The sequence below is a fragment of the Pleurodeles waltl genome, chromosome 12 (assembly GCF_031143425.1).
Source record: "Pleurodeles waltl isolate 20211129_DDA chromosome 12, aPleWal1.hap1.20221129, whole genome shotgun sequence".
Classification (NCBI taxonomy): domain Eukaryota; kingdom Metazoa; phylum Chordata; class Amphibia; order Caudata; family Salamandridae; genus Pleurodeles; species Pleurodeles waltl.
Genome location: NC_090451.1, coordinates 167,681,409 through 167,753,497, shown reverse-complemented (window position 1 = coordinate 167,753,497; position 72,089 = coordinate 167,681,409).

Here is a 72,089-nt window from a genome sequence, read left to right as displayed (position 1 = left end):
TAGTTCTGTGTCTTTTAAATTGGTTTTCTGTAACACTAAGATGGCCGACCCCTTTCTTCCTTTTTTTTGGGGCTTACATGATGGAGTACCTCTTTAATTTCTATCCCACTGCTGGACCTAACACAAGATGGCCGCCATTTCTGTCCTCTTTCTATGCTGAGGCTTGAATATATATAGCCCAGCCTACCGGGTGCTCTTTCCTATTCCAGGAACACCGAGACGGGGCAGGTGATGCCGCAAACTTCGGACAGGTCCCAAGTAAGTGGATGGTAATATTGTTGGGTGTTTAGATGGGAATCCTTAGGATCATTTCACGTTACTTTGGGAAAAGGCAGTTATATACCCTTTGATTTGGTCCTTTGTTGTTTACACGCATTTCCCACCACGAACACTCATGTGTAGACACCGCCGCTGCATACTTGGCTACAGCGTTTTTGAGCACGTTATATATACTTATACATATATGTGTCTATGACATTCCTTATATATGCTGTTAACATCTGCAATCCGCACACCACATATTTTACGTTTATTTGATGTTTTCTCAGCTAAGTGAACTTTAAAAACCTGGTCAGTCAGAATATGTGTAGCATCCTGCTACATTTGATTATGGGACACTTGAATGTTTGGCAAACGCTATATCCCTCAACTTCCCGGTATTACTGTTTTTGTCTTTCTCCCTAAATACAATCTGATAATTGAACTCACGCATTTAGCTCAGTAGGACCTCCGTTACTTGGTGCTTTACCTGATGCGGCCCATCCACTAGAATGAGGAGGGTAAGCATTTATTTCATCATTATTTTCACATTGATTTACACGTTGATCCACAGTGGGCATACTTCACCTATGTGTGGATTTGCACAGAGCACATTGCTGTTGATATTGTGCATGTGAATAATGTGTTGTTCTTTTTGTTTGTTATTCTTCTCATTTCAGGTCCCTGCATTGTACTAATATTCCTTATTATAGGTTATATTTACACATAGGATTAGGTAGTTTAGGTCCTGAAGAATCGCGTTAGATCCATAGGACATCAATAGCGAGAAACATGTTGACCTTCTGGTGAATCGTACAGGGGATCCTGTGCGTACAATTCCTAACCTCAAATTGAGTGAGGAAGTGAATAATTTTTTGGGGAGCGTAGACCTTGTTCTTTTCTCTCCCGGCTCTTTGGTTTTAATCATGACAGTGGTTGGATTATTTAATAAAATTTGCCTAACCTCTAGTTATTTTTAAATAGAATTTTTCCAATCCTATACCCTATTCTTTCTAAACCGGGCATATATCTCAAAAGATCTCCGGCAAAGAGCCCCCCTTGAGGGGCCCGTCAGGCATTGCAGCGCCGGCCTGACGTGGAGCAAAGCCCGAGGATGAAACATGTCACCTTTGGTGAGTGAGGGCTCTTGTTCCAAAATAATTAATTTTCCAGGGACCTGGCTTTCTTTCTTCTTTCTTCTCTCTTTTTTATGATCTTTTCCTTAGATCAGGACCCAATGTGGTTTTCCTGATTATACTTACGTTGTGGAACTGTGTATACCTTGTTTTTGTACATGTATTGGGAGCTCTATACACAGGACCAGGATTTTTCTATCCAAATCTCCCTTTTTCCAAACCCCTCTTTTAGTTGGTTTTTGATGATTTAGTACAGCTGTTGAGCTGTGGGGTATTCTATATATATCACCCAGTAGAAATCTATTTGAGGTGATCATGGCTGAACTACAGGGTCTCAGCTTTGATGATGATATGGTACAAGCCATTCTCCAAACTCCTTCTATTTTGGGGAATGATAATAGCGGTCCTTCGGGCGTGTCTAAGGAAGACTGGGTCAAATTATCAGTCCTGAAGAAAGAGTTTATAAAAACAGTACTTCATGGGACAATTATGACCGAATATCTTAGGGCTAACATCTCACCTCATGGTTTGATTGTTACCAATGTTCCCAGGATCTTTTTACAAGATTTACAATTCCGTACTGATTGGGCACAAATTTCTTGGAAGTGTACCCGTGATTGGTTGATTCTAATCATTAACACTTCAAAACGTTTGGCTGATTCGATCACCATTCAGATCTCTATGATTGAAACCTCCATAAAGACTACAATACAACTGTCCCAGTTTAAAACTCGTTTGGCAGAGATGAACTCAGATTTGAATGAGATTAAAGAACAACTAACACGACAGAAGATATCCAAATTACAAAAAGATATCAAGCGATTTAGTAGGGAGAAAGTCTATCCTTACACAAAACAAGATTTTCAATCGGTAGGAACCTCCGATACTTCCGATGACTCGGACAGTTCACTACATAGACCTCGGGGCTCACATCCCAGCTCCAGTTCGGATGAATGGAGCAGTGATGAAGGCCGAAAATCTTATCAGAATCGTCAGGTCCCATTAATGAATATGACACCGACTTTCCCATACCATCAATTTCCTATGTGGCAACAACCGCCATACCCATTTTTCCAACCGCAACCCCAGTTTGGTTTCAATCCTTTTTTAGGGAGAGGCCGGGGCAGAGGCAGAGGCAGAAACAAAAGAAGAGGCAGGAACGTGCACTGGGCCCAGGAAGAACCACAAATGGTGACCAGGAGCCGCAGTGCGACACCAACAAACAAACCTTAGTGGTTAACCTGTCTGGCACCATACTATCCCCCTCTGAACTGTCAGTTTTGGAAAAGGGCTTAGGTTTTGTACCTACCCCAAAAGAAGACCAGTTCCGGCTAAATTGCGAAATTTCAGCAATGTTTAGGAAGGTACGTTTACACTTCTTCTTTAAGGATCGTATCCCCTCGATACCCCTGGGTGATACGAATTTAAGGAATCCGTCATCCTTCATGCCTCCGTCCACTTCTGTTCCAACAGAAGTTCTAACCTTTGAGAAGGCGATACGGCATGAATTACAGCATCTTTTACCTACTCGTCCTTTTCAGAATATGTCTAGATTAGAAAGAACAGCCATTAGTTCTTTATCTTCGAATCCTGACATTACCATCAAACCTGCGGATAAAGGAGGTGCTATTGTGATACTCGATACCACCTTCTATAGACAAGAATGCCTGAGACTCCTAAGTGATGATACATACTACAAACCTATTAATGTTGATCCTACAGCCCGCCTTCAACACATCATTCGTGGAATGATTAGCGAAGCAGAATTAGCAGGTTGGATCACACAACAGGAAGCCAAATTCCTTGACACCAAAGAACCTAGGGTGCCATACTTCTACTGTCTCCCCAAAATTCATAAGGGCACCCCCCCTCCAGGCCGACCGATTGTATCAGGGATAGGATCCCTGTTGGAACCTCTCTCTAAATTTTGCGATTTCTTCTTTAAACCTATTGTACAACAAACTTCCACTTTCCTAAAAGACACTAAGGATACTCTCGTCCTTTTAGATCACATTAACACTACAGGCTTAACGGATATGTTAATTTGTCTTGACGTTGAAGCCCTATATACTAACATACCCCAGGAAGCTACACTTACAGCAGTACAAGACACATTGATGTCCACTCCCTGGACTCGCAATACCCCCATCAGTTTTATAATGCAATGTGCGAGCCTGGCCCTTAAAGAATTTTTTTTCCAATTTGAAGATAACTTATATCACCAGGTACAAGGTACATCTATGGGCAGCACTTTTGCACCGAGTCTGGCTTGTCTGTATATGTACACCTTCGAACAAAACAACATACTGGTTCCTACTCAACCCTTCTTTTCCAACATCAGACTGTGGCGTTGTTATATTGACGACATACTAGTGGTTTGGAAAGGAGATGTGGATCAAGTTAAAGCCTTCATCCAGTGGATTAATACTCTTGATGTGCATCTTCGCTTCAGTGCTGAATATTCTGACAAAGAAGTTTCCTTTTTAGATCTACGGATCATACTTACAGATGGAGTACTACATTCATCCATCTTTCACAAACCCACTGACAGGAATAGTCTCCTGCTCTACGACAGTCACCACCCTAAATCCTTAAGGAACAATCTTCCATTCGGCCAATTCTTAAGGACAAGACGTAACTGTTCTGATTTGGCTGATTTTCATACACAGGCAGATATTTTGAGTCAAAAACTTAAAGAGCGGAACTATCCCAACTCTGTTATAAAACAGGCTAAGAAGAGAACTAAGAATATCCCAAGGGATACATTGCTAGCCACCAATGTCCGAGAACCACAAACCAGACTGACATGTGTCACTACCTTTACTCCTCTGAGTAACCGTGTCAAGAAGGTCATTTTGAGACACTGGAGTATCCTGAACAGTTCGGGAGAATCCCTAGAACGTCCTCTTTTTGCTTTCAAAAGAACTCAAAACATTAGAGATTTACTAGTCCATACCAGACCTGTTGTGCCAAAACCTAGAGAATTGATAAAGACACGTTGGCTGGGGGTCAGGGGACATCATCCTTGTGGTGGGTGTAATGTTTGCTCACTTACCACTACCACCCAAGAATTAGATTTGGGAGAACCCTATACCTGGTAGTTAAGGATACATACCAATTGCCGTACTAAGAATTGTATCTACATGATCACTTGCCCGTGTAAACTACGATACATAGGGATGACCACTAGGATGATCAAGATTCGGATAAATGAACATCGCAGTACTATTAGATGTCAGAGGTCCTCCACAAAATTGACGAAACATTACATTGATTTACATCACACCCCTAATGATCTCAGGTGGGTTATACTTGAGACCATCAGAGACCAAAGAGAATCCACAAACCGCCTTTTTGAAAAAGAGCAACGTTGGGTCTATCGACTTAAGACACATATTATAGGACTTAATGATAACATACCATGGACAGACTTTGTGCATCGATCATGATTAAGGAATCTCTTGACCAGGTTTAAGTACACTCACTACTGGTTGTGGCTATTCCATCTCTTTCCATAGATTTTATGCTTATTTAAGTCTGAGCAATTTGCCTCTTAATCCCATTCTTTTTCCGACACATATATTTGAGCCTTAGTTCTGTGTCTTTTAAATTGGTTTTCTGTAACACTAAGATGGCCGACCCCTTTCTTCCTTTTTTTTGGGGCTTACATGATGGAGTCCCTCTTTAATTTCTATCCCACTGCTGGACCTAACACAAGATGGCCGCCATTTCTGTCCTCTTTCTATGCTGAGGCTTGAAGATATATAGCCCAGCCTACCGGGTGCTCTTTCCTATTCCAGGAACACCGAGACGGGGCAGGTGATGCCGCAAACTTCGGACAGGTCCCAAGTAAGTGGATGGTAATATTGTTGGGTGTTTAGATGGGAATCCTTAGGATCATTTCACGTTACTTTGGGAAAAGGCAGTTATATACCCTTTGATTTGGTCCTTTGTTGTTTACACGCATTTCCCACCACGAACACTCGTGTGTAGACACCGCCGCTGCATACTTGGCTACAGCGTTTTTGAGCACGTTATATATACTTATACATATATGTGTCTATGACATTCCTTATATATGCTGTTAACATCTGCAATCCGCACACCACGTATTTTACGTTTATTTGATGTTTTCTCAGCTAAGTGAACTTTAAAAACCTGGTCAGTCAGAATATGTGTAGCATCCTGCTACATTTGATTATGGGACACTTGAATGTTTGGCAAACGCTATATCCCTCAACTTCCCGGTATTACTGTTTTTGTCTTTCTCCCTAAATACAATCTGATAATTGAACTCACGCATTTAGCTCAGTAGGACCTCCGTTACTTGGTGCTTTACCTGATGCGGCCCATCCACTAGTATGAGGAGGGTAAGCATTTATTTCATCATTATTTTCACATTGATTTACACGTTGATCCACAGTGGGCATACTTCACCTATGTGTGGATTTGCACAGAGCACATTTCTGTTGATATTGTGCATGTGAATAATGTGTTGTTCTTTTTGTTTGTTATTCTTCTCATTTCAGGTCCCTGCATTGTACTAATATTCCTTATTATAGGTTATATTTACACATAGGATTAGGTAGTTTAGGTCCTGAAGAATCGCGTTAGATCCATAGGACATCAATAGCGAGAAACATGTTGACCTTCTGGTGAATCGTACAGGGGATCCTGTGCGTACAATTCCTAACCTCAAATTGAGTGAGGAAGTGAATAATTTTTTGGGGAGCGTAGACCTTGTTCTTTTCTCTCCCCGCTCTTTGGTTTTAATCATGACAGTGGTTGGATTATTTAATAAAATTTGCCTAACCTCTAGTTATTTTTAAATAGAATTTTTCCAATCCTATACCCTATTCTTTCTAAACCGGGCATATATCTCAAAAGATTTCCGGCAAAGAGCCCCCCTTGAGGGGCCCGTCAGGCATTGCAGTGCCGGCCTGACGTGGAGCAAAGCCCGAGGATGAAGCATGTCACCTTTGGTGAGTGAGGGCTCTTGTTCCAAAATAATTAATTTTCCAGGGACCTGGCTTTCTTTCTTCTTTCTTCTCTCTTTTTTATGATCTTTTCCTTAGATCAGGACCCAATGTGGTTTTCCTGATTATACTTACGTTGTGGAACTGTGTATACCTTGTTTTTGTACATGCGGATATTGTACAACTTTGTGGGGGATGGATCATTGTAACAATACAACTCAATGACTGATCCTGTACCAGCACCTTAATGAGAATGCACTTCTAGATGTGACCTTTTCACATAGTCCTTGAAGGCACTTTAAGATAACATAAAAGTCACTTTTGCGTAATCAAGCACAGCATGGAAAGCACTTTAAAGAAAGCATATGGGTTAACTGGCTACAGAGATTATATACTGAGGGAAAATGTATTTGTAAGACTCAGACTATCATGTAGTTTATAGGGGGCAATGGGTCATAATATTTGAAAAACCTAATGTAATGTCTGGTATGAACGATGTAGTGAGGAAACACTCTCTTTATTTTCTGTACAAACACATACAGATTGTAGGTTTAATGATCCCCAGCTTGTTGTGCTGTGTTACACCTTGAGATACTTTACTGACAGTTAGAATAATTAGGGCCAATTGACAGTCTACCTGATTGTTGCTTCATGTAGTGTTTCTTCCAGGAATAATATGTTGAATATGGACTCACATGAGAAAAACAATGGTCGGTTATGTGGGACACATCAAAGTGATTCCTGTGGCAGCCCAGTTGTTTTTAGCAGCACAGTATCGGGGAAGGGCATGTCCCTTTAAATTAGCACTTTGTGCACTGCAACTCTATGCCCCCGTTGAAGGCTACGACTGAAACACGTTGGTAATTCTGCACTGTTGCACTTTGGAAGATTAATGCTTAAATAAAGATATGTTGGCAACTAGGAGCTGTGCCACTTGCTTCTTTCCCACATCGAACTTAGACTATATGTATAGTACCTAGTTCCTAGTGGCGGTCTGCACTAGTTATATATAGGACCATGTTTCCATAGATAAAAAGCATTTTAAGACTTGCAATATCTTTGGCACAAAATCTTCACAAAGTTTTCCAAAAAAGTGCCCCAGTTATACTTGTTGCACACAGATAACGTCCGGGTGATCCGTCAAGTGGGGACCGAGTAAAAGGGGGGGGGGAGGTGGGTAAAAAAAATGTTGTGTTTTCCAGGACCTTTAGATGACTACAGCACGAACCACTGGATGGAATTACACCAAATTTGGCAGAAAGCTAGCTTTCACTACTCAGATTGTGATTTTGCTTCTCTAGTGTAAATCCATTCAGTAGTTTTGGTTTGGGAGATTTTAAAGGGAAAATAAATTTGAATATCTCTGGCTGCAATGACTTTGCAAAAAAATACGAACTCGTGTAGGGAAATGCAGAGCTCTGATTGGCTTCCAACACTTCAAACCAGGAAGTATTGGCAGCTATATTGGGTTTCGACTTCAGCCGAGTCCCACAACAAAAGTAAAAAAACACAAGCAAGGGGCTGAGAAATTCACCTGTTAGAGTTATATCAAGTAACTGTAACTTGAGCCCTCGCCATGCACTGCTAATTACCCAACATAATACATCACTAATGACATCTTTGATAACATCATTGACAATATCAATTTATCATTTGCAGTAAATTTATTTAGCAGGAAACTGTGCATGGGGGGTGCACAAGTAAAAGTTACCTTAGGGCACGAGTTATAGTTACTTGAGATTAACTCTAACAGGTGAATTTCTATGGTTTGGTATGTTTATAATGTGAGCCTAACTATAATGTCCCTGTGTCCTTTGTTTGTTATGTGGATTTTATGTTTTTTTTTTCATTCTACTTCTTAAATATAATGTCCCTGTAATATTTGCTTTTTTCAGTGAATATTTATATACATAAATATTCACTGAAAAAACAAAGGTTACAGGGAGGTTCTAGTTAGGATCTGAATTTACTCCTACAAAACCATAGAAATTCAGCAGTTAGAGTTAGAGTTCTTTCAAGTAAGTATAAATCGCCTGCTAAGGTAACTATAACTCGTGCCCTTGCCCTGCACAGATGTCTTATCTATAATTTTATTGCAAATGTTGCGGTGATAATATAAGATGTCATTCAAGATCTCATCAAAGATATAATATAAGGAGTAACTAGCTGTGCATGGCAACCGCCCGAGTTATAGTTATCCTAGGGAGCAAGTTATAGTTAATTGAAATAATTCTAACTATAACTGCTGAATTTCTTTGGTTTTGTACGAGTAAGTTCAGAACCTAACTATAACCTCCCTGTAACTTTTGGCTTTTTCAGTGAATTTTCTATGTTATAGTTATCTTAGGGAGCAAGTTATAGTTAATTGAAATAATTCTAACTATAACTGCTGAATTTCTTTGGTTTTGTACGAGTAAGTTCAGAACCTAACTATAACCTCCCTGTAACTTTTGGCTTTTTCAGTGAATTTTCTATGTTTTTTTAACATAAAGTAATTTTAATTACTATACGTTATTCCAACCCGGGGGTTGGTCGCAAGACCAGGCCCTGCAGCCAAGCCCTTATAACCACCTAACCCTGCGCCACGCATGGCCTTTGGTCGTGCACAGTGCAGGTTGGCCACAGGGCCTGTCTCTGTCAGTGGATCTGTGAGCGGATGTGTGAGTGTCTGAGTGGGTCTGAAAGTGAGTGTGTGAGTCTATGAATAGGTCAGAGTGGGTGAATGAGTGTCTGTGTGCATGTATGAGTGGGTGCCTAAGTCCCTTAGTGCAAGTATGAGTGAATGAATTAGTAAATGAATTACTCTGTGGTTTTCTTAAAAAAAAATCATATTTGCAAATATTTCAGGAAAATGTGTGGCTTTTCACACTTAGTATAGAAAAATAATTTCAAACCCCCTAAAACACGCCTATATGAACCCCCTGAGTCAGGGCACCTTCACCCTGACCATCATGCTACTTTTAATTTGAATTTCAAACGGCGCCAAAGATATAGGCAAGTCAAAAAATGCTGTTTCTACAGAAACATGGCATTATCTATAACTACCTAGTGCTGACCGCCACTAGGTAATATACACATATTACACATATATATATATATATATATATATATATATATATATATATGGCTATCAGATAGTTAGATATTTGACATTAATAGTCGCCACTGTGTAGTTATAAGTTAGGTCAAAGTTTCCATAGGAAGAGTGTTTTTTGACTAGCATCCTTGAAAGTTGCCAAAAAAAGTTCATCTACCTCTTCCATCCTAGAAAGTTTTGGAATGCTCTATCAAGCAGAGGCTGAGAAAAAAGAGGGAAGGACAAAATGCTTTTGCCTCATGTAATTGCCATAGGAAATTTTGGATAATGATGGAGACAAAATGACTAAATAAAATTACACCAAATTTGGCAAAAATCTAGATCTTTACTCAGAAAGTGGGCTTTTTGTGATTTGGTGTAATTCTGTTCAGTTGTTTTTGAGAAATTAAGGTTAAAAAATGTATAGATATATTTTGCTATGGGACTCCTGAAAGAGTTTTACAGAACTCTCACAGGAATTTTGTTTAAAACACTCCTTCTCAATGGTTGGGCTCACAAGATTCTCATGGGTACATGCAGTGTGATTGGCATCTGCAACATAAAGAAAGATGTTGCACTGGCTATTTTAGGACACAGGGACTTAGGGCCAGATGTAGCAAGTCGGCAATTTGCGACTTGCAAATTGCGAGTCCCTGCGACTCGCAATTTGCAAGTCGCAAATTGCTATGCAGTACGGTGTCTCAGACAACGACTGCGACTCGCAATGGGGTCGCAATGACCCGCCTCATGAATATTCATGAGGTGGGTCGCAAATTGCGGCCCCATTGTGAGTATAGGCACTCGCTAACATGGAGGCCTGCTGTCGTCAGCAGACCTCCATGTTCGTGACCTTTCTTTTCAATAAAGCAGTTTTTTTTTTTTGAAGTGTAGCCCGTTTTCCTAACAGGAAAACGAGCTGCATTTAAAAAAAAACGAAACCTTTAGTTTCCAATTTGCGAGTGGGTTACCATCCACTTGAAGTGGATGGTAACTGCGAGTCCATTTGCGACCACATACGCAGTCGCAAATGGAATTGCATCCCACTGCGAGTCGCAAATAGGAAGGGAACACCCCTTCCTATTTGCGAGTCGGAAATGCATTTTGCGAGTCGGAGCCGACTCGCAAAATGCATTTCTGAATGGCAAAGTGGCTTTTGTGCCTCGCAAACGGCGATTTTCGCCGTTTGCGAGGTGCAAACACTTTGCTACATCTGGCCCTTGGTCTTGTGTCTTGAAAAATAATATTAAAACATGTGTAAGGGGGTAGAGTGGGGGGGTTCATTGACCTCCTGACCTTTCTGAAGAGGGGTTTTAAGGGGGAGGACAGATTTTTAAACAATATTTTGTTTTTGTTGCAGCTATTAATTGGGAGTCTCATGCAGCCCAGTGTGGTCTCGTGAGCTCCTGTAGTAGGCCCGACACGCAAACAAAAATAATTTTTTACAAAAAACAAGCCCTACAATGCACAGGCTACACCCTAGACAGAGGTCTTCATGCAGAGGCCAGTCCCTCGTAAACCCTATTACTCACAGCTTTTATTCTGTAGAGAAGTTTTCATGAAGAGACCAGCCCCACACTAAATCCTACCATGCAGATCGTTCACCCTGTGGAAGGGTCTTTGTGAAGTGGTCAGTCCATCGTCAAAACGTACTAAGCACAGCCTGCACTCTGTGTGCAGACTGTGTCAACATTTTAGACATCAAAACTCCATTAGGTTGGAAGCCCCTACTACACACAGCCTGCATTCTTTGTGCAGCTCTTCACTGACAGCCCACTCAGTCTACATACTCAAGCTTCCTTATGTAGCCAAGGACCTACTGTACAATTAGGTATGTCAGCAATATTTTACGTTTTGGTTACAAAAAACCCTAGAAATTCACTGACAATGCCAAAGGTTAAAGTGATGTTATGGTTAGGGGTGGTAAAAATATGCTATTTTAGAATAAAAATCCTTAGACATTCACTGAAGGTTAAAGTGAATGTTATAGCTAGGTGAAAATGTCAGTTAAAACACACAATTTAAATTAAAAACACTGAAATTCTCCAGTCATAGTTTAATGAGCTAAGTATAACTTATGCTTTCACCACGCAATGTGTATAACCTCACATATTACATTGCTGATGACGTGTTCAATGACATAATTAATGACACCACTGATGTTGACCTTTCAAATGACATCATTGATGACACCAGTGATGACATCACTGATGGCATCATTCACCCTACTGATGTTCAATTTACTTTACAAAACAGTACAGCCTTTGAAATATGTAAACGAGCACTAAATGGTGCATAATCATGTAAAGCATTAATGAGATAAACATATATTCTCATGTTAAGTAATTAAAGTGTAATCTACTCCCTCTAGACACATAAGCCTCATTAGGTTTCAGAGCCCCTACTCTAGACATGGTTCGGAATGTGCACAGAAGGAAAGTCCACTACCTCAATATATCCAATCCCCATTAGATGCCCTGTCCCCTACTACACATAGCCTTCAACCTGTGCAAATCTCTTCACGGAGAGCCAACTCCCTCCAGACACCTAAGCCCCCTTAGGCGGTCCAACTCCTACTATGTACTGCCTTCCCCCTGGGCAGGGCTCTTCATGGAGAGGCCACTCCTTCCAGGCACCAAAGTAGCATTAGGTGGCTAAGCCCCTACTACGCATAGCCTTCACCCTGTGTACACATAATGGTGAGCTTACCCTCTCCTGACAAGCAAGCTTCAATGAACCATCAAACCCCTACTAAGCACAGATATCATCCTGCTCACAATTTTTCAAGTAGAGCCCACTGCCTTCAATCTCAAACCCAGTTAGGTGCTGAAGGCTTTATTACATGCAGGCTTTGTCCTGTGGGCAACAATTCATGGAGAGCCACACCCTGCATACACGCAACCCCATTAAGAGGGTAATGATTTTGCAAAAGCTTACACTCAGTAGCAGTACAGAAACTATAAAATATTGATGTCGCTGACTAAATTCCTTTCAGTGTCGTAAGCGTGCCACAATTGGTAGTAAGTACTTTTGAGTGTAACTGGTGAATTTCATAGTTTTTCCGCTTTTCACTTTAAAATTGTATGTTTTACCTAACTACAATATCACTTTAACCTTTGTTTTATTCGGTGATAGTAATATATCAACATACCTAACTATATTGTCACTTTGTTTGTCCGGTGAATATATGTGTGTGTTTATTTTTGTGTGTATGATGTTTAATGGTGGGGGAACGGCCAATGCCTGGGTAGTCCCTCTTTTGTCTTCTTGGGGCCTATTGTTTTTGCTGGTGTATAGTGGATCCTATCACACTAATCGCTCTCAATTGGCTAAGCTAGCATATTCTTCCTCCCTCTCTCGCCTTTACACTAGGGAGTTGTAACATTTGCCCAACCTAGTAATCTGGTTCCAACATAAGTGATGCTAATGTTCACACATCCCTCAACCCAGCTAAACACATGTGTTTACTTTGATTAGAAAGACTTCCGTATTGATTATAGCTATTAAATGCTTGTTCTGAGTTTCAACTTGCAAATCAATGAATGTTGACTAACAGTGTTTTTCTCATTTTCAGTTTGATTCTGTATAGACAAGGTCTCCGCCTTACTGTTATTGGTCCAAGATTATAATTAATCATAAAATCATGATCAGAAAAGAACAATTTCCATCTTAAATGCCTTGGACTTACTGCACTAGCAGGTATCAAAAATACCAAATTTCTTTGTTCACGGTATACCTCTATTGCATTCTAGGCCCTTAATATTTAATGTCTCCATTCTTTAAAAGATCTCTTGAGTACTGAAAGTTATTTATCTTTAATGGTGTAATTTAACTTTCCTGGTGAAATATTGTCGGAAAAGTAGCCCACTGGAGGTGCCTGCATTTCCCTGTGATAAAATGGGTCCAATTGCATGATGTAAAATACCTGTTACTATAATGAATGGGATCTCAACAGTTTCCCCTTCCCCCCTTTGGCTAAATATGTACTGCAAAAATTCTACTGAAGTGGTATTGAATACACATTTGTCAAGTTTCACAAAAATATGATTATCTGTCTTTTCTTAGTATTTTTAAACCTACCTTACTACATTATACTTGTGTTTCCAGAGAATCAGATTAAATCAAGACATCATCTAAGTACACTAGACAAAATATATTCTAAATCCTCTCCGCACTGCATCAGTAAACATTTGAAAAGCTGCTGGGACGTTATAGAGACTAAAAGGCATGCAAGCTTGGTCAAGATTGTTACCAGTTTGATCTAGGTGAACAGATCAATAGTAATCTGTTTTTAACCATAAGCCTATTCGTTGCACCAAAGTTAATACATGTTATTTTTGGGTACAAAAAATATTGGCAAGGAGTTTGGAGACTACAAAGATGTAATAAATTCATTAGCCAGATTCACATACTTCGAAATGCTGCTCAAGATATTTTACAAGTGCATATACACAATTACATGGTACAAGTACCCCATAAAGATCAATCATAATTTTGATCTGGAGGTAATACATATGCTTTTTTTAACATACATCATTAAATTTCCATAACAAGATAGCACGGTACCAGCCCAATCAATTATTGAAAATGTAATTATTCCTTGTTCATTACTTATTTCATTCCTTCATTATTTTTGACACTTTGTGCTGCAGGGTAAATTCCAAATTTCAAATTTTATTGACATATCAAAATAGCAAATCTCATTGTCAAACATATACATTATCAGCAGAACAATTAAAAGATTCAAATAATACAAAGGACATACTTATAAATAAAGTAAAAACAGTCATTAAAACCATTCAATGGTTCCTACAATTGATACAGACATTTCGAGGGGTCTACAACAATTGAACCCAAGATGATACAAATTGTCTCAGTGAGATATATCTAAAATTCAAGAAAATCAACAATCAATAGATAGGGGAGGTCCAAAGTTACAGCAGCATGGTTAGGGGACTCTCAAGCTCTTGTCTACACCTATGGCCACATATAGATAACGCTGTAGAGACCCATCACTCAGGGCCATCTCTATCAAGGTCCTTAAATACTCTATGGTGAATAAGCCAAGCAGCAGAGATATATTTAGAGATGGCAGTTACTGTCACCAGTGATTGATCACTTTTACAAAGCCTAAAGCAATTGGCATGGTCAAAAAGTGACAGGTTTCTGCATCGGGGCACAATCCGCTTTCTCCTTGGGACTATGTATTGGGGCAGAAGAAGAGAAAGTGTTCATTTGTTTCCTCACTTACCATACATAGTTTGCATTTACTATCACTATGAATATTTGGTGGCCACCGGCCAATATAGGCATCCCCAGGTAAAGAGCCATATCTAAACTGTAGGAACAAAGAGTGAGCACAAGCAGGTGTAATCAGATCCTTAAAAAGTTCAGCAAGTGGTCCCTGCTCAACAAGCAGAAATTTACTTGTCAGACGGCCCTTTGTACTCGTCTGGAGAACTCAGATAATGACCTTCGTCCAAACCTTGTGTTAACAAGGAGAACTGCATTGGCTGGAATCGCTTTGGGATTGTCCCATAATTGGGGGAAACCTAATTCTTCCCACTTTGATTTAATTTTCCACAACCAACTAACCTTCTCCAAATGATTTGGACGCCTTTATATATCTCGAATACCCTCCCTATTGGGCTCCAATTCCGTTGTCTTCCAGAAGTGAATCCAATAAAGTGGGGGCTTCAGGGCTGCATAATCTGAAACAGTGTGCAGCCCAAGGTCTGGACTTAAAGGCACTAATGGGGTGTCCTTCCCCAGCCCCCTTCCCCATCCCTGTGATGTTTCTTAAGAATGTGTTTTCTTTGACTAAAAGGATATTCTGGTTACCAAAACCCCACCATTCCAAAGGCCTTGTATATTCCCATTTTGGGGTTTAATGGAGGACTTTCAGCAACTTTGGCCTTCCGGCCTAAGGCTCCCGACGACATATTATATGGGAACTTTTGCTGATATGTGCATCCCATCTTCCAGTATCCATTGATCTTACCCCCAGGTAATCTATCTCAGTAACTCTTTCTAGACTAACACAATTCAAAGATATTCTGACATTCACCTTTTTCTTCCCATGGCTACAGACCATCAGTTTCGTTTTCCCGGCGTTAATCTCAAGCCCATAATCTTTACAAAACAGCCAAAAATTATTGGCTAAAGTCTGGAGGCCCCTGGCTGATTTAACCAGGATAAGAGTGTCATTTGCATAGAACAACCCCCGTATTTTACGACCAGCCGCAGGGAGAGTCATTCACACAATTAGTTAAATTCTCAATGCAAAAATACTCAATGCAATTGTTGATATATAAAAGGAAGAGGGAGGGGGCCAACACATAACCTTGCTGCAACCCCTCTCAATTTTAACTGGGTCTGACAGTACACCATTACTGTTGCATCTGACTTGAGCATATATACCTTCATGTAGGCAGATAATTATGGTTCGAAGTTCAAGTGGAACACCCATTCTCTTCAGCGTGCCCCACAACTTGCCCCTTGAAACCAGGCCAAAAGCTGCTCGGAAGTTGATAAAGCAACATATAAATTCCCTCCACTGATATCCACAGTCCTCCATCTAATTGCCATAAACCTCAAAACATGATCTACTGCACTAACTAGGGTCTAAATCCACAGACAGACTTGAAATAGCCCCGCTCTCCTCAATCCAGTCACAGGTGCTCCAGAATCAGTTCAACAAAAATCTTTTGGTGTTGGCAATTAAACTTATCGGCCAGAAATTAGCTGGGTTACTAGGATTGCCCTTCTTAAGAAGAGGAACTATTTCTTTCCCCTTCCAAAAATGGGGAGTGGGCAGATCTGCAGCAACTGCATTACAGACCATGTTAATATAGGGTACCCAAATGTCAGGATTAGACTTGTAGAGATCATACTGTATTATATCGAGGCTGGGGGCTTTACCCATTTAAGGGAGGTTTCATCTGCCAATGTTTTAGCTAAGGTGAAGTTAAGTAAAGGAGCATTCTCTCCACCACAAACACTCACCTCTTCAAATATAGACTCATCTCCCCAGAATAGAGTTAACTAAAATATTGGACCCATTCAGCCGGTAAATATTGAAGACCCCATCAGGAGGCTGGGTTTCCCTGTTGTCACTTGATATCAGCTTTCAGAACCTTCCATAATCATTGCACCTCGCTGCTTCCAAAAGGGTTGCTCAGCGCTTCTCCTCCCAGTATCTCTAAGCCTGGGTCAACTCCAGCCTATAGCTTGATCTAGATTGCTTAATCAAACATCTATTCCCCCCTTTGAGAGTCCTTAATAGTCTTTGCTTGGCTTCCCCACAAGATTTAGGGGGTCATTCTGACTCCCGCCGGCGGCGGTAACTGCACGCCCGGCGGGAGCCGCCGAATGACCGCACCGCGGTCAAATGACCGCGGCGGTCATTCTGAGTTTCCCGCTGGGCTGGCGGGCGACCGCCAGAAGGCCGCCCGCCCGCCCAGCGGGAAACCCCCTTCCACAAGAATGCCGGCTCCGAATGGAGCAGGCGGAGTGGAAGGGGTGCGACGGGTGCAGTTGCACCCATCGCGATTTTCAGTGTCTGCCACGCAGACACTGAAAATCTATGTGGGGCCCTGTTAGGGGGCCCCTGCAGTGCCCATGCCAATGGCATGGGCACTGCAGGGGCCCCCAGTGGCCCCACGACACCCGTTCCCGCCAGCCAGGTTCTGGCTGTGAAAACCGCCAGAACCAGGCTGGCGGGAAGGGGGTCGGAATCCCCATGGCGGCGCTGCTTGCAGCGCCGCCGTGGAGGATTCCCTGGGGCAGCGGGAAACCGGCGGGAAACCGGCGGGAAACCGGCGGGACACCGCCGATTTCCCGTTTCTGACCGCAGCTGTACCGCCGCGGTCAGAATGCCCATGGAAGCACCGCCAGCCTGTTGGCGGTGCTTCCGCGGTCGTTGGCCCTGGCGGTCCATGACCGCCAGTGTCAGAATGACCCCCTTAGTGTACCACCCACCAATTTGCTTTGGCCCCATCTTGCCTATGGAGTCTTTGACAAATATTACCTTCAGAAGATCATAAAGTTTCAAATGCTTAAACATTATCTTCTCACAATCAGGCCTGTGTTGAAACATAAATTCTGTATGATTTACCAACAATTGGTCCAAAATTGCATTGGTGCAGGGAGAGGAATCAACCACCTCCCACTTACCAATACGTTTATTGTTTGTCACTTTAAGATGTTGGCCAGAATCCCCAGAAAGGCCTTGATAGAGGGGAACACATTTCTAACAGAGAATATCAGTGGGTCATGGTCGCTTTCTTCATGCTCCACAACCGCCAAAGCTTACATGTGGCCCCACAGGCATATGTTTATTAACAGATAATCTAAATGGCTCCTACACATCCCTCATCTAAATGTTGGGACAGGATTTACATCTGAGCTAGAGCGACCATTACATGCCCGAAGGCCATATGCTAATGGGATAGAAACAACCTGTAGGGCAGCCCTAGTCAACCTGCACCCACTGGACGTGGCTATATGTGGGGTCTCCCATAAGCGGTCCTCTTCCCAATAATGCTCCTGGGCAAATATATAGAGCTCAAAGGTGATATTGAAGTCCCCTACAATCAGCCCATAGTAAGCTCTATCACATCTGGCAAGCAAATTATCCAACACACAGAGGGTTTCAGATTCACTGCTCTTTCCCACGCATCTGTTATAGAGGTTTATCAACATGAGCAGGTACTCTTTGTAGATAGATAAAACTAGAACCGGTATGTGAGCACAACCCAGGTCCAATTCTCTGGCTTTGCACTTGAGAGTTCCACTAAGCCAAATTAGTAGGCCTACCTGAAGACACCCTACCAGTAGGAACCCGGAAGCTCTTGTATCCTGGTCTAAACTTGGGCACCACAGCCCAAGTTTCCTGGAAAATGCAGATCATGTTTTTATCTATAAAATTCTCCCCTTCCCCCCCACCAATCTGAGTTGGACAATTTAGGGTCAAATGTAGCAAAGTTGGAAATTGCGACTTGCAATTTGCGAGTCGGAGCGACTCGCAAATTGCAAGTCGCAATTTCCAATGCAGAACGGTGTCTCAGACACCGTCTGCGACTCGCTATGGGGTCGCAATGACCCACCTCATTAATATTCATGAGGTGGGTCGCAAATTGCGGCCCCATAGCGAGTCTAGGCACTCGCAAACATGGAGGCCTGCTGTCGTCAGCAGACCTCCATGTTCGTGACTGCTTTATCAATAAAGCAGTTTTTTTTTTAAAGTGTAGGCCGTTTTCCTTAAAGGAAAACGAGCTGCACTTAAAAAAAAAAACGAAACCTTTAGTTTCGGTATTTTTTCAGGGCAGGTAGTGGTCCCTTGGACCACTACCTACCCTGAAAAAATTGTTTTGGGTCCATTCGCAAAGAGGAAGGGGTCCCATGGGGACCCCTTCCAATTTGCGAGTGGGTTACCATCCACTTGAAGTGGATGGTAACTGCGATACCATTTGCGACCGCGATTGCATGCCACTCCGAATCGCAAATAGGAAGGGGACACCCCTTCCTATTTGCGATTCTGAAATGCATATTGCGAGTCGGTCCCGACTCGCAATATGCATTTCTGCATAGCAAAGAGGCATTTGCGCCTCGCAAGTGGCGATTTTCGCCGTTTGCAACACGCAAATCCTTTGTTACATCTGGCCCTTAGTCCCTAAACCAGATATTTTCCAGCTAATAATTTTTACTATGTTCTTGGACATGGAGTGAGACTGTGCTAAACGGGCACCTATTAAACTTGAGGTTTGTGGCACTCCTACCTCTGGGGAAGTTAAAAGCCTCTGAGAAGATTCTTTGATCTCAGCCTGGGGGCAAACATCACAGAATTCAGGTGAGACTGCAGCTACAGCTAACCCTCCATTCCAAGGGGTCCTAATAAGCCCTGGTTATGTAGAACCTTAAGTCAGTCTACATGAGGCAGTAAGGATGGAGCCCCCCAGTGAACATTCCTATGGAGAAATGGACCGCCACCTTGGCAACAAGTACTTGTGGAATTCCTTGGCCAAGTTGTGTCCCCATAGGAGGAGAGGAACCTGGTCATGGATAGAAAGCTGCAAGTCTGCACATTGAGAGACCCTTGTGCATTAGACAAAGCTTGGAGCAGTTTAGAAAAACCTGGTTGACAATTGAGGGAGAGTTCAAATTTATCATAATGCAGTCCTCCTCAAAATGCTTGCTCAGTGAACCTACCCATGCCACCCTCTTCACCATTAGTAGTGTAGATGCTAGAGAGTATGGAAAGATAGCATTTACATGTAACCATTGTAAAACCTTGGGTCTGCTTTACGGAAAGTTAGCGCCGCCTTTGCATCATTTTTTGATGCAAAAGCGCTGCAAACTTACAAAATATAATTATATTTTGTAAGTTTACACCGCTTTGCATCAAAGAATGCCACAAAGTCAATGCTAACTTTTCATAAATCAGGTCCCTTGTTTTTCAGTTCAGTAAAGGACTCCGAACTATTTAACTGAAGGCTAGGAACATTAGTAATGACTGCCATCAGAGGACTGGCCTTAGGTGGGAGATGGAGAACCCTGAGCTACCTTTCACTGCCTCCTGCGTCCTTGCTATTCTTTGCTCCCGACCACCACTGCACCCGGAATTAGCCCTACCACCTCCCAACTTAATGTGGCCTGCGCTATTCAGTTGACACTGCTCCAGGACTAGCCCAGAGGATGCAACCCCATGAGCCTCAGTGGTGGGTCTGTGTATAGTGGTATTGTGATCAGCACTGCATTGGGGCTCCGAACACGATGGAGGCCCATTGTAAGTGGGGAACACCCCAGTCAGTACCCCAGTCAAGGTAGAACTATTTGAGGACTGCAGCTGGGGGAAAGGAATTTTGGGCAATAGGTCGTTAGTGAGCATTTGTACAACTTTTCCCAAATTCTCCGAAATAGCTATTAAGCGGTTTTCAACTTGGCACAGTCTCTTAACTAGCTCCTTCACTTACTGCTCAGCTACAGCTAAAGACTGAGCCAACTGAACCCCCCCTTAGCCCCTTTAACCCTCCTCCTTTCTGTTCCAGGGCTTGTGAATCCTGCAGTGCATTTGCGCTTGCTCCTAACGGATATTTTACTGCGTTTCCTCTTTCCTTTGGAGGCCGAGTTCCCAGATGTACCAGCCACAGGATAGTTTTTGTCCAGAGGAGGGTCAGCTGTAGGGAGATCTATGGGGCTAGTAGCCGGCCTCTCCTGACAGTCACCCTGCACAGCCTACTACTGACTAGACCTCAGGATGGATTGGGGTATTGGTGTAGGCAAAGGAGGCGATAGAGGGGCCACCCAGGGGGCTGCAATGGACAGCTGTCGTTCGGCTGACTTTAGCTTCATTTCTGTAGGAACCCATCCAGTGTGTTGTTTCCCTTCGAATTATCATGTACAGCAACTACTTTCCCTTTGCCTATCTTTTACCAAGATACCGTGGAAAACAAGAAAGCAGATCACAGATTTTGCCCAAGTAGCACTGTTTCTCAACTCCAACTAGGGGCAACAGGACAACTGGCACGCAAAATTCCACTAACTGAATATATCAGAAAGCTTTAGATGTTAGGGGAGGTGCCCAGCTCTTCCGGGCGATAATGGGCGAAGATGGGCTCATTCTTGGCCTGGTCTTCACCCGGGATGCGACCTGGTGCGTCCCGCTCAGCGGGGCTGACTGCCGCTTTTAATGCGCCTCCTGGTACATGGTCCTTGTGGTGTGCGTCCCAGCTGCAGGCTGGTTTGAGAGATGGAGTGCGGGCTTTACCAAGGCCTCCCCAGCTCCTGTAATCTTCAGAGTATTATTAAGAACAAAAACACCATGAACAACCACTACTTACATTCTATTGTTCCTGTGATTTTGTAGTACATTTTTGCTAGGAGTGATACTTTCACAAAATATGTTTATTGCGAAAAGTGCATAATTACACAAAGTGGGATACTGGCATTTTTTGGGAATTTCATATAGCAAGCCTAATGTGAAATTCCCGAAAGTATGCCAGCACAGTTTAAAATTCTCCCAGGCCTACTCCTGATCACCATATGCAACATGCCAGTACAGTTATGGCTCAACACACTTGTCGTGTGTGAGTGCAAACCCTTCAAAGTCTAATGTGGTAAATCTCTGGGCTTTATGCTGGATAAAAATCAAAATACATACACAAACGCGTTGACTCACTTGCTAACAGTGCTAAACACCAAATTTGACTTCTGCAGGGAACTGTGTCTTTCATGTTCCTATCTATCGATTTCCCTATCTATTTTCTCTATCTATTTCTCTATCTCTCCCCCCCTCCCTCACCCCCTCTATTACCTATCTTACTATCCTCTCACTCTACCTCTCACCCTCACCCACCTCTACAACCCCCCCTCCCCTATCTTCTCAACCCTACTCCTATCTTTCTCCCTTATCTCCTAAACCTCCTAACACTCACCCCCCTCCACCCTTAAACCCCCCTCCCCCAGCTCTTCTCACTCTACCTGTCCCCCCCCTCCCTCGCGCTTTCCCGCCGCGACCTCCTGCACGCCCCCGCCCCCCAGGTCCCATTCGCCCCCACCTGACCCCTCCCCCCCTCCTACCTCATATGGCGCCCGCTGCGCGACAGTGGTAGCGACCCTTGACCCAAGGGTAGGTCGCTCCCCCTGCCGCTGCAGCTCCTCCAGGTTCCTGAGTTCCTGAGTTCCTGAGACCCACCTCACAGTAAGTACCCCCCCCCCTCCCAGCCCCTCGCTCTGCCCCGCGCTACTCACCCTCTCTCCTGCTCCTGCTTCTTTTCTTCTTTTCTTCTTCTCTGTTCTTCTGTTCTTCCTCCTCGCTCCTCGTCTGTAATCTTCTTCTGTACTCTTCTTTCCCCCATCTTCACTCTTCTTCTCTTCTTCCTCATCTTCTTCTGTGGTCTTCTGCCCTCTGTTCTTCGTTTTTCTGTATCTTCTTCTGTGTTCTTCTGTGTTCTTCTATGTTCTTCTGTGTTCTTCCGGTCTTCCTTTCTTCTCTCCTTCCGGTCTTCTGATCTTCCTTTCTTCTCTCCTTCTGTTCTTCTGTTCTTCTGTTCTTCTTGTCTTCGGCTCTTCTGCCTCCTCCGTCCTCTTCTCCCCGCGCCTGCCCTCCTGCTCCTGCCTCATCCCCCTCCCCCACTCGCATCCCCCTCTCTATCTCTCCTATCTAACCCATTCACTATCTACCTCCCTCACTCCTCCTATCTACCTATCTCTCTATCTCTCTATCCCACTATCTAACTCCCTCAGTCTCCACCTCCTCCTATCTTCCTATCTCTCTATCTATTTCCCTATCTATCGATTTCCCTATCTATTTTCTCTATCTATTTCTCTATCTCTCCCCCCACTCCCTCACCCCCTCTATTACCTATCTTCCTATCCTCTCACTCTACCTCTCAGCCTCACCCACCTCTACAACCCCCCCTCCCCTATCTTCTCAACCCTACTCCTATCTTTCTCCCTTATCTCCTAAACCTCCTAACACTCACCCCCCTCCACCCTTAAACCCCCCTCCCACAGCTCTTCCCACTCTACCTGTCCCCCCCTCCCTCGCGCTTTCCCGCCGCAACCTCCTGCACGCCCCCGCCCCCCAGCTCCCATTCGCCCCCATCTGACCCCTCCCCCCCTACCTCATATGGCGGCCGCTGCGCGACCGCGCCACTGGTGCGCCGTGGGCACGCCAGAGGCAAGCCCGTCTGCGCCTGTCCGCGCCTGGCCCGCGACTAGCGCCACGACCCCTGGTCCCCAGCTCTCCCAAGCCCCGCTGACCCGCTACGACCCCACCACCCTCCACGCCCTCAACCCAGGACGCTCCAACACCTGCTTCCAAGCTCACCCCAAACGCACCCATGGACCCTTCGCCTGCAACTCCTGCAAACGCACCTTCCACCACGCAACAACCACGACCACAAGCCCACGCGCCATCAACCACCTCAAGTGCATCCTAGTCAACGCTCACTCCGTCCACAAACACGCCATTGAACTCTGGGACCTCCTGGACTTCATAGCACCGGACGTCGCCTTCATCACGGAGACCTGGATGAACGCCTCCTCAGCCCCTGACATCGCCACTGCCATCCCCGAATGCTACAAGATCTCCAGAAAAGACCGCACCAACCAGGTAGGAGGAGGTATCGCCATCGTCTTCAAAGACTCCATCAGCGTCACCACCTCCACCAAAGACACCCCTCTCGTCGCTGAACACCTGCATTTTCAGATTCACACCGATCCGAGGACCACCCTCAGAGGATCCCTCGTCTACCGTCCTCCCGGCCCACGCGCCCCTTTCAGCGACGCCATCGCCGACTTCATCTCCCCGCACGCCCTCGCCTCGCCGGACTACTTCCTCCTAGGTGACCTCAACTTCCATCTGGAACAAAACAACGACCCCAACACCACCACCCTGCTCGATAACCTCGCCAACCTCGGCCTCAAACAACTGGTGAACACCGCCACCCACATCGCCGGACACACGCTTGACCCCATCTTCTCCGCCAGCAAACACGTCTTCTTCAGCTACGCCTCCGCCCTACACTGGACCGACCACAGCTGCGTCCACTTCACATTCCGACGCGAGACCTGCCACCTCCGCACCCAACCCATCCCTCGTCGACAGTGGAACAAGATCCCCGAAGAGCAACTCTTCTCCGCACTCGCCGCCAACCAACCCACCCTCACCACCGACCCCAACGACGCAGCCCTCAACCTCCCAAACTGGATCTCCAACTGCGCAGACATCCTTGCTCCCCTCAAACGCACGCATCGACAGACCAACACCAAAAAACCTCTCTGGTTCTCTGACACCCTCAAAGAATCAAAGAAAACTTGTCGCGCCCTTGAGAAAGCCTGGCGCAAGGACCGCACCGCTGACAACATGACCGCCCTCAAGAACGCTACCCGCGAACACCACCACCTGATCCGCGCTGCCAAAAGGAACTTTTTCACCGACAGACTGGACAAAAACAGACACAACAGCAGAGAACTCTTCAGCATCGTCAAGGAGTTCTCCAACCCCAGCGCCAACGCCAACGCCGTCACGCCCTCACAGGATCTGTGCGAATCCCTCGCCAGTTTCTTCCATCGCAAGATTAGCGACCTCCACGACAGCTTCGGACACCAGACCCAACCATACACCACCGAACCGGCATCCACGGGCATCACCCTCAACAACTGGTCCCACATCAACACGGAAGAAACCAAATCCATCATGAACTCTATCCACTCCGGCGCCCCTTCGGACCCCTGCCCGCACTTCATCTTTAACAAAGCCGACGACATCATCGCCCCGCACCTCCAGACCGTCATCAACTCTTCTTTTTCTTCTGCTACCTTCCCCGAATGCTGGAAACACGCCGAAGTCAACGCCCTACTAAAGAAACCTACGGCTGACCCGAGCGACCTAAAAAACTTCCGCCCCATCTCTCTTCTGCCTTTCCCAGCCAAAGTAATAGAGAAGACCGTCAACAAACAGCTGACCACCTTCCTGGAAGACAACAACCTGCTCGACCCCTCACAAACCGGATTCCGAACCAACCACAGCACTGAAACCGCACTCATCTCAGTCACTGACGACATCAGAACCCTGATGGACAACGGTGAAACAGTCGACCTCATTCTGCTCGACCTCTCAGCTGCCTTTGACACCGTCTGTCACCGCTCCCTAATCACCCGCCTCCGCTCCACCGGGATCCAAGGCCAGGCCCTGGACTGGATCGCCTCCTTCCTCTCAAACCGTTCCCAAAGAGTTTACCTCCCTCCGTTTCGCTCAGAACCCACCAAGATCATCTGCGGCGTACCCCAAGGCTCATCACTCAGCCCAACACTCTTCAATGTCTACATGAGCCCCCTCGCCAACATCGTACGCTAGCACGACATCATCATCACCTCCTACGACGACGACACCCAACTTATACTCTCCCTCACCAAGGACCCCGCCAGCGCCAAGACCAACCTACATGAAGGACGTCGCAGATTGGATGAGGCTCAGCCGCCTAAAGCTGAACTCTGAAAAAACGGAAGTCCTCATCCTCGGCAACACCCCGTCCGCCTGGGACGACTCCTGGTGGCCCACGGCCCTCGGCACCGCACCGACCCCCACAGACCACGCCCGCAACCTCGGCTTCATCTTGGACCCTCTTCTCACCATGACCAAGCAAGTCAATGCCGTGTCCTCCGCCTGCTTCCTCACCCTCTGCATGCTCCGCAAGATCTTCCGCTGGATCCCCGCCGACACCAGAAAAACCGCGACCCACGCCCTCGTCACGAGCTGCCTGGACTACGGCAACACCCTCTACGCCGGGACCACAGCCAAACTCCAAAATCGCCTGCAACGCATTCAAAACGCCTCGGCCCGCCTCATCCTCGACATACCCCGCAGCAGCCACATCTCCGCACACCTGAGACACCTGCATTGGCTCCCTGTCAGCAAAAGGATCACCTTCCGACTTCTCACCCACGCACACAAAGCCCTCTACGACAAGGGACCGGAATACCTCAACAGACGCCTCAGCTTCTACGTCCCCACCCGCCTCCTCCGCTCCTCTGGCCTCGCACTCGCTGCTGTCCCTCGCATCCGCCGCTCCACGGCGGGTGGGAGATCTTTCTCCTTCCTGGCGGCCAAGACCTGGAACTCCCTCCCCACCAGCCTCAGGACCACCCAGGACCACTCCGCTTTCCGGAGACTCCTAAAGACCTGGCTGTTCGAACAGCGATAACCCCCCCCTTTTTCCCCTAGCGCCTTGAGACCCGCACAGGTGAGAAGCGCGCTTTATAAATGTTAATGATTTGATTTGATTTGATTTCATTCTTCAGGTCGACTTTAAAATACGCACGGACACTCCCATGCATTAACATTGATAAGTCACTTCTGGTTGGCATCAGAATAGTTCACTTGACGCCGTATAAGGTAACACTCCACGCTACGCAGCTAATAACCGAACCAGAATGCCTGAGCACTGCGCACCACCTCTAGTCATCCTCACCTCGATATCCATAGATGTTAATTTAAACTGGCCAGCATGGTGCACAAAGCTCTGTTCCAGCGCCCTTCTAGGTGAAAAACTTACCATATAATTAGGATGACGCTCCCTACACTGCTCCGACATTCTTCTTCTTGAAAGTCTTGAAAGCAAGAACGCTTAAACAGGCCTTCTCTGGAACTATCCCAAAGTTATAAAACTCTACCCACTAACCACCAGAAACAATAAGGTATTTTCCTACTATTTTCAACAGCAGTGGCAAATATATAAATCAAGGCACAAGCGCCTCCTATTCTTCTCTCGTAGTCCTGTAGTATTATTCCTAGAAAATCTAAATTACTGTATATTTGATCAGCTAGAGGAATACCCCTTAGGGTTTGTACATATACATGGCTATTTGACCTATGTTGCTCTTATGTAGTTATGTATAGTTCACATGCCACTGTAGAGACTGTTTGTGGATATCCTGGGTAAAATGCTGTGCTATTCAAACCAGTCTGGTCTGCAAGATAAACCTCATCTAACTAAAATAAAGAAATAAATACAATCCCCCTTTGTACCCATAAGTGATGTCCATGACTGATTTACTAGGTCTTTTCACTTTTGTAGCGTAATTTTTAAAATGGTAGCAGCCAAAATAGAAAACTTAAAACCGGGCAAATATCAGAATCATCTTTCATTACTTCAGATTGTCTTAAGCAAGACAAACGCTTTAGAAAATCAGAGCCATGCGTTTTAAAACAAGCAGTGGATCGGGGAAGGTGATTCACAGACATTAACATGAAGGTTACTAGTTACAAAAAATGAAGCAAATGTTAAAAAAAAAAAAAGTCAAAATAATTTTCTTCACAAATAAATTGTTCTGAAATTACAACCACCTAACACATTTTCTGCTTGTTGCACTAGAGACATGTGAAACATTTAATTTAAGATTACGGAAATATCATGCAATTATCTTAAAACACATCCATTTCTACTCATTGCACAACAGCTGCTGATCAATTTACACTTAGGTTAAAAATACTAGGTATTTGGGAAATATGCTATTTTGTTTACAGGAACTTATGTTAAAGCAGTGTGTACATGATGATATTCCTGTCACCTTTGATGTTTTACAAAAACCTCTATTACATTTCTAACTTTCATATCTCCATGTCATTCTGTCATGGAACTAAAAGATGCGTGGTTCTTCTATTCCATTCAATTCAATTCTATGGCTTTTGTAGAGCACGTGGCTACCTGGAGGCCTGCCAGAGCTGCAAAGCAGACACGATAGGTTAATGGGTAGCTGAGAGGTAATTGCAATACAGCCAGCCTTCAAGGATTTGCGAAAGGAAAGTTCGTGCTCCAGGAGACGCAATTCCAGAGGTAAAGAATTCCAGAATCTGGGTGCCAAAAGGGAGGAGAAACAGCTGCCTCATCGGGATCTATGGATCCTGGGGTCCATCAGCAAGTGGATGATGTATAGTGTCTTAAACTGTACCCAGTGGCATTCTGCACAGTATGCAACCTTCTGCCACATAGAGGGGTGCACGAAGATGCAGGGAATTCCCATAATCAAGATGTGAAACCACTAGTACCTGCATGATTACTCATCTGACTGTAAAGGGAGGCGGTTGAGAACCTTCCTCAGGCCATAACTGGTGGCAGCATGTTTTTTAGCTTGACAATCCATCATAAGACCGGAGTCCAGCCACAACACAAGGCTCTTTATTGATTTTTTACAGGGTAGGCAACTTGCTCACAGTCTGGTAGAAGGCACAGGACATTGCTGCAAGGATTGTTGGCCAGGAGCATAACTTCAATTTTGTCTTTGTTCAGTTTCAGTTTACAACCAGAAATCCATTTGGCTGCTTCCTGAAGACACGGAGTTAACAATAGGTGGCTAGGGCTGTGGCCCGATGTGTGTCACTGGCGTAGGACAGCAATGAATACCCAAACAAGTGGACATTATTGGCAAGGAGAAGCATGTAAGGTTAAAACAGGTGGGGTACAGGGAAGAGCCTTGAGGAACCCCACAACTGTGGGGCAGACTGGCAGAGTAGCAACTCTAATCCAGAACCAGGAAGGTGTGTGTTGGACTTTTTTCCTTATGCAGAGTCATCCGCAATCTTTTTGCCTCCTGCCTCCTATTGTTTCTGACCTGTTTTTGTTGGCTTTTGAACTCTGAGCAGTTTACCTCAGCTAACAAGTTCTAAAGTGCATATGCTCTCTGTGTACTGGTAAGTCCCTAGTTCAGTGCACTAGAGGTGCAGAGGGCCTGTAAATCAAATGCTACTAGTGGGCCTGCATCACTGGTTGTGTCATCCACAGTAGTAGCTGTGCACACATGGTTCAGGCCTGCCACTTCAGTGTCTGTGTGTGCAGTTTTAAACCGCCAATTCAACTTGGCAAGTGTACCCTTTTGCCAGGCCTAAACCTTCACTTTTCTTACATGTACGACACCCCTAAGGTAGGCCCTAGGTAGCCCCATGGGCAGGGTGCAGTGTATGTTTAAGGTAAGACATATACTAATGTGGTTTATTTGTCCTGACAGTGAAATACTGCCAAATTCAGTTTTCACTGTTGCAAGGCCTATCTCTCTCATAGGTTAACATGGGGGCTACCTTTAAACATGATTAAAGTGTAGATTCCCTTTGGGAGCAGAGAGGCATGTGAAGATTGGGGTCTCTAAGCTCCCACATAAAAAATACATCTTTTAGTAAAGTTGGTTTTGAGATTGTGTGTTTGAAAATGCCACTTTTAGAAAGTGGGCATTTTCTTGCTTAAACCATTCTGTGACTCTGCCTGTTTGTGGATTCCCTGTCTGGGCTAGTTTGACAGTTGGGCTGTTTGCAACTCTCTCTAGACATTGACACAAAGGGAGCTAAGGTGTAGCCTGCATATCCTGATGAGCCATCTGTGCTAGGAGGGAGGGGTGGAGTGGTGACTTATACCTGAAAGGGCTGTGCCTGCCCTCACACAATTCAGTCTCTAACCCCCTGGTGTGTGCCAGGGGCCTGGCCTGGGCAAGGCAGGATTTCACAAACAAGAGAGACTTTCCTTTGACGTAAGCCTACATCAAAGGCCAAAATGGGTATAAGAAGAGCACCCAAAACCACAGACTTTAGATCACTTCTGGATATCAAGAGGGACCTCTGTCTGGAGAAGAACTGAAGAGCTGAGGGGGAGTGGTGCCCTGTCTGTGACTGTGCTATGTGGAGCTATCCTAAAGTTGCTGTTTCTGCCTGTGCAAGGACACAAGGACTGGACTTTGTTGTGCATTCCTGCTTGTGAAGAAACCTCCAAGGGCTTGTCCTGAGCTTGCCTCCCGTTGTTGAAGTCTCAGGGCCATCAAAAACCTATCCTGCCAACACCTGGACTTTTTGCTGAAACTCCTGCCCTACCGAGTGGTGCCCTGTCCAGTTCCTGGGGCCTTGGAAGGTGAAGCTGGCACACCAAGACTGAAAATCCAAGCATAGACCGCTGTGTGGGGAAAATTTCGACGCACCTTCCGAGACGTAGCTGAGAAGCGACACGCAGCTGAAATCAATGCTCTACCAGCATTGCGGCTGGAAGATTGAGGCACGCAGCTTGAGAAACAACACGCAACATCCGCTGACGGAGGCTGATAACATTGCAACCTACATAGCGTGGTTTTGCTGATACCGTGTGGCAGGATTTTCGACACATACCTCGCTGGGTGTGGAAAAAACAATGCAAAGTCTGCCCAGACCAGAGTGCTTGCCTCGATCAATGTATCGCTCTCCTGTGGAGAGGAAAAACAACGCACGCCGAACATACCGAAGGAGGAGAACGACGTATAGTCTCGCTTGCGGGTTAGAAATTGATGAATCGCTAGCCTTTTCCGACACACACTCGCCCGTGTGTGTTATTTTGACGCTACCCAGGTACTTTTCAAACGCTAACTGTGTTTTTACTGTTTTCTCAAGGATTTAAGACTCTTTTTCTTTTAATTTTAACTTGACTTGTGTATATTGGATTTTTGTCATTTGGTCTTGTTTTGTTTAGATAAATATTACCTATTTTTCTAAACCTGTTTTGTGTCCTTTTGTAGTGTTTTCACTGAGTAACTGTGTGTGTTGATACAAATACTTTACACCTAGACTCTGAAGTTAAGCCTGCCTGCTTGTGCCAAGCTACCAAGTGTGTGAGCGGGGGTTAACTAATGGTGATTCTCCTTTACCCTGACTAGATTGAGGGTCCTTGCTTGGTAACCTGACTGCCAACCAAAGATCCCATTTCCAACACTGGTGATCAGCGGTTGGGATTTGACTTGTAGTTGTACTTGACATTCAATGAGTACGTGTACACTACTGTTTTCAGTGCAGACCATTCCGTGACCACATACTTCTTGTCTTCTGATTTTTGCTTTTCTCTTTTTTGAATTTTTCCTGCTTCCATATTTTTGATGACCTCTTTGTTGATTTTGGAACTTTGCATTTGAAGTGAAACCTTACCACATGCCTCAATCTGGAGATGCACCAGCTGTGTCTGCAAAAGCTGTTTTTGAGTTGGAGAAGCTGGAGAGTTACACAGTTGCTCAACTGAAATGGTTTTGTAAGGATCTTGCCTGTCCCATCAGGAGCTCCCCCAGGAAGGAGGAGCTGCAAAGGGCATTGAGGGCGTGGGTGGCAGACAAGGAGGCAGGAGCACACACAGAGGAGGAGGAGGGTGAGGAGGTGCAGAGGGTTCATAAGGGTGTAGACGATGTACATGTTACGCCTGGGGGGAGGGTCTCCAGGATAGGTAGCAGTGTGTTATCCAGAGGTCTGATTCCTGAAGAGTTGCAGGACAGACAGGAGGAGAGGGCTCACCAGTTGGAGTTAGAGAACCTGAGGATGGCCTTAGAAGAGAAAGGGATAATCTTGGCTTATGAGCTAAGATTGAGGAAGATGGAAGTCATGAGGGCTGAGTCCAGCTTGAATGGTAGCAGCAACAATTCTATATTCAGTACTGAAGAAGTACACATGCCCAGAGATGTGGTGCCCTACTTGAAGGAAGGGGTTAACATACACCGGGAGGTTCAGGGGTATGAGGTAGCTCAAGTGATGTACAGGGTCCCTGAGGTGGATTGGGGAACTGGCATGGGGAGTCACATTCCTACTGGTGGAAGGGACACTCTACTGACTCTAGGTGGGAGTGACAGGGAGATGGGTTCCCCCCAGGTAGCAGTACTGGTTACCGAGTGTGAAGACATCCCAGAAGAGTTTGGGTTGAGTGTCAGAGACAGTCAGGTGCTGTCTCACCAGTCTCAGGAGAATGATGTGGGGTACTTTTTCAAGGCTGAATCACTGGATGGTTGAGTGAAGGGTAGTTTGGTTAAATCATGTGAGGGGCTGAGTCATGTCATTGCTGGAGAGCATATGTCCAGTCCTTATTTTCCAGAACTACGCCAACACCAGGTGGAGTGTGAGTTCTCTGACCCCAGGTAACTTACACGGGAGGCAGACCTCTGGGTGTGTACCAGAGAGTCTGAAGAGGCATTTGGGGGTGCTCCTGAGGGGAGTGGTCTAGGTGTTTCCTAACCAGGTGAGGTGGGAAAGGTAGGTCCCAGTGTAGTGGTGTAGTGTAGCCATTTTTAATATAGCTTCATGCACGTTAGTTTAACATACTAGGCCGCTGTGCACTTTGCCCTAGATACATTTTATTCAGCCTCGCACTATTATTTTACAATAACCAGTTTTATGGTCTTGTTTTAATTTCCTTCTATCACACTGTTTAGCTTAGTTCAGCACTGTGTTCTCAAATAATGCATTCTTGATCGCCCTGTGCTTCAGTCAAAGCTACAGTCTGGTACATTGCCGGTAAATGTGGTAGAAGTTTAGTCTCCAGTATTCGTAGAAAATACACATCCTTATGTAGGGACATTTTCTTCGAACATCTGCGTGTTGGTTATAAAAACACTTCCTAGTCCTAGTACACGTCAGAGGGAGATTCCGACCAGGAACCTACAACTAGATGCTGACTGCCCCGTTGCAGATGCTGATGCAGATTACAGGCCTTTGCTCAGGTATGAGGGTTGATGTCCTCCCGGGGGAACCTGAAAGGCAGGATTAGAGCTTCACATGCTGTGCTCGAAATATATAACTTAGAGAGAACATAATCTAGCGGCACTATGATAGCTTTATTCTTGTGCTTCACTCTCATTGTTACTATTTTAATCCTACTGTGTTGTGTAGTTCTGGTTATTGCAGCTCACGCTTTGCTATCTAAAATGCAGTCGTTTTATTAAACCAATCTTTAAAACTTAAACTGCCTTTGTCATTTCTATGTGAGACCGTACTGTGTATGAGAGAACCGGTTGTGACCTGAGTGACCACGACTTCCCTGGGAAGTGCTAAGATGTCATGCGCTCGGCTGCCCAATTGTCTCTTCCCTTTGGGAGAGATGAGGCACTGTTAGTTAGCCGGAGCAAAACCCGGATTTAGAGTGACAAGGGTCCTTCACCGTGGGTCAGACTTAGTCCCCCACACTTTGTACGATCTTGCCGCTCATTAGGATAATGAGAGCCTACGCGACATGGCGCCGGCAACGTTTGGTCAGGCTCTAATTTTTGGGTCCACCGGTATATCTCGGTCTCATATAATATAATGACCCCTCAGTTCCGTATACGGAGACGTCCGTGGTACTGAGGATTTCCACCACCGCCGTATAGGTAACCCTATTTACAGCGGCTGGTTGTTCAAGCTTGAACCTTAAAAGGATAAAAGACCCTGTCTTGGTGTGCCTTCTCTGAACCTTTAGTGCTTTATAATGGCAAATCCCCAGGCTGTACAAATAGCTCTTAATATGAGACAACCACTTACGACACATTTATTAGCATATGGACTTACTGCACAGGGAGATCCAGTCACATTTGTGGTGGACGCTCACGCAGCCTATAGAACAGAACTGTTCTATTCTTGGGTTACATTTCCAGCAGTTGATGGGAACACAAATACATTCCATACATATACAGTTGCGAACATGCCTCGGCAGTACAGGGCGTACGCATACTTAGAGATACCTCCATCTTATCAAGAACATAATAATTGGCTTGCTGGCACCCTACCCCATACAATATTACCAGTAAGGTTAGGTCCATGAAATAATGAAGGTCCTACCTGGCCTTTATTGGCCACATATACACCTCATCCTGCGGTTGCGAACGTGTCTGAGGTTCGACGCTTATATACTGAATTAACAGCAATATATAGACGATTAGTACAATTTGTGATGCAGACACTAAATATGAACCCAGCGCGTGCTGCTCCAGCACAACCACATGCAGTAACACCAGGTATAAATCCGGTGACTGTACACTCTATTATGGGTAAAGTCCCAGCGAAACGAGAGGAGACTCTGTTTTGGCTGGCACAAAAAATGAATACGCTGAAGGCGGTATTTCCCCATACGGGACCTCAGGATAAACATAGAATATTAACTATGTGCTTGCCCTGTGGGATGGTTCCTACAGTTGAATACTGTAATGCATGTGGCACGGTATTTGCCTTGCTCTATACAACGGCACACGGTACACCGACACTAGCCAACCTACCGGAAGTGCTTAAACAAATTCAAGATGAATACGGGGCTTACACGGCCTTAGATTTAAGAATGCAACTGATGGGAAACTTTGCCACGGGTTCTTCAATTATCCTAAGTAATCTTAAAGGGGAAGCAGTTGCACTTGCAGTGCGCATGCATCTTTTTGACGTTCCGAAACAAGATCAGGAGCGGGAACTGCCTAAAATAATAGCAGAAACATATTCCAGTATCGGTCGAGATAGCCTTGGTGCCAGACCACAAAAACCTCAATTTCAGGGTAAAATTAATAAAGACAATACTAAACAACAACCTGAGGGTAATAAGAAGCACTGGGAGAAAAAACAACAAACACCTAAAAAAGAAAGGGGGGAATCTCCACGCATGGAGACCCCACAGAATAGGTATAATCTGAGAAATAGAGAGAATAAAAAAACGCCTGATAGATATCAATATACTGATACACGCCAATCTCGTTCTTTTCAGGACTCATCAGAAAAGAGAAATGATTGAGGTGGGCGATCAGAGCGGAGAACAGAGTATGTGAAACCGAGACAGGAATCACAACGCTCTTTGGAGGTTTCTGTTAAGAAGGTAGAGAAACCAGTACAACAAAAACAACAGTTTAAAAAGAAAATACTGTGGGGGAAGGTAGCAGACCTGAAAGAGACGCTACCCAAAGTCCATGTTGTGCATACACTTGGACACCAGCGCGTTGGAATACACGTAGCTGGAAACACTTTGGCTGATGAAGCCGCAAAGTCGGCAGTGGCAGTTGCCACTGTAGCAGCAGTGACTCATTCGAGTTCCAAACCAGACACAGACATTATGGTTGCCATAAAATCTACGGTTGATGGTTCGCCTTATACTAAAGTATTTCCTAATAAATATTAATACTTGATGGGTAGTATGCTGAACGCTGAAGTTAAAATTCCAGGTGTAGGCGTACGCGACATCACCAATAAAGATGTAAGACCACAATTGATTAAAGCAGCACATGCTGGCATGGCTGCTACAATTTCACTTTTGCAGTCCTGTTATTGGTGGCCTAAGAGACTAAGCAGTATGTCCTTTGTTGTGACATCTGTCAACAAATTAAAGTTTCCACGGCTAAGCGCCCGCCGCAGACGCCCCTCTTAATCTCAAACAGACCATTACAATGTGTGTACCTGGATCATTGCGGTCCATTAACACCAGATAGTGCATACAAATATATACTAGTCGCTGTTGATTCTTGCTCCAGATTTGTGTGGGTGTGGCCACAACGCTCGGCTGACGCTCGGATTGTTATTAAAGATTTGCGAGTCTTTGTTGGTACATATGCAGTTGCGGTGTTCCATTCGGACCAGGGCCCTGCTTTTGCCTCAAGGGCATTCACGGACACCATGGCTTCGTTGGGGGTCCTGCTCCAGTACTCGTCTCCATTTGATCCCGAGGGAAATTCTGTCATGGAGTGATTAAACCACGATTTAAAGCAATCCTTAACAGCCAGAATCTTAGGTACTGGTCGTAGTTGGGTAACCCACCTGTATGGAGTTCAGAGAGCATGAAATAACCTGCCTAGAAGGTCCCTGGGGGGGTCGTACTTCATATGAGTGCCTGTTCGGAACACAAATGTTTGTTCCGAATCTTGATGGTCCTGGTGTGGAGGCGGCAGAAACACCTTTTGACATGAATGATCATGTCACTGTTTTACAGGAATTACAGCAGTTCCGTGAAGATAACTCTTCTAAAAGTGCTGCCTCCACAGGAATCAAGGATGTGCCAGTAACACCTACCAGCTGGATTCCCAGGGTTGGGGATCTTGTGCGTGAAAAGGTTGCAGTGAAAAAATAATTTGGCCCTTCTTATCGTGCACCAGTCCCTGTGTTGGGGATACACGGAACCAGGACTGTTATTCTACCCCCATTGCCAGGTGCCAAAGAAAATCGCTTTGTCTCTATTGACAATGTCAAGTTACAACATGTGGCCGATTCTACACAGCCGACCAAGAGGAACGTCTAGTAGTTCCCAAATCCCTCTCACTACTGGAGAAGAAGTTCTGCTTCAAGTTGTCTATACCAACACTGTTGCCTCTCCGAGCTTGGGGAGGGTGGATGATGATCTCGCATTAGTTTCACTAACAACAAGCAACTTAGAAACATTTAATCAATTCACCATGACTACAAACGTGACGGATGATGCTGTTTACAGTGTACCACCACGGGAAACACAGACTCCTCCATTGACAACGGCAACGCCTTTTGCATGAACTGCCTCTGGTTACTTTGCCGACAACAACGATGGTCTATCGGACTCGTTTGCCTCTTCGACTGCTGACCTGTCAGGTCCACGTAAGCTGATACATTGGCTTAAAGATACATATTTTATTTTTCCATGGAACTATCTGTGGCTTTTATTGACTGTCCTAGCATTTTTTCTTTGGATTGGGTTTGTCATTACCTTTTTTCTGTTAATACGTGGGCATTTTCTTCCCGAGAGATCAGCGGTTGAACAGGTGGAGGAGGTATTGAAACCTCATTTTTCATCACATAAGGTTCGAAGAGACTTGTCCTTTGTGAACATTTCTGCAGTGCCAATTACAGATGGTATTGTGTGGGATAAAGTAATGTTTGATATATACGGTCACACTGAAATAATTCAAATACTGTATGTGCTAAAGTTATCCATGAATGATATAGTCATACCAGGCATTGTATCTGATGATTGGGATGTGAAAACAGTTGACTCAATGATGACAGAATTGCAATGTTATACTGTCTATGAAAATGAGGATGTTTACCAGTTTAAGGACAATTATGGTGACATGTTTTGCTATAATTATTATGGGCACCACTTCATACAAAAAGCGAGCAGTCCAAAAACGATATTTGATTATACGCAATGGGAACATCCTAGGGATTCTAGAGGTACCCAGACTTTGTGGGTTCCCCTGAAGGAGGCCAAGAAATTAGCCAAGAAATTAGCCAAAATACAGTGAAAATTTCGTTTTTTTTAAAAAAAATGGGGAAAAGTGGCTGCAGAAGAAGGCTTGTGGTTTTTCCCCTGAAAATGGCATCAACAAAGGGTTTGCGGTGCTAAACTCAGCAGCTTCCCAGCTTTCAGGAACAGGCAGACTTGAATCAGAAAACCCACTTTTTCAACACAATTTTGGCATTTTACTGGGACATACCCCATTTTTGCAATTTTTTGTGCTTTCAGCCTCCTTCCAGTCAGTGACAGAAATGGGCATGAAACCAATGCTGGGTCCCAGAAACCTAAACATTTCTGGAAAGTAGACAAAATTCTGAATTCAGCAAGGGGTCATTTGTGTAGATCCTACAAGGGTTTCCTACAGAAAATAACAACTAAAAAAGAAAAATATTGAAATTTAGGTGAAAAAAACATCAATTTTTCTCTACGTTTTACTCTGTAACTTTTCCCTGCAATGTCAGATTATCGAAAGCAAAATACTGTTACGTCTGCTGGACTCCTCTGGTTGCGGGGATATATAGGGCTTGTAGGTTCATCAAGAACCCTAAGTACCCAGAGCCAATAAACGAGCTGCACCCTGCAGTGCGTTTTCATTCTATACCGGGTATACAGCAATTCATTTGCTGAAATATAAAGAGTAAAAAATTGCTATCAAGAAAACCTTTGTATTTCAAAAAAGGGCACAAGATAAGGTGTTGAGGAGCAGTGGTTATTCGCACATCTCTGAATTCCGGGGTGACCATACTAGCATGTGAATTACAGGGCATTTCTCAAATAGATGTCTTTTCTACACACTCTCCTATATTTGGAAGGAAAAAATGTAGAGAAAGATAAGGGGCAATAACACTTGTTTTGCTAATCTATGTTCCCCCAAGTCTCCCGATAAAAATGATACCTCACTTGTGTGGGTAGGCCTAGCGCCCGCGACAGGAAAGGCCCCAAAACGCAACGTGGACACATCCCATTTTTTTTAAAGAAAACAGAGGTGTTTTTTGCAAAGTGCCTACCTGTAGATTTTGGCCTCTAGCTCAGCCGGCACCTAGGGAAACCTACCAAACCTGTGTAGTTTTCAAACTAGAGACCTAGGGGAATCCAAGATGGGGTGACTTGTGGGGCTCTGACCAGGTTCTGTTTCCCAGAATCCTTTGCAAATCTCAAAATTTGGCTAAAAAAACACATGTTCCTCACATTTCTGTGGCAGAAAGTTCTGGAATCTGAGAGGAGGCACAAATTTCCTTCCACTCAGCGTTCCCCCAAGTCTCCCGATAAAAATGATACCTCACTTGTGTGGGTAGGCCTAGCGCCCGTGACAGGAAACGCCCCAAAGCACAACGTGGACACATCCCATTTTTTGACAGAAAATAGAGCTGTTTTTTGCAAAGTGCCTACCTGTAGATTTTGGCCTCTAGCTCAGCCGGCACCTAGGGAAACCTACCAAACCTGTGCATTTCTGAAAACTAGAGACCTAGGGGAATCCAAGATAGGGTGACTTTTGGGGTTCTGACCAGGTTCTGTTACCCAGAATCCTTTGCAAACCTCAAAATTTGGCAAAAAAAACACATGTTCCTCACATTTCTGTGGCAGAAAGTTCTGTAATCTGAGAGGAGGCACATATTTCCTTCCACCGAGCGTTCCCCCAAGTCTCCCGATAAAAATGATACCTCACTTGTGTGGGTAGGCCTAGCGCCCGCGACAGGAAATGCCCCAAAGCACAACGTGGACACATCCCATTTTTTGACAGAAAACTGAGCTGTTTTTTGCAAAGTGCCTACCTGTAGCTTTTGGCCTCTAGCTCAGCCGGCACCTAGGGAAACCTACCAAACCTGTGCATTTCTGAAAACTAGAGACCTAGGGGAATCCAAGACGGGTGACTTGTGGGGCTCTGACCAGGTTCTGTTACCCAGAATCCTTTGCAAACCTCAAAATTTGGCAAAAAAAACACATGTTCCTCACATTTCTGTGGCAGAAATTTCTGGAATCTGAGAGGAGGCACAAATTTCCTTCCACCCAGCGTTCCCCCAAGTCTCCCGATAAAAATGGTACCTCACTTCTGTGGGTAGGCCTAGCGCCCACGAAAGGATATGGCCCAAAACACAACGTCGGCACATCACATTTTTTCATAGAAAACAGTGCCTACCTGTGGATTTTGGCCTGTAGCTCAGCCGGCACCTGGGGAAACCTAGCAAACCAGCGCATTTTTGAAAACTAGAAACCCAGGGGAATCCAAGATGGGGTGACTGGTGGGGCTCTGACCAGGTTTTGTTACCCAGAATCCTTTGCAAACTTCAAAATTTGGCTAAAAAAACACATTTTCCCCACATTTTGGTGACATAAAGTTCTGGAATCTGAGAGGAGCCACAAATTTCCTTCCACCCAGCGTTCACCTAAGTCTCTCGATAAAAATGGTACCTCACTTCTGTGGGTAGGCCTAGCGCCCACGAAAGGAAATGGCCCAAAACACAACATATTTTTTCACAGAAAACAGAGGTGTTTTTTGCAAAGTGCCTACCTGTGGATTTTGGCCTCTAGCTCAGCCGGCCCGGGGGGGGGGCAGAAATGCCCTAAAATAAATTTGACCCACCAACCCCCCCCCCCAAGTCCCCCCTACCCGGGAGCGACCCTTGCCTACGGGGTCGCTCCCCCTGCGTGACATTGGCGCCAAAAAACAAATCCCTGGTGCCTAGTGGTTTCTGCCCCCTTGGGGGCAGATTGACCTAAAATCGGCCAATCTGCCCCCAAGGGGGGCAGAAATGATCTAAATGCAATTTGCCCCCCAGGGGAGCGACCCTTGCCTAATGGGTCGCTCCTCACCTCTAAAAAAACAAACAAAACAAAAAAACACACAAAAAAAATTGCCCTGCCGCCTAGAGGTTGCAGAAATGGCCTAAAATAATTCCCCCCCCCCCCCAAGGGAGCGAGCCTTGCCTAAGGGGTCGCTCCCCTTGCATGAAATTCACGTAAAGAAAAAACTCCCTGGTGTCTAGTGGTTTCTGCCCCCCTTGGGGGCAGATAGGCCTCATCAAAATAGGCTAATCTGCCCCAAGGGGGGCAGAAATGGCCTAAATATTATTTGCCCCCTAGGGGAGCGACCCTTGCCTAAGGGGTCGCTCCCCACCTAAAAAAAAAAAAAAAAGATCCCTGGTGCCTAGATGTTTCTACCCCCCCCTGTGGGCAAAAAAGGCCTGAAAAATGCCCCCCCTGGGAGCGACCCTTGCCCAAGGGGTCACTCCCTTATGTCAATTTCTGAAAGAAAAAAAAAATCCCTGGTGTCTAGTGGGGTTTCAAAAGCTGGATTGCAAGCAATCCAGCTTTTGAAACCCTGGGAGAGACTTCAAAGGGAAGGAAATACATTTCCTTCCCTTTGAAGCCCCTCCGGGCCTCCCCCAGTGATTGAAAGAGAAATGCTTTGCATGGGGGAGGCCCCTGTGACAAATCAGTGCGCGCTCGCGCGCTGACGTCACAGGGGAGGGTGAGGGGGTCAGGGGTGGAAGGGGAAGGTCTTCCCCTTCCATCCCCGCCTTGGGGGTGAGGGGGGTGCACGGGGGGGGGGGCGCGCTAGCGCTCCACCAAGTTCCCGTGTGCCTTGGACGAGGTGACCTCGTCCAAGGCACACGGGAACTGTAGCCTTGGACGAGGTGACCTCGTCCAAGGCACAGAAGGGGTTAAGATAACTCCAACTAGGGATAAACAAATGTTGTTGACCAACACAAATTTTATATATTCGGACTCCATTGCTTCCTGGTTATCAATTGAAGGTTATGAATATTGGTCAAAAAATATTGATTTGAAAAGTGTTTGGGGAACAAAAAATTGGCAAACCAAGGGTAGAGAAACATTATTTAGAGCATGTCTCATTCCAGTTCAAATGATTTTTTAAATGAAACGGTACAACAGACCAATTGCTTAGGCTTAGCTACAATCAGAGAATTAAACATGCCCAGCATACCTGCCCCTTCAAAATTTAATAACTGGCAAAAGTACACAAATGCAACTTTTGGTGAGCTTAATGAATGAGTCCAGAATCGTACATTTAACACTTCATTGACACGACCAGGCGGGTGGTTATTGTGGCCAATAGATACCAATGGGTGTCATCAACGTTTTGTCACCACCTCGAGGGGTTTCCGAAAGAGTAGCTCAGATCCTCGCTATATATCACCAGAATATGCTGAAATAATTACAACATATAGTGTGGGAAAGTTGTACCAACAGTGGCTAAAATCATCCTCACTAGATGCAGTTAAGACACATCTCACTCTCCTGTCTAATAACACTGACTTATAAGATTTTTTGTCAGGCCCAAAGATACCACGTAGGAAGCGTTTCTTGTATGAAGTATACAACGAAATATGGAAACTTTCCCAACAGGAGGCTACAGCCCGGTTAAGGCAGATAGATCAGGAAAATCTGAAAAAGGCATGAGCTCTTGTAGATAATGGAATTCACACCTTGTCCGACCGGATATATACAATTAACAACATTGTTTCTTCTGCTATAGACATTATACGATCTGATATGTCTTCTTTATATCATGGACAGAGTCAGACCAGGTCCATTCTGCAGTTGGGTTGCACGCTTCAGACACTGATGGCGGGTCGCGTTCCGTGGCAGCACATCAGTGCCAGGGAAATATTTTTTTCCTTTAATTTAACGCAACAACAACTAATGGCTAAGAAGGAGGCAACTTATGTCATGCTCAACATTGAAAAGTTAGAAAGATTGCCTTTTACCGTGGCTGAGATTCCCTCAGCAGAGTGGTTGATATGCAGGGTTATTAATCTGCCTATTTCTACATTACAATTCACTTCTTGTTTGAAACATATTCCGGTAGGCAGATATGAAAAGTTGGGAGATAGTTACATCCATGAGGTGGGGGAGCTTCCCTTCTCGTACAAATGCCTCAATGGCATGAAAGAGGTCTTTCTTAGCGGTAGTGAATGTGAGACTTCAGTCAGCCATTCGATGATTTGTAAGCAGCTGTCCTTGCATGGGGCGTGTAATGCCTCGGTTGCAAATTTGCCTTGCTATCTGAATGGAGTTCCAGCCCCCTTGATTAAACGCTCGTTCCAGGTGCTTTCAAACGGCAGCTACGTCCTCCTCAATAGTGAAGACTGTTGTGGCATGCGGGCCGGAATAGTTTACGTTGTTTTGGTCACTAAGGTTGTTACTTGCTGCGGGAACGTGTTGTTTCCCCCCACCACCAGTGGATATTTGGCCTCACATTGCTACTTCCAAGGTGAATTTTGACAAGTTAAGTAGACTAAAGGCTTTATTGTTTCAGAAGCATGTGGCCCTTACATCTGCACGTGAGACCTACGTACTTCAGGTGGCAAGGTCATCGGGGAAATACAGTCCCTGTTAAATACAAACTTTCCGAGACACTTTGGTGAACTCGTGGGACGTATATTTAATGCGTCCAGCACAGCTGGATTAGCTAATTTTTTCAAAGCTGTTGGTATTGGTTTTGTTCACACCTTTTCCTCCATATTCGGTTTAATACCTTTGGCTATTCATTCCATTTTCGGAAGAATTTTTGGGGGATTTCCGATAACTTTGTCTTTATTAGCCGGCATTTTGCTGTTGCTGTTGTTTTTCCGCAATGGCTGTCCCACAACAAGGACGAATGTGGGCGCACCCATCAGCGCAGCTGTGTCGTGAAAGCATGATGCAGCACTTTGGAGCAACACTCCTGGAACATTTGGAGTGTGACTGGTCTCTGTCATTCAGACCGGTTTTGGATTGTGTGCAGCCCGTGTTTCGGTGCCGTTGGTGCTCTTTTGAACATGCACTGGACGTTTGTCTCTCACAGCATTGCCACCCAGTGATTGATGCTGATCTGTTGATGTTCTCGATGAGGGTTCATTACCAGACATGTGCACTGCGGCTGCATTTGCTTAGAGAAGCTGATTACGAGCTACCCTTCCTGGAGGAAGTTGATATTAATTCCTTCGTAGGCACTGCACGGGATGCCACCTTGGTTGATACTGGGGCTCTGGAACACACCTGCTCCTTGGTAGTTTTTGGTGTGGATTTACTGTTTTTTTCATCTGCCGAGGTGGAGAATCTGCTGCTTTCTATGACTAATGCTTGATTTGGACTTATTATAAATCGACATTTTTCTTTTGAATTCGGCATTTGGCCGCATGATCATTTTTAAATTTGCAAATGAGTATGCTTCTGTGTCCTCTTGACTTGTTAAAATTTGAATAGGGTTTGAAATATATTTTAGCTTAGGGCGTTTTAGCTTTGACTTAAACCACTTTCTACCGACAAGGGGAGGGTGTAGTGTAGCCATTTTTAATATAGCTTCATGCACGTTAGTTTAACATACTAGACCGCTCAGCACTTTGCCCTAGATACATTTTATTCAGCCTCGCTCTGTTATTTTACAATAACCAGTTTTATGGTCTAGTTTTAATTTCCTTCTATCACACTGTTTAGCTTAGTTCAGCACTGTGTTCTTAAATAATGCATTCTTGATCGCCCTGTGCTTCAGTCAAGGCTACAGTCTGGTACATTGCCGATAATCGTGGTAGAAGTTTAGTCTCCAGTATTCGTAGAAAATACACATCCTTACGTAGGGACATTTTCTTAGAACATCTGCGTGTTAGTTATAAAAACACTTCCTAGTCCTAGTACACGTCAGAGGGAGATTCCGACCAGGAACCCACAACTAGATGCTGACTGCCCGTTGAAGATGCTGATGCAGATTACAGGCCTTTGCTCAGGTATGAGGGTTGATGTCCTCCCGGGGGAACCTGAAAGGCAGGCTTAGAGCTTCACATGCTGTGCTCGAAATATAACTTAGAGAGAACATAATCTAACGGCACTATGATAGTTTTATTCTTGTGCTTCAATCTCATTGTTAATATTTTAATCCTACTGTGTTGTGTAGTTCTGGTTATTGCAGCCCACGCTTTGCTATCTAAACTGCAGTTGTTTTATTAAACCAATCTTTAAAACTTAAACTGCCTTTGTCATTTCTATGTGAGACCGTACTGTGTATGAGAGAACCGGTTGTGACCTGAGTGACCACGACTTCCCTGGGAAGTGCTAAGATGTCATGCGGTTGGCTGCCCAATTGTCTCTTCCTTTTGGGACAGATGAGGCACTGCTAGTTAGCCGGAGCAAAACCCGGATTTAGAGTGACAAGGGTCCTTCACCATGGGTCAGACTTAGTCCCCCACACTGTGAACAATCTTGCTGCTCAAAATCCAGTAGTCTCATTAGGATAATGAGAGCCTAAGCGACAGTGGGAAGGGTGAGGGACCCTATGTCCAGTCTCAGAGGAGTGGGAATGGGGATGGGCTGAGGCCCAGAGTGCCTGAAATCCAGTCCCAGGTCCTGGAGGATTCCATGAGGGAACGCCAGGAGGAGAGCCAAGCCTGTACCATGGGGCCATCTTCTGAGGGAGACCCCACAGTGTCAAGAGAATTTGGGGGGATGGCTGTAGCCAGCATCCCACCAGTTCTTGTGTCTGGCAGTACCACTCCTAATGAGGGGGTGCTGAAGTCCAAACAGAGGGTGGAGAGGGGGTTGCGGACCCCAGTGGAGAACCTTGAGGGTCAGGGGGTAGCTCTGTTTTCAGAGCCCCACAGGAATGACCTTGGTGAGACCATTTCTGGGTAGGGGGGAATCCAGACTCTGCCAGATGGGCAGGGGTCAAGAGACCTGTGCCAGCCAGACTCATGTGTGGCGTTTGGGGAAGGTGTTTCCCCTGGGGGGGGGTAAGTATACCCCCAGGAAGTCCTGGTGGGCCAGGCAGTGGTTCAACCACAGGGTGGTGACTCTGGGTTGGATGGTCAGGTTCAGGGGGGTAAACTCTGACCTGATGGCGGGGAGGTGTGCCCCCCAGGAAGTCCTGGTTTGCCAGGCAGTGGTCCAGTCTGAGGGTACAGACCCTAGACTGGAGGATCAGATGCAGGGGGTAAACCCTAACCTGAAGGGGGGACGGTTTGCCCAATCAGTCCCCTTGGAGTGACTTCTATGGGTAATCTCCATGGTGGTGAGGTACAGAACCCTGGGAGTAGGGGCAGGGGAGGGAGAGACTTACCCCTGACCCCAGTTCAGTCTAAGGGTACAGACTCTGGATTGAAAGGCCAGGTTCAGGGTGTCCCCCCTTGCCTGGAGGGAGGGGCTTCTGCTAAGACTGCCCCTACCATGTTGTGTTCTGGGGGGGCACTTCTAGTTTGGGGGTGCAGGACCCCAGAAGGAATGGCATAGGGAGGGGAGACTCACCCCTGGCCCTCGACCAACCTGAAGGTACAGACTACAGGTTGGAAGATCAGTTGCAGGTTAACATCCCTGCACTGGTGGGAGAACTGTGCACGACTGCTTCCACAAGAACCCTGACAATTCTGGATGCCGCTTCTAGAGGGAGGGTACAGACCCCTAGAGGGGATGACCAGGGTCAAGCAGTCATCCCTGACCTGGTGAAAGGTAGAGTAGTCAAAGGGTGCCTGTCACCTGGGGTTAACGCCACCCACTCTCCACCGTCGCCGTGGTTGGAGATCCTTGAAAGGCCTGGGGCCTGGCTCTCATCCCTGACAGCTGTCAGTGGCCTCTGTGGCTTGCTTTCCTGGTGGACAGAGTTGCCCCTGAGGGCGTACAAGAGTCACACTCTGGGGGTGGAGTGGGCCACACCACTGTGTTGGCCCTGGTGGTACTATCTACCCTCTGGGATACCTCAGTGAGCAAAGTAAAGTTAGGTGCTGCACAGATAGTATCTGCAGAAAAGAAGGGTTCTGCGTGGGTTAGCTTAGTGGGTCCTGAGAGTATGGACAGAGGGATCCAACTGGAGTCAGGAAGGTGTAGAACTGGAACATGCCCCTGCTGTTGTGTGGCCGGATCCCTGCTCTATCACCCCAATCAGGGAAGTCTATCAAGGTACTGATTGGTCTCCCCTGGCTTTAGGCCGGTAGGGGGTCGTGTTGGACTTTTTTCCTTATGCAGGGTCATCCCCAATCTTTTTGCCTCCTGCTTCCTATTTTTTCTGACCTGTTTATGTTGGCTTTTGAACTCTGAGCACTTTTCCACTGCTAACCAGTGCTAAAGTGCACATGCTCTCTGCGTAAATTGTATTGTTGATTGGTTTATCCATGATTGGCATATTTGATTTAGTGGTAAGTCCCTTGTACAGTGCACTAGAGGTGCCCAGGGCCTGTAAATCAAATGCTACTAGTGGGCCTGAAGCACTAGTTGTGCCACCCACATTAGTAGCCCTGTAAACATGGCTCAGGCCTGCCACTGCAGTGTCTGTGTGTGCAGTTTTAAACTGCCAATTTGACTTGAGAAGTGTAGCTACTTGCCACGCCTAAACCTTCCCTTTTTCTACATGTAAAGCACCCCTATGGTAGGACCTAGGTAGCCCCATGGGCAGGGTGCAGTATCTGTTTAAGGTAGGACATATGCTAATGTGGTTTGTTTGTCCTGATAGTGAAATACTGCCAAATTCGCTTATCACTGTTGCAAGGCCTATCTCTCTCATAGGTTAACATCTGGGCTGGCTTTAAAAATGATTAAAGTGTAGATTCCCTTTGGGAGCAGGTAGACATGTGGAGTTTGGGGATCTCTGAGCTCCCAATTTAAAAATACATCTTGTAGTAAAGTTGGTTTTGAGATTGTGTGTTTGAAAATTCCACTTTTAGAAAGTGGGCATTTTCTTGCTTAAACCATTCTGTGACTCTGCCTGTTTGCGGATTCCCTGTCTGGGTTAGTTTGACAGTTGGGCTGCTTGCACCTCTCTCTAGACAGTGACACAAAGAGAGCTAGGGTGTAGCTTGCATATCCTGATGAGCCATCTGTGCTAGGAGGGAGGGGAGTAGTGGTGACATACCTAAAAGGGCCGTGCCTGCCCTCACACAATGCAGTCTCCAACCCTCTGGAGTGTGTCTGGGGCCTGGCTTGGGCAAGGCAGGATTTCACAAACAAGAGAGACCTTCCTTTGAAGTAAGCCTACTTTAAAGGCCAAAATTGGTATAGGAAGAGCACCCAAAACCACAGACTTTAGATCACTTCTGGACATCAAGAGGAACCTCTGCCTGGAGAAGAGCTGAAGAGCTGAGGAGGAGTGCTGCCCTGCCTGTGACTTTGCTTTGTGGAGCTATCCTACAGTTGCTGCTTCTGCCTGTGCGAGGGGACAAAGACTGGACTTTGTTGTGCATTCCTGCTTGTGAAGAAATCTTCAAGGGCTTGTCCTGAGCTAGCCTCCTGTTGTTGAATTCTCAGGGCCATCAAAGACTTCTCCTGCCAGCACCTGTACTCTCTGCTGAGACTCCTGCCAAGTGGTGCCCTATCCAGTTCCTGGGACCTTGGAAGGTGAAGCTGGCAGACCAAGACTGAAAATCCACGCACAGACCGTTGTGCGGAGAAAATTCCGATGCACTTTCTGAGATGCGGCTGATAAACCAAGCACCGTCAGCTTTGCGGCTGAAATCGGCGCTCCACCTGGATCGACGCTGGAAGATCGACGCACGCAGCTGGAGAACTGACGCGCAACACCCGCTGACGGAGGCTGGTAACATCGTAATCCACGTAGTGTGGTTTTGCTGATACCGCGCGGTAGGATTTTTGACGGAAACCTCGATGGGTGTGGAAAAATGAAAAAAAGTCTGCCCGGACCCGAGTGCTTGCCCGGATCAATGCATCGCTCTCCTGCAGAGAGGAAAACGACGTACCTGACCCGACCGGAGGAAAAGAAGGACGCACGATCTCGCTTGCGGGTGAGAAATTGACGCATCACTAACCTTTTTCACGGCACACTCACCCGTGCGTGGTATTTTGACGCTACCCAGGTACTTTTCAAATACTAAGTGTGTTTTTGCTGTTTTCTCAAGGATTTAAGACTCTTTTGCTTTTAAAATTAATAACTTGACTTATGTATGTTGGATTTTTGTCTTGTTTTGTTTAGATAAATATTACCTATTTTTCTAAACCTGTGTTGTGTCCTTTTGTAGTGTTTTCACTGAGTTACTGTGTGTGTTGGTACAAATACTTTACACCTAGACTCTGTAGTTAAGCCTGCCTGCCTGTGCCAAGCTACCAAGGGGGTGAGCAGGGGTTAACTAAGGGTGATTCTCCTTTCCCCTGACTAGAGTGAGGGTCCTTGCTTGGACAGGGGGTAACCTGACTGCCAACCAAAGACCCCATTTCTAACAGTATGATTTTCCAGGAAGGAGAGCTATTATAGTGCTCTATCCTTGACATCGGCCTTTAAGATTCTCTGAATAAGAGTAGGATGGTCCTCTGTATCAAAGCCAGCACTGAGATCTAATAGAATGATGACAGATGAACCTCCTTTATCCAGAAAAGGCCTAAGTTCCTTGCCCAATGCCAGCAAGGCTGTTTTTGTGCTTTGTTTCAGCTGGAAACCCATTTCAGTGGGATGGTAAATGTCCTTAGATTAAACGAAGGTGGAAAGTTGTTTATCAATGTGTTTTTTTTAATTGCTTGGAAACTCCAGGTAACAGGGAGATTGGCTTGTAATTACTCATGCAAAGTGGTCCAAGATTGGCTTTCTTTAAGAGTGGCTTGACCATAGCATGCTCACATTGATGGGGCAGCTGCCTACAGGAGAGAGATTTAACATCTCCGTCAATACAGGAGCGATACAGGCAGAAACTTGACGAAAGATATGGAGAGGGGCAGGGTCCAGGAGGCGGCCTGACTTAACTATTTTAAAGCTGCGTGGTAACCAGTGCTTAAATAGTAAAAGAATAAGTGATGGGGCACAAAGTTTTGCTCAGAAGAATGTTGAATGCTTGTGTGCCAAATATAAGGCCTGCTTAGTCTTCATTGTACCGCATGCATCTTATTGATTTCAGAAGTTTTTTTATTGAATTTTACAATATACAGCATAGTATGAAAAAGAAGATTATATATACTATAAATGTATTCAATGTACAATATATTTGTTGTTTAATGCATAGTACATATGATTTCTTGAGATAAGGTATGTTAGATCGTAAGACCAATACGCTTTTTCAGAGAGAAGTTGCAATTTCTTTAATGTACTTCTGACACCCCCTGCAAGTTTGTCTCATTCTTGCAGATTCTTTTTCACTCCTGCGTCCTCCTTTCTCACAATTTTCCCGACTTTCTCTTACTCCTTCTTTCCTTCTTGTGCATTTTTTCACTCTTGCGTTTTTCTCTCTCTTGTCCTGGGTCAGTCTTATGCGAAAAAATAAGTGCTGCGCTCGATAAATGAATATTGGTAGGCCCCACCTGCAACCAGCGGCTCAAACTGAACCATAATGTAGCATTTTGTGTGAAATCGGCTGCATAGTCGTCAATCAAAATTAAAAGTTTAGTAAAAAGCGGGAACCACCCAATTGAAGCCCTCGACGCAGCCTGGACTTTGCAATGCGCTGAATGACGTTTTCTCTTATACCGTTATTCCCTTCTAACAGGGCAAGAATGACGCATTGTATTGTGTTGAAGGCTGTTGAAGATTGTTGAAGAGTAGCTCGTAATAGACAATGCAAAGGAAGGAGATTACAAAAACGTGTTCTCTCATGTTGTTGCATTAAGTGATTGTAAAGTAGAAACTACCACATCCCAGTCTGTAGAGGCCTTATGTAATGTTGAGTGTTAAAGGGCATCTGCCAAATACTGTATTCTTTGTAGTCCGACACGGATGTGTATTTTAGAGAAGGGGGAATCACTGTGTTTTCAGTTGCTGAGCCTAAATTGCAGCACACCTGGTGACACCACTGTGTAGTGTCCTGCTGGACGCGTTCTAGTGTTTTTGCCAGCCACTCTGCTGAGGGCTGGTCTTACATGTGCATCCCACACCCACCCAACACAGGCGTCACCAGTCAGGTGACCCTGCCAATAAAAGGGGCCAGGCGCATGTGCCGGTGGCCAGTTCGTACTACCATGATACTGTGTCTGTGTCTATCATTTCTGTAGCATGAAGGCCTAGGGCCCCCCAACACTACACACTGGTCAGGGCTTTTCATGGCATTTCCCTAATATTCTTCCCTGCAGGGGATCACCAAGGCAGTTCAAGGCAGGGAAATATTACCAAATGTCTTCCATGACCTGGAAGAAAGCTCCCATTGCCTTAGGGTAATTTATTTTAATCTCAAGAGCAAAGCCATACTTTGGAGGTTTCGCTTTTTAAAATAAAAAAATCAACGTCAGATGTTGCACCATAGCAGGGTGAATGGCAACGGGCAATATTTCTGAAAGCGCACCTGTTGCACCAGTATAAAGTCTGTTCCTGAAAAGATCCCCACTGTACAAGCAATGATTGTTATACATTGCTGATATGCTGTAGTTACAGAGGGTGAGGCGTAACGGCCTGAGATGCCGACTTCGCAGCTGAAGGAACCAGGTTCATCTCTTGGCATTGGCGGCTCAACATCTTGTGATCCTGGGCAAATCACCCCATGCCCCCAATTCAGCACCTTGACACCTTTACAGCTGATTTGCCACACCTTACAAATCCTGGATTTAGATCGAAGGCGGTCTTGCCTCCTCTGTCTCATCTTCTTGGTTGTGGATCCAGCAGCAGTTTCTCCTTTAGGGCAGATAAGAGTAGCCTCTCTGCCTAAAATGACCCCCAGGGATGACAAATAAAATGGGAATATATTTAATTTATTCCCATTTGATTTTCCATCCTCCTGTCCTGAACCGAGTTTCAGGATGGGGCGGGGCAACTGCTGCTGAGTGGCAGCAGTGAGCTGTGCACTTAGGTTTAAAGTGCACTTGACTTTTTGGCCGGCTGACTTCCGACGGCCAGCCGGACATGCACACGTTCAACTTCCCTAACCCAGCTGTCTTAAGACAGCTGGGTTAGATAAAGCACATGCCTTCAGTGCTCTAGTGAGCTCTGAGGGGACAACTCCCTCCAATCCTGATGCTTCTTTCATGCTGGTTACCAGCATGAAAGCAGCGCCAGGATTGCTTCAGGACATTTGCTGGAGCCAGAGAGGAGACCGGAGGTCGATACCAGAACGAGGACGACATTGGACGTCATACACCAACACCAAATTTGCCCATTCCCCCCACTCTGCCTGCATGGCAGCTGCTGGTGCGTGGACTGATACAGCATTGGAAGGGGCCCTAGGCCATGAAAACATTACTTTGCAAATTGAACTCTGCACAAAGGAACATATATGCTAACAAGTCAAGCAGTGCAATACAGTAAGACAACTTGCTGCGCTATGTTGAGTGACAGGGAGAGAGCAGAAATGCGCCATATCTACTAAGATATGATGCACTCCTGCTCTTTGCCTGCACACTGAGGGGCATATTTCTGATTTTTTGAAGCACGGCAGCATTGCAAGTCACCTTGCTGTGCTGCCCTGCTTCAAACAGAAAGGGCAGGAATGCACCATATTTAACCAATACAGCACATTCCTGTCCTTTCCCCCTCTGCTGGTGACCTTTTGGCAGGCACTCTTGCACCACAGAGGAAGTAAGCCTGTGTTACACGCAGGATTGTGTTAATACAGGATGGGGCACTTTCTAGCACAAAAACAATCCAGAGGGGCTTTTTTCTATACAGCACACACTGAAAGAGGAAAGAATTAGGAGAAATAGTGATATTTCTCCTTTGTTGTGCTTCCCATGGGAAGGCATATGGTTTTGTTGCATCCACAGGTTTACTTTGGGTTGTAAATCTGGGGATGCGTCAACATCTGTAGGTGTTGCATGGGAACACCTACCACAACACCCATGGAATGCCTACCCAGAGAGTAGAGCAACGGAGCGACCTGCACTGAGTTGTGATACTCCAGATTTATGAGGCCGCTCAAAGCCATGCACAATTGCTTTGTGTGGCTTCGTAAATCTGACTTAGAATGTTGCATCAGGCATGTACCATTTTGCGTGGTGTAAACTTGAGGCAACACTCTAGTAAATATGCCTGTGAGTGCAGCCCAGTGGCAACTCAGGCACCCTTGTGCCATGGTGCAAGGGTGCCTGCATGACATGCAGGATTGCTTTTATGCAAGAAGGGACACCTTCCTGCACAAATCAATCCTTTGAGACTTTTTCCTCTCTGTTTCTGAGCTGCAGAATGTAACAGACATAGAAAGTAGAAAGACTGGTCAGGCATACCATTTTGATGTATTCCCAGGTTTATTAGTGTCAATAAATTTAGAAATGAACCAAAACTATGGGTAATGCTCGGGAACACCAACACTCTACCCATGAACTTCTGCCCAGCGAAGAGTACTGCAATGCAGTAACTTTTGCTGCCTTGCGTTACTCTAGTCTTAATAAGCCAACAGAGCCCGTCAAGGAGGCTTAGTAAATCTTTCTGAAGGCTTCCGTTGCCTTGCGCTGCCTTGCGTGATGCAATGGCAACGCAAGGGTGTTGTTGGGTTTAAAGGGGGACAGGGTGGGAAGTATGTTAAAACATACTTAATAATTATTTAATATATTGTATTAAAATATATGAATATTTATGATGTGGTTTTATAAAATAATGATTTATTTTCATTATATGTTATTTGCGGGCTGTTTATAGGGGTATAAGGTGAGAAGTTAATTAGGCAATGTTTAATGAACAATTAACTATTAACTGTTAATTGTTTAATTGATTTTAAATTATAAAATGTATGGAATACTTATTTATTTTACTCATATTCTACTTGCAAGCTTCTAGGTTTGTAGAGGTGTAGGTTTGGATGCTGAGCAATAAAAAAACTAAGATTGTGAATGAATTGTTAAATAATTATTTACTTGATGTTTAATTATGGAAACTATGATATACTGATTTATTTTGTTTATATTTTAGTTATGGAATGCTAGGTTTGTTAGGGTATAGGGTGGAAAGTTAATTGTAATGATTAAATTATTTGTAAATTTATTATTTAATTAATTTAAATTATGTAAGTTATAGAATAGTTATTTGTTTTAGTTAAGTTTTAGGTGCAGACAAAGAAATTTATTGGAGTACAGTGTGGGAAGTCCATTGATTAATAATTGAATAGCAAGCATTTATTCACTGATAATTATTTTTTTATTGAATAGCAATTACAAAAATTGATTCATGGTTTTTAGCATATATATATATATATATATATATATCAATATTGAACAGAAAAACAAGATGCTGAGGCCCAGCTCCAGTTAGCTTCTGAGGTTTTATTCAAAATAAATCAGCAGCACCACCAAAATCCTGACGAATTTTGACAACATGCTTTATCATAGGTAAGTGGTTTAAAATGCTCACATATCAGATGCTTTTAAATCTCATATCACGTGACTTTCACATTGTAGCATACATCTCCCATAATACACTGTTAGTGCTCTCTTGTTTATCCTAATCATGCTGTATACCATTAAAAGGACTCTACAATCAAAGTTCACATCCAATTTTGCAAGGCACACAATGTCATAGTAAATTAGCCACATGCTTTCAATATCATTTGTATGTTTATTAAAACCATCACTCCATCAAACCTGCTGCTATCAGTGTGTTGTCAAACACAAGGAAGGCTGTAACTGCTGAAAAAGAGGTCAAATACCTCTCCCTCATCCCTTTCTCACCTCTGTCTTCATATATTACAGGATAAATTCCTTTTCTACGGAGGCCAATGATTCGTTGTAGGAAGGTAGCCTCTTTCTAGCCTTGTTACCCCCACTTTTGGCCTGTTTGTGAGTATGTGTCAGGGTGTTTTTACTGTCTCACTGGAATCCTGCTAGCCAGGACCCCAGTGCTCATAGTGACAACCCTATGTGTCAGTGTGTTTTATATGTCTCACTGGGACCCTGCTAGCCAGGACCCCAGTGCTCATAGGTTGTGGCCTAAATGTTTTTCCTGTGTGGTGCCTAACTGTGTCACTGAGACTTTGCTGACCAGATACTCAGTGCTTATTCTCCCTGTGCTTTTAAAATTGTCACTGCAGGCTAGTGACCATTTTTACCAATTCTGATTGGCACACTGGAACACCCTTATAATTCCCTAGTATATGGTACCTAGGTACCAAGGGTATTGGGGCTCCAGGAGATCCCTATGGGCTACAGCATTTCTTTTGCCACCCATAGGGAGCTCAGACAATTCTTCCACAGGACTGCCACTGCAGCCTGAGTGAAATAACGTCCACGTTATTTCACAGCCAGTTTACACTGCACTTAAGTAACTTATAAGTCACCTATATGTCTAACCCTCACTTGGTGAAGGTAAGCTGCAAAGTTACTAAGTGTGAGGGCACCCTGGTACTATCCAAGGTGCCTCCACATTGTTCAGAGCAATTACCCTGGACTTTGTGAGTGCGAGGACACCATTACACGCATGCACTACATTTAGGTCAATACCTATATGTAGCTTCACAACGGTAACTCCGAATATGGCCATGTAACATGTCTAAGATCATGGAATTGTCCCCCCATGCCAAATCTTGTATTGGGGTGCCAATCCCATGCATCCCTGGGGCTCCAGCATGGACCCCGGGTACTGCCAAACTAGCTCTCTGCGGTTTTCACTGCAGCTATCGCTGCTGCCAACCCACAGACAGGCTTCTGCCCTCCTGGGTTCTGGGCAGCCCAGTCCCTGGAAGGCAGAACAAAGGATTTCCTCTGAGATAGGGTGTTACACCCTCTCCCTTTGGAAATAGGTGTTAAGGGCTGGGGAGGAGTAGCCTTCCCCAGCCTCTGGAAATGCTTTGAAGGGCACAGATGGTGCCCTCCTTGCATATGCCAGTCTACTTCGGTTCAGGGATCTCCCAGCCCCTGCTCTGGTGCGAAACTGGACAAAGGAAAGGGGAGTGACCACTCCCCTGTCCATCACCACCCCAGGGGTGGTGCCCAGAGCTCCTCCAGTGTGTCCCAGACCTCTGCCATCTTCAATGCAGAGGTGTGAGGGCACAGTGGAGGCCTCTGAGTGGCCAGTGCCAGCAGGTGACGTCAGAGACCCCTCCTGATAGGTGCTTACCTGGTTAGGTGACCAATCCTCCTCTGAGGGCTATTTAGGGTCTCTCCATTGGGTTTCTCTTCAGATAACGAATGCAAGAGCTCACCAGAGTTCCTCTGCATCTCCCTCTTTGACTTCTGCCAAGGATCGACCGCTGACTGCTCCAGGACGCCTGCAAAACAGGAACAAAGTAGCAGGACGACTACCAGCAACATTGTAGCGCCTAATCCTGCCGGCTTTCTCGACTGTTTCCTGGTGGTGCATGCTCTGAGGGCTGTCTACCTTCACCCTGCACTGGAAGTCAAGAATAAATCTCCCGTGAGTCAATGGAATCTTCCCCCTGCTAACACAGGCACCAAACTTCTGCATCACCAGTCCTCTGGGTCCCCTCTCATCTTGACGAGCATGGTCCCTGGAACACAAGATCTGGATCCAAGTGACCCCGACAGTCCCGTGGTCCTTCTGTCCAAATTTGGTGGAGGTAAGTCCTTGCCTCCCACGCCAGACAGTAATCCTGTGTACTGCGTGAACTGCAGCTGCTAGGGCTTCTGTGCACTTTTGCAAGGGATCCTTCGTGCACAGCATAGCCCAGGTCCCAAGCACTCTGTCCTGCATTGCTCAACTCGCTGAGTTGACCACCAGCTTCCTGGGACCCTCCTTTGTAGTGTTGAGACAACCGTTGTGCTCAGATTTCTTGAATGCCTTTTCAAGTGCTTCTGCGGGTGCTGCCTGCTTCTGCGTGTGCTCTCTGTGCTGCTGCGCGCCTCCTCTGTCTCCTCCTCCAAGGGGGCGACCTGCTGGTCCTTCCTGGGCCCGTGCAGCACCCATTTTCTTCAACCACAACTCTTGCAGCTAGCAAGGCTTGTTTGCAGTCTTTCTGCGTGACAACAACTCTGCATCCTCCAGCACGCAGTGGGACATCTTCTTTGCAAAGGAGAAGTTCCTGGCATCTTCCGTTGTTGCAGAATCTTCAGCTTCTTCCACCCAGAGACAGCCCTTTTGCACCTTCATCTGGCGTTTAGTGGGCTCCTGTCCCCCCCGGCCACTTACGTGACTCTTGGACTTGGTTCCCTTCCTTTACAGGTCTTCAGGTCCAGGAATCCGTCTTCAGTGCTTTGCAGTCAGTTGTTGCCTTTGCAGAATCTCCTATCACAACTTTAGTGTGTTTCTGGGGAAGTAGGGTAACTTTACTCCTACTTTTCAGGGTCTTGGGGTGGGGTATCTTGGACACCCTTAGTGTTTACTTACACTCCCAGCGACCATCTACACACTACACTAGGCCTGGGGTCTATTTGTGGTTCGCATTCCACTTTTAGAGTATATGGTTTGTGTTGCCCCAGTCCTATTGCATCCTATTGTATTCTACAGTGTTTGCGCTACTTTTCTAACTGTTTACTTACCTGATTTTGGTTTGTGTGTATATTTTGTGTATTTTACCTACCTCCTAAGGGAGTATATCCTCTGAGATATTTTTGGCACATTGTCACTAAAATAAAGTACCTTTATTTTTAGTAACTCTGAGTATTGTGATTCTTAAGATATAGGGCCTGATTACAACTTTGGAGGAGGTGTTAATCCGTCCCAAAAGTGACGGTAAAGTGACGGATATACCACCAGCCGTATTACAAGTCCATTATATCCTATGGAACTCGTAATACGGCTGGTGGTATATCCGTCACTTTACCGTCACTTTTGGGACGGATTAACACCTCCTCCAAAGTTGTAATCAGGCCCATAGTGCTATATGATATAAGTGGTATAGTAGGAGCTTTGCATGTCTCCTAGTTCAGCCTAAGGTGCTCTGCTATAGCTACCTCTATCAGCCTAAGCTGCTAGAATTCTACTAATCTACTAATAAGGGATAACTGGACTTGGCACAAGGTGTAAGTAACATCAGGTACCCACTATAAGCCAGGCCAGCCTCCTACAGTTGTGCCCCTGTATTTCAATTCGAAAGTCCTTCAAAATCCTCCATCATGGGCCCCCAACCTTGCAGGGTGGTCTCAGCGCAAAGGGTGGAGTATCCCCGTACAATATTGAACAGAAAAGCAAGATGCCGAAGTCCAGTTCCAGTTAACTTCCGAGGTTTTATTCAAAATAAATCAGCAGCACCACCAAAACCCTGACGCATTTCGGCAACATGCCTCAGACATAGGTGGGTGGTTTAAAATGCTCACAAATCAGATGCAGATATAATTAATTTTTTTTTATTTAGAGTTTACTATTTTTCTAACACTCATGGAGTGTAATATGTTAGTAGTGAAGTATCCTAACCATCCTTTTTTTTTTTCCTCATACACCCCTCATTGAATCAACTGTATATCGTCCAAGCGAGCAGATGGTCACACTCACATATAGAGATACGTAACGCCAGGGGGGGGCGGGTCTCTCTCACTTGGTCTCAATACCAGTCCATTTGAGAGTTAAGTTTACCTAGCCTTTAATCACCGGACAGTACTTAGATTAATAATGATACTCTAACAAACAGTGTTGTCTTGTATATCATTGTCCCATAATCGTGACCATACCTCCACCTTTCCTTCCCTATTTAAATCCTTAAATGTTACCTCCCGCCTAGAGATCCCATTGAGCCACCAAACCAATCCATATATGAAGGGGGGTAAGAGGATGTCCATTTACAACATATTTCCCTCCTAGCCAAAATGATTGCATAACAAATTAATCTCTTCTTTACCCTCCCCTTAACTTCGTCTTCTTTCGGAACACTAAAAATTACCAATGGGAGACTCGGCAAAATCTGTTGCTCCACAACATTTGTGATAACCTTACAAACTTTTATCCAAAAGCTTTGTACCAATGGGCAGCCCCAAAACATGTGGATGTCTGAAGCTTTCAATAAACCACATTTTTCACAATTAACTGGGTCCCCTCCTCTCATCTTCGAGAGCTTCGCTGGGGTAACAAAGACCCTATGCAAAGTAGAGAGATGGTTCTTCAATAGAGATGCTAATTTGACTTCCTTATATACAATACACATTGAATTTTCCCACCAACTTTGTATTTGATCCGCAGACATAACGTCCCCCCAAAGGGAGTACAGCAAGTTGAAATCCCCATCATCCCCCCATCAAAACATGTGGATGTCTGAAGCTTTCAATAAACCACATTTTTCACAATTAACTGGGTCCCCTCCTCTCATCTTCGAGAGCTTCGCTGGGGTAACAAAGACCCTATGCAAAGTAGAGAGATAGTTCTTCAATAGAGATGCTAATTTGACTTCCTTATATACAATACACATTGAATTTTCCCACCAACTTTGTATTTGATCCGCAGACATAACGTCCCCCCAAAGGGAGTACAGCAAGTTGAAATCCCCATCCTGCGCCTCCACCAAAGCCCATTACCAACTAGAGACCTTCCTTACACTCGCCTGGTTGTTTATTATACTGTATACAAACTAGTTTTCGGTCCCCAACCTAGCTGTAACCTTCTGGGACGAACTCCTCAGTTGTATGTACTTAAGCCTAGACACATTTCCACCAGTCCGTTCTATAAAGTCTTCCCAGGAAAGTAATAAACCTCTACCGACTAAATCCCCCCAGTATTGGATCCCCACTTTCTTAAGAGGCAAATCTAGTACATCCGTAAGACATTCAGGTGTCCCCGGGGACTCCCAGACCGGTGCCCAAAAACTATAATACTCGATTCTTGCCACTCATTGTACCCTATACCACACTTTAGCTGCATCCTGCAATATCTTCAGCTTCACTTGCTTAAAAAAATTGGGATCCCTGAAGCTATACAAAAAGTGTGTAGCACCTTTTACTGTTGCTACCATACAATTAAGCATTTCTCCAACCGCTGAGCGATCTGGATTGGAGAATAGCATTCTAACATTCCTAAGATGGAATGCCATTGAGTAATATTGTAAATCAGCAAATGTAAGGCCTCCTTTCTCCTTCCTTCTCTGCAGTTTCTTCAATGCAATCCAAGTACCTTTTTGTGCCCAAAGAAACAAATTGACCTTTTGTTGAAACCTACTCGGGAGCTTACTATCCATTAATAATGGAATGGAATTGAAAAGGAAATTCAACTTAGGCAGGATCATCATTTTAACCAAATTTACCCTCCCAATCAATGTAAGGGGTAGGTGTGCCCATCTTTACATTAACTTACTACATTCTGTTACTACAGACCTAAAATTAACTCCTGCAATTCGGTCCACCTCCTGATCTATTAATACACCTAAGTATCTCATAGATTTTGTTGTGCAGCAATTATCGACCTCCAAGTTCCATACCATTAGTTCTATTTTATCCGGATTAATATGGTAACCCGAAACCCTCCCGAAGCCTTCTGCCAAACTCACCAATGCCGGAAAAGAGTCAGATAGATTTGAAGTATAAACTAAAAGGTCATCAGCAAATAAGGCGACTTTCTTCACCCACCCTTTGCTACTAAAGGGGGACATTTTTGGATCTTGCCCGATCCTCCTTGAAAAGGGCTCTATATGCAGATCCAGCAATAAGGGGGAAAGAGGACAGCCCTGTCTAGTGCCTCTAGTAATCTCATACGAATCAATAAGCACCCCATTCCCCAGAACCCTCACCTCTGGTGCCTGGTAAATCAAGCGAATTGCTCAACAAAATTTACTACCCAAAGTGTTCCGTTCCAGAACTAAGTTTAAATAGTTCCAAGTAACCCTATCAAATGCTTTCACTTCATCCAATGCTATAACTGCCAATGGTTCTTGATACATAATAGCTAAGTTAATAGCACCAATTAGGTTAAATGTTTGCTCGTGCTTAAACCTATTCCATATAAAGCCTTTCTGATCTGGATTAATTAATTCAGCGATTATCCTGCTCAATCTATTTGCTAAAACCTTGGCATACATTTTGTAGTCTGTATTCAACAAAGATATTGGTCTATATGATTCACACCTTACTGGAGATTTTTCGGGTTTTAAATAAGAGAAATAGTAGCTTCACGCCACAAAGCTGGTGAAGAAACACCCTCCTAAAAAATCTCCGAAAATAATTGGACCGTAGGAGGAATTATAGAGTCACCTAAAATCTGATAGAATTCCACCGGAATACCATCTGGTCCTGCCGCCTTCCACTTACTACTCTTTTTAAGAATTGCCCTTATTTCTCCCTCAGTGATAGGTATACTTAAGTATGACTGCTTTTCCTGCGTAAGACAGGGGAGGACATCCATCTCTATCCAATTCTCTGCTGCCTTGTCCTCTACTTCCCCATCCTCCTTATATAGAGATACAAAAATCTTTAGGAAGACCTCTCTTACATCATCTGGGGATGTCAATCTAGCCCCGTAGTAACTATCCATAAGCTCATCTATATTGCCCCAAACCTGATCTTTCTTAACTTTCCAGGCCAGTAACTTCCCCATATTATCTCCAATCTCAAACTGGGTCTGCTTGTTTGCCTCCCATCTCTTCTCTATTTTAGCTTGTAAAACTGACTCCAACTGCTACCTCAGGTTCCTTCTCTTGTTGTTCCGGTACTCCTCATCACCCCCCCTCCTGATCAGAATCACATAACCGAATTTGATTCTCAATACCCTCCAACTAGTCCCTATACTGCCTTCTTTTATAACTGGCAATACTTATAATCCTCCCCCTCATTACTGCCTTATAAGTATCACACACTATACCTATAGAAGCTGAACCGTGGTTAATTCTGAAGAACTCCTCAGGGTCCTTCCAAAGCCGGCATATAATATCTTCTTCAAACAGTAAAGTCCTAGCAACAGTCCACCTTCTCCCGCTCATCTCCTGAGGACAATTCATTCTTAAAGTCACTGCAGCATGGTCACACAAATTTGTGGGAGAATAGATAATATCCTTTACTAAACTGCATACAGATTTATCTACTAAAAATTTATCAATTTGTGCCGCATGGCCGTACTTTCTATTGTGAAAAGAGAATTCCCAGTCCTCGCCTGCTCTTAACCTCTATAAGTAACATCATTGGAACTTTTTCATCATTAATTTAAGATATTGTTGAGATTTTGGTGTACCTGCCGACCTAGAACGGGCTGACCTGTCCAACTTGTTGTCTAAGACCACATTAAAATCCCCAACCATAATAACCAGATCCATACAATCCAAAAGATTCGTAAAAACCTTCTGCAAGGGTTATATATCGTCGCAGTTAGGGCCATAAAACCCTACCAATGTAAATTTTCTTCCTTCCAACTGGAGAGTAACCATAAGCCAACTGCCTGACTTATCCGTTTTGGCTCCTATCAATAGTACATTCACCTGTCCCTTAACTTAAATTGCTACCCCCCTAGTATTAACCCCTTCGCTGCCAGGCCTTTTCCCCCTCCTGTGCCGAGCCTTTTTTTGGCTATTTGGGGCAGTTCGCGCTTAGGCCCTCATAACTTTTTGTGCACATATGCTAGCCAAGCCAAATTTGCGTCCTTTTTTGCCAACATCCTAGGGATTCTAGAGGTACCCAGACTTTGTGGGTTCCCCAGAAGGAGGCCAAGAAATTAGCCAAAATACAGTGAACATTTCATTTTTTTCAAAAAAATGGGAAAAAGGGGCTGCAGAAGAAGGCTTGTGGTTTTGTCCCTGAAAAGGGCATCAACAAAGGGTTTGCGGTGCTAAAATCACCAGCTTCCCAGCTTTGAGGAACAGGCAGATTTGAATCAGAAAACCCAATTTTTCAACACAATTTTGGCATTTTACTGGGACATACCCCATTTTTACGATTTTTTGTGCTTTCAGCCTCCTTCCAGTCAGTGACATAAATGGGCATGAAAACAATGCTGGATCCCAGAACATTTCTGAAAAGTAGACAAAATTCTGAATTCAGCAAGGGGTAATTTGTGTAGATCCTACAAGGGTTTCCTACAGAAAATAACAACTGAAAAAGAAAAATATTGAAATTGAGGTTAAAAAAACGTCAATTTTTCTCTACGTTTTACTCTGTAACTTTTTCCTGCAATGTCAGTTTTTTTAAAGCAATATACCGTTACGTCTGCTGGACTCTTCTGGTTGCGGGGATATATAAGGGCTTGTAGGTTCATCAAGAACTCTAGGTACCCAGAGCCAATAAATGACCTGCACCCTGCAGTGGGTTTTCATTCTATACCGGGTATACAGCAATTAATTTGCTGAAATATAAAGAGTAAAAAATAGCTATCTAGAAAACCTTTGTATTTCCAAAATGGGCACAAGATAAGGTGTTGAGAAGCAGTGGTTATTTGCACATCTCTGAATTCCGGGGTGCCCATACTAGCATGTGAATTACAGGGCATTTCTCAAATAGACGTCTTTTTTACACACTGTCTTACATTTGGTAGGGAAAAACGTAGAGAAAGACAAGGGGCAATAACACTTGTTTTGCTATTCTATGTTCCCCCAAGTCTCCTGATAAAAATGATACCTCACTTGTGTGGGTAGGCCTAGCGCCCGCGACAGGATATGCCCCAAAACGCAACGTGGACACATCACAGAAAACAGAGCTGTTTTTAGCAAAGTGCCTACCTGTAGATTTTGGCCTCTAGCTCAGCCGGCACCTAGGGAAACCTACCAAACCTGTGCATTTTTGAAAATTAGAGACCTAGGTGAATCCAAGATGGGGTGACTTGTGGGGCTCTGACCAGGTTCTGTTACCCAGAATCCTTTGCAAACCTCAAATTTTGGCCTAAAAAAACACATTTTCCTCACATTTCGGTGACAGAAATTTCTGGAATCTGAGATGAGCCACAAATTTCCTTCCACCCAGCGTTCCCCCAAGTCTCCCGATAAAAATGATACCTCACTTGTGTGGGTAGGCCTAGCGCCCCGACAGGAAATGGCCCAAAACACGACGTGGACACATCAAATTTTTTCATAGAAAACAGTGCCTACCTGTGGATTTTGGCCTCTAGCTCAGCCGGCCCCAGGGGGGGGCAGAAATGGCCTAAAATAAATTTGTCCCTCACCCCCCAACCCCCCAAACCCCCTGGGAGCGACCCTTGCCTACAAGGTCGCTCCCCTTGCGTGACGGCGCAAAAAAAAAAGATCCCTGGTGCCTAGTGGTTTCTGCCCCCCTTGGGGGCAGATTGACCTACAGTCGGCCAATCTGCCCCCAAGGGGGGCAGAAATGGTCTAAATACAATTTGCCCCCCAGGGGAGCGACCCTTGCCTGATGGGTCGCTCCCCATCTCTAAAAAAACAAAGAAACAAAAAAAAAAACCACTAAAAAAACTATTTGCCCTGGCGCCTAGAGGTTTCTGCCCCCCCGGGGGCTGATCGGCCTAATACCAATAGGCCGATCTGCCCCCACGGGGGGCAGAAATGGCCTAAAATAAATTTGCTCCCCCACCCCCCCGGGGAGCGACCCTTGCCTACAAGGTCACTCCCCTTGCGTGACGGCGCAAAAAAAAGATCCCTGGTGCCTAGTGGTTTCTTTTCCCCTTGGGGGCAGATTGACCTACAATCGGCCAATCTGCCCCCAAGGGGGGCAGAAATGGTCTAAATACAATTTGCCCCCCAGGGGAGCGACCCTTGCCTGATGGGTCGCTCCCCATCTCTAAAAAAACAAACAAACAAACAAACAAAAAAAACCACAAAAAAACTATTTGCCCTGGCACCTAGAGGTTTCTGCCCCCCCGGGGGCTGATCGGCCTAATACCAATAGGCCGATCTGCCCCCACGGGGGGCAGAAATGGCCTAAAATAAATTTGCTCCCCCACCCCCCCCGGCGAGCGACCCTTGCCTACAAGGTCGCTCCCCTTGCGTGACGGCGCAAAAAAAAGATCCCTGGTGCCTAGTGGGCACCTAAAATCGGCCGATCTGCCCCCAAAGCGGGCAGAAATGGCCTAAATACAATTTGACCCTAGTCCAAGGGGTCGCTCCCCATCTGTAAAACAAAAAAAAACAAAAAATCCCTGGTGCCTAGTGGTTTCTGCCCCCCTTGGGGGCAGATTGGCCTCATCAAAATAGGCCAATCTGCCCCCAAGGGGTGCAGAAATGGCCTAAATATAATTTGCCCCCTAGGGGAGCGACCCTTGCCTAAGTGGTCGCCCCCCACCTAAAAAAAAAAAGAAAACATTACGAAAAGAAAAAAAGAAAAAAAAAGATCCCTGGTGCCTAGAGGTTTCTGCCCCCCCTGGGGGCAGATCGGCCTAATAATAAGCCGATCTGCCCCCAGGGGGGCAGAAAAGGCCTTCCCAAAAAAATGCCCCCCCTGGGAGCTACCCTTGCCCAAGGGGTCGCTCCCTTTTGACAGTTTCAGTAAAAAAAAAAAAAATCCCTGGTGTCTAGTGGGGTTTCAAAAGCCGGATTGCAAGCAATCCGGCTTTTGAAACCCTGGGAGAGACTTCAAAGGGAAGGAAATAAATTTCCTTCCCTTTGAAGCCCCTCCGGGCCTCCCCATGGGATTGAAAGAGAAATGCCTTGCATTTCTCTTTCAATCGCGCTGGAAGCAGAGCTTCCAGCGCGATGGGGGAGACCCTGTGACTAATCAGCGCGGGGGGCGGGGGTGGAAGGGAAATTCCCTTCCATCCCTGACTTGGGGGGGTGGGAGGTAACCCCACAGAGGGAGCGCTAGCGCTCCCTCTGGGCTCTATGCACAGGATGTAATGGTTACGTCCTGGGCACAGCAGCACTGTGCCTCAGGACGTAACCATTACGTCCTGGGAACAGAACAGGTTAAAATTGTGATCTGTACAAACATAGTGTCGGATCCATTTGTGGCTGGAAAACAAGCTAGACATTTCCTCTTTGTTTAGGTGTGTCTCTTGCAAGACTATTATATGCGCTGGACATTCCTTGAGCAACAATAAAAGTTTTCTTGCCCTACCCTTCACCCTTAGACCATTAATATTCCAGGGCATTATTTGAATTAAACCCGCCCTCTCCCCATGTCCCTCTATAACCCTATACAATTATACATAAGTGACCTAAGGTGCATAAGGACGTTTTATAGCTTCCTCCCAACCAACCCACTTTCAGTGCACCCCCATCCCCCTAACCCCCCCCTGTAACCCCTACCTTTGCCCTCCCCAACATAGGGGAACCCCCCATCCTATTAACAGACCCTTGGGTCTCATTTAGAGCTCCTTTGAGCTCCCTGGCGTAGCCTGCACAGTGTCACCCTTTTTTCTACCATCTAGTATTTCATCTGCTAAGTCTGTATCTCTAATATTGTACATTTTATTATTATTCATTACACACAAAGTTGCTGGGAATTTAAGTTGGGCTACTGCACCTACACTTTTAAATTCTTCCAATTGTTTTCCCAGTTCCTACTGCCTATTTAATGTTACACTAGATAAGTCAGATCTGATCTCGAATGAGAACTCCTCAACTTTCAAGGGTCCCAGCCCCAATGCCTTCACCAATATTTTTTTCTTTCAACTGATAGGTCTGAAAGTTAACCAAAATCTTCTGTGGCTTCTTCTTGTTAAGATCTCTCCTGAACGGATCGCTATGGATCCTCTGAATATCTTTTATGATCTCAGCTTCACTTTCCTCCACGGGCACTGATTTTTTTGTAAGAGAAACCATGTATTTTTTTTAGGTTGTCTCCTTCCACACCTTCCGGCACCTTTAAAATCCTTAGATTGTTCCTCCTTGAAGAATTTTCCAGATGCTCCAATTTCTCCTGTAAATTACGTTCACTTTCCTTTAGTAGTTTAATTTCTTCCTTGTTCTTACTGATTTCTCCTTTAATGGACTCGATTGACTCTTCGAAGTCTTGGGTCCTGAGGGCCAGAAGATCAAACTTTTTTTCCAAGGATTCACAAGCTGACCTGATCTATTCTTGATTTGCCTCTGAGACCGCAAACCCCTTAGATATATTCTCTGTGAGTGCCAGGAACATAATTTCCAATTTGTAGGGCTTGGATTGCTCAGCCAGCCCCAAGTTGCCCTGAGGGAAGGGAGATCCTATCCCCCCGAGGGCTCCCCAGGGTTAGGATAATTAGACAACTCCAAATCTTCCATAATGACCGTACCTCCCCCCTGGCTATCGCAACAAGATCCAACCTGAGAGATCTCCTCGGGACCGATGGTTATAATACCCTCCTTCGACATCCCCCTTCTTGTGGGAATGGAACCACCTGAACCATCTGCTCCATCTGGGCACTAGAGGTGGGGATTACCGATGGAAGAGCTCTAAACTATGCCCGCACAGAGGGGGTCACTTTGACTTTGCCAATGCTTGCTTTCTGTCTTAAAGTGGCTTTCCTTAAATTTCACCCAAACTCCTCACTGGCAGATGCTTTAGTCTGAAGGCTATCTTCCTCCTCCCCACCTTCTCCTAAGGACAAACTTAAGTCTTTTATTATCATTTTATTAATAAATGTGTCCTTTTTATGGGCTCCTCTCTTACCACCTTAGAGAGATGCCTGCTAGTTTCTGCGATCGTCCTCCTGCCAGGATCGCCTTGCTCCTCGTCTGCCTTACGGGTCGCCGCCTGCCCAGCAAGCCGACTAGTGCTGACTCTTCCCGCGTTCCTCTGGAGGGGAACACGCGATGCTGCCTGATGGCTCCTCTGGAGCTCCAGGGTGGCATGCGTCCAACCAGCGGCTCCAGCCGAGTCGCCACTGTCCGTCTTCGAGGGGCTGGAGCCCTCACACATGAGCCTACAGGAAGGCCTCCGCCACTGCCGCACCTTCGCCAGAGAGAGAAAATAAAACACTGTGCTCAGCATCCACTGGTGAGCTCAGATAGGACATTCAGCGCATGGCATGCCTGCCGCCTGCATGTTCCCTTGATGCACCCACTACCCACTCTTGCTTAGTCTGCAGTATGAATAATAAAATTAACCTCTTCACAGTTCAGCACTTTCCCTACTTGTTCTGCTGTTTGGAGTGGGAATAGTAAATCTCACCCCACTAAAATCCAATGCTTGCCCTACTTTTGCCCTGTTTTGCGAGAGAATAGTACATTTCGTTCTTCCCAAATTCACGCTTTCTCTACTGTTGCTCTAACTTGAGTGGGAATAGTAAATATAACTTCTCCGAAGTCCAACACTTTACTTATTATTTTGGTGACTGGAGTATGAATAGTAAATCTAACTACTCCAAAGTCCAACACTTTCCCTACTGTTGCATAAACTTGAGTGAGAATAGTATATTTAATATTCTGAGACTCCAATAGTTTTCATAAAATCGCATGATCGATTTTATAACATTAATTGTTTTATGTTTTATATTATTTGTTTTTATTTTGAAATGCATTTTAATGTCTATTTTTTATGAATCTGTTTCTTGGTTTTTTCAAACTTTAATATTTTTCATTGTCTACTTTAATTAATATATTTTTTATTTTTTCTTATCAAATTGTTTATCTTTTATGGTTTTATTGTGTATGTATTGTATACGGGTACATAGGACATATCTATTATCATAGTCAATACAAATATTTGTATATTATATATTAATTTCATTAATATTTTAAATGCATGTACTAATATGAAGTATATATCTATATCTGTATCTATACATATCTATATCTATATCTATATATATATATATATATATATATATCTATATATAGAGATATATATATATATATATATATATATATATATTACAGATTGAAAATTCAATATAATTATGAATATATTTTGATGTTATTTAATATATAGACCCATAATAAAATTCAAATATAAAAAACAATATAATGGAAACATTTTAAGCAATTGTGTTACTATATATATAATACAAACTCATATGTACATGTTCATGTTTTTATATACGTGTATGTTTATATATAGTATCAAATATTAGTAGAATACATTGAATTGACATTGTATTACATTTATATATTAAAATATTGAACATTTACTACTTGAAGCTGTATTTATATTAAAATAAAAATATTTTTGTCTATTTTCTGGCCAGATTAGTGTCAAGAATATTTTATTTCTGATAGTTTTGTACTTACCGTCATAAGTAGAAGAGCATGATATTATGGTAAATTATATTTTTGACACTTTGGGCCTTATTAGGAGGTTGGCAGATGGTTTGCTCTGTCTGCCGAACTTCCGAAGGGGAGGTCACCGCCATACCAACTACCTCCCCGCCTGACCCATTAAGTGTTTCCCGCTGGACTGGCGGGCCAAAACCATGGTTTCTGCCCACCTGCCTAGCGCAAAACAAGCAGTAGCATTATCTTTGGCTCGTATTTGAGCCGGTGGCAATGCTGCGACCGCAAGGTGCACCAGTACCTTCGCAATGTTCACTGTTTGCACAGCAGACAGTGACCACTGCAGCAGTGCTGGGGAGGGGGACCTCTACCAAGTGAATGGGAAGTGCTGGGCCCTCCTGTGACCCCCCGCACCTGCCTCCACCAGCCTTCTCAAGCCTTTTCCTGACGGAGAACGAGGTCGTAATCTACAGGGCAGCACCTTATGCAGCGCAGCCCTGGTGGATTACGATCTCCACCACCACCAGGGTGTCGGGATTATGGATCCCGGCGGGGTTGGCGGAACCCTGGCAGTCTGACCACAAGGGTCTTTTTGTGGTGGTCGGATCACCACAGCAGCAGCGGTCCTGACTGCCACCGCGGGGCTGACATCCTGAAGACCGCCTGCCTCGTAATGAGGCCTTATATTTGTGTCACCGATATTGTTTACCACAATATTGTGTCAGTTACCCACTATATTAGTGTGCTCAGTATAGACTTATAACCGATGTTCTCTTCATGTCAACATCTAAACGTATTTTATTAAGATCTTTTCCTGAGCTATTCCTGAATAAGGTGTAAAATATCCCTGCATAATGTACTCTTTATTTACCAAGCTGTAACCACTGCTCTGAGTCAGAGAAACTTGAGTAGGCAATTTATTTAAGCCAATGTAAGTTATTTACTTGTAGGTTTGGGGGTTTGAGGGTAGGTGAAATTGGTGGGCATTGCGCAAGGGAGCTATAGGTACTGGAAGTAGGAATAAATAGAGTAGTGGGAAAATAAGTCAAGTAATACTTGGTTGTGAGATAAGTGCCTCTGATGGTTTCACTCAAAGCTCTTGAACCATAATCTGGGTAAAAGTTGTCCAGCTAGCTTTTATTCATTCTCATTGTGATTTGACACCAACTTTCTATTTATGTAAGTTGACAAATGTAAATTCTTATGTATGTACCAAGGGATGCCGCTGGCCCTCCACACTAGTTAGGTATGCCTCAGATTGAAGGATCCTGCTCTCGCTCAGATGGGACCTTGAAAGCTTTCTTCCTGGAGCTGTCTCTCCACTGATGCTCTTTCTGTCAGTGCAGAAGTTCCAAATTGTAATGGAGTAACTCATAAGCCAGGTTCTCAATCAGGCCTATAGTTCTGTAAGACTGAGCCAAAGGCGGAATGTACTGCAGTTCACCCTTTTGCTCTTGAATGAAAGAGAGTTTCATTTCTGCTGCTATCTTGAAAAGCACTGATGTAAAAAATTGTCCCTTCATGAGGTGGGAAGCTGAAAAGCATGGCTAGAATGAAGCCAACACTGAGAATAGTTTAGTAGGAAAGTTGGTTAAAAACAAGCTTATAATTTTTAATTGAAGTTTGGTTAGAGCTTAGGGTAATAGCTGTCCAACAAAAACCTTCTCCTTCTTACTTAACCTTATAGAATCTCATCCTCAATGTTTCAAATGGGCACTGTTTTTGCAAAGCATCTCAACATATCTCTTATTTCAGAGTAAAGAGAATTCAGATACTAAAATGTGATTATTTTGTGAACTCCGGTTACACCCACAAAGTATCAAAAATATGCTACCTTTGAATTTTATTATGGTTGCAAATATTTCTCATCTGCCTAAAACATCCTCTCATTAGCAAAACATTCTTGCCAACTACATTTTGCAGAGGAATATGTTCCTGTGCCTTTTTTCAGATGCTTCTTTAACTCAAAGGACCTGGCTATGCATTTGGCAGTCGGAAAACCCAACCCCCAGACCCATGGTGGGAAGATTGATGCGTAGCTGGCGGTCTCCTCACTGGCCCCATAATGAGCTTTCCACTGGGCTGACTGGTGGAAACCAAGGTTTCCGCCAGCCAACCCAGTGGAAAGAGTGCAGTGGCTTTGGACTTGGCTCCACATTTAGTGCCTAGACACCTTTGGAAATTAGTGGTGCTAGACAAAATAATCATAACATAACATAGCACTGTCTGCAAAGCAGACAATACGCATTTTGATGGTGCTGCAGAGGGGGCCCCTGCACTTGTTCTCCACCAGCCCTTTCATGAAAAAGGGTGACAGAGAACATGGTTGTAATCAGCACAGTGGCTCTGACTTCCATGCCACCGTGGCTGATTACAACCATGACCGGCGGTGCTGACTTCCATGCCATCGTGTCTGATTACAACCATGACCCCCGCTATCCCTGCAGGATCAGAAATCCTGGCAGAGACGGCAGTCTTTTGGTGGCACCAACTGCCAATCTTGGAAAATGGCGGTCTGACCTCCACTGCAAGTCTGGCAGTCTTCGGCCTGACAGAATTGTAATCGGGCCCTAAGTATTTTTTGCATATGTTTCTTCTTAACACTACTTTATATCACTTTTTTGCATATGTTTCTTCTAAACACTACTTTATATCACTTTTGAAGTTTCTGAAATTTGCAAAGGAAAAAAAATGCACATATTTAACTGAGAGCTCATTCTCATTACAACTGTGCCATGACTGATGTCAAGATCTTACTCAAGGTTGCATGTGTTAAAGAAGCAAAGTGCTCGTAGAGGACCAAGCCCATAGAGTCATGGAGCATCATTCTCAGTCAATGCTGAGTAATCATGTTGCCCAGATTGTTCTGTGTTTTGACGCTCCCAATATCCTGGAGAGTTGCTTCATGAATTACCTTGAGCAGCAGGCATAAAAGGCAGCAGTGAGGTGCTTGAATCCAGCAGGGAAACACGGATGTCAAACCTGATCTTTCAATTTCAATAATTACACCATGTCTTTCTGAAAAGGGATATAGAAAGCCTTTTAACAAACCCGTCTTGAGATGGTGGTTTGACCATAGAACATTATTCGAGATTACCAATCTTAGATTGAGGGCCTCATTACGAGTGTGGTGGTATGGGGCCTGCCACACTCCCATTGATGTTTAGACCGCCGCACTCCAGGAGGTCCGACTGCCCAAATACGAACCTGGCAGGCGGACTTGCCAGGGTACCGCTGTGCCAGCCAGGAACATGTTCACGATGGCATGGCGGTGGTCTGAGTTGTACTCAGCCACGGAGGTGCTGAACTCAGTTCAACTTCCCTCACACCAGCCTATCCATGGCAGTCTGACCGTCATGGAAAGGCTGATGGTAAGGGTGTGCTAGAGGCCACAGGGGGGCCCCAGTACTGCCATTACCCATAGAATTGGCAGTGCAGGGCCCCCCGCCCCACACCATTGGAGTGCACAGACATTGCACATTCTGAGGGTGCTGGTCATCCCCTATGTACTACGAGATAGCACTTGGATCCTTTAAGGGAGCTGAGTGCTACCTCATAGCACAGTTCCTGCCGGTCTGACTGGAGGGATTTCTGTATTGCTGTGTTTCCACCGGTCAGACTGGCAGGAACATTGTAATAGGGTGTGGGGGACACCTCCATCCTGGTGGTGGGGTACTTCCTCTGAGTTTGGCGGTCCTGCGGTGAGACCGCCAAACTCTTAATGAAGGGCCTGGTCTGAGCTTTTTCCTTTGATGTAAGTTCATGTTTAGTCATACACAAAGAAACAGTGATGAAAAGATGATTAGTCACAGTGAATTTGTTCCCTTAATTTCTGTTGCATTCTCTGCCCCCTTGCTACTAATTTGGGCCCAGCTCTTGGGTCTCAACAAAGTTTTAATCAAGAATTCTAGCCTGAATTAGCTATTTCCTTCCCCGTGATGGCAGCATCAATTAGGTTGTTTGCTGATTTCTTTAACTCTAATATCCATTTTCAATCAAGAGCTACACAGCTGCCAACAGTTTTTTCCTCTTTTTATTTTTTTCTCTTTGATAGAGTTGTAATCCTCTCTGGGACCCTTATAAAGAGACATTTGACACATTTGACATAGTGGCCCCATTACGAGTCTGGCGGTCTACTGATCGCCAGACTTGCGGTTGCGGTCCCCCCGCTGACGGACTGATGGTAAAGACCATCAGATTGTGAGTATGGCAGTTTGGCCAGTGCTAAACAGCGACTTACCCGTTCTTACCACCAGGGCGGGTGGACCACAGGGCCGGAGATAAACATCTCTGACCCCGCAGTCCACCAAAGACCGCTGGCGGTATCATGAGTGCCCTTCCCACCAGGGATTTGATAGCAGTAGCACCACATGGAACCCCTGGCGGGAAGGCTACAGGTGACAGGAATTTGCATTCCTGTTGCCGGTAGACGACTCCCCCACCCCTGTGAT